At 34.1% G+C, this 72,089-nt stretch overlaps 5 protein-coding genes across 12 annotated transcripts in view; 1 reads left to right on the forward strand and 4 right to left on the reverse strand.

Moving 5' to 3' along the window:
- Positions 1–7,470: 7,470 nt before the first annotated feature.
- LOC128236893 (uncharacterized) lies at positions 7,471–30,127 on the reverse strand. Of its 2 annotated transcripts, none has more exons than XM_052952024.1 (7): positions 29,938–30,127; positions 19,520–19,718; positions 18,433–18,617; positions 16,480–16,857; positions 15,245–15,343; positions 12,312–12,423; positions 7,471–10,264 (listed from the first exon to the last, which is right to left on the reverse strand). In XM_052952024.1, exons 1-7 carry the CDS (start codon positions 29,951–29,953, stop codon positions 8,509–8,511), a joined length of 2,745 nt encoding a protein of 914 aa, XP_052807984.1. In that variant the 5' UTR covers positions 29,954–30,127; the 3' UTR covers positions 7,471–8,508. The 2 variants fall into 2 exon arrangements, with proteins under 2 accessions (XP_052807984.1, XP_052807983.1); XM_052952023.1 differs by having other exon boundaries at positions 15,194–15,343.
- A 7,712-nt stretch (positions 30,128–37,839) lies between these two features.
- On the reverse strand, positions 37,840–45,664 carry LOC128236460 (uncharacterized). 7 transcript variants are annotated; one of them, XM_052951326.1, is made up of 2 exons: positions 45,599–45,664; positions 37,840–42,105 (listed from the first exon to the last, which is right to left on the reverse strand). In XM_052951326.1, the coding sequence occupies exon 2, from the start codon at positions 42,041–42,043 to the stop codon at positions 40,364–40,366; it is 1,680 nt and encodes a 559-aa protein (XP_052807286.1). In that variant the 5' UTR covers positions 42,044–42,105; positions 45,599–45,664; the 3' UTR covers positions 37,840–40,363. The 7 variants fall into 7 exon arrangements, with proteins under 7 accessions (XP_052807286.1, XP_052807285.1, XP_052807287.1 ...); XM_052951325.1 differs by lacking the exon at positions 45,599–45,664 and adding an exon at positions 45,495–45,566; XM_052951327.1 differs by lacking the exon at positions 45,599–45,664 and adding an exon at positions 45,278–45,475.
- Positions 45,665–48,804: 3,140 nt separating this feature from the next.
- Positions 48,805–51,469, reverse strand: LOC128236835 (uncharacterized). Its single transcript, XM_052951957.1, has 3 exons — positions 51,259–51,469; positions 50,438–50,635; positions 48,805–50,175 (listed from the first exon to the last, which is right to left on the reverse strand). Exons 1-3 carry the CDS (start codon positions 51,371–51,373, stop codon positions 49,799–49,801), a joined length of 690 nt encoding a protein of 229 aa, XP_052807917.1. The 5' UTR covers positions 51,374–51,469; the 3' UTR covers positions 48,805–49,798.
- A 4,755-nt stretch (positions 51,470–56,224) lies between these two features.
- Positions 56,225–58,462, forward strand: LOC128239385 (carbohydrate sulfotransferase 1-like). Its single transcript, XM_052956006.1, has 3 exons — positions 56,225–56,386; positions 56,586–56,928; positions 57,129–58,462. Exons 1-3 carry the CDS (start codon positions 56,311–56,313, stop codon positions 57,997–57,999), a joined length of 1,290 nt encoding a protein of 429 aa, XP_052811966.1. The 5' UTR covers positions 56,225–56,310; the 3' UTR covers positions 58,000–58,462.
- A 1,677-nt stretch (positions 58,463–60,139) lies between these two features.
- LOC128238737 (hemicentin-1-like) overlaps positions 60,140–72,089 on the reverse strand; it is a 19,582-nt gene continuing 7,632 nt past the window's right edge. Inside the window, exons 4-15 of the mRNA XM_052954935.1 lie at positions 71,520–71,816; positions 70,114–70,425; positions 68,614–68,892; positions 66,801–67,103; positions 66,283–66,585; positions 65,759–66,055; positions 64,965–65,108; positions 63,633–63,654; positions 62,397–62,485; positions 61,322–61,337; positions 61,066–61,145; positions 60,140–60,669 (exon numbers count right to left, since the gene is read on the reverse strand). Of these exons, the coding sequence (XP_052810895.1) occupies positions 60,614–60,669; positions 61,066–61,145; positions 61,322–61,337; positions 62,397–62,485; positions 63,633–63,654; positions 64,965–65,108; positions 65,759–66,055; positions 66,283–66,585; positions 66,801–67,103; positions 68,614–68,892; positions 70,114–70,425; positions 71,520–71,816 (2,198 nt within the window). The 3' untranslated portion in view covers positions 60,140–60,613. The remainder of the gene's footprint in view (positions 60,670–61,065; positions 61,146–61,321; positions 61,338–62,396; positions 62,486–63,632; positions 63,655–64,964; positions 65,109–65,758; positions 66,056–66,282; positions 66,586–66,800; positions 67,104–68,613; positions 68,893–70,113; positions 70,426–71,519; positions 71,817–72,089) is intronic.

Raw genomic sequence — 72,089 nt, forward strand, 5'->3', positions numbered from 1 at the left:
TATGGAATTAGTTTTGCGTATGTTATAATTGGTATTATGATTTTTTGCCAAAATACTGCAAATGTTAACTGAATATACAATTGATCGGACAAGATCCCGTAAAACACACTTCGATTTCCAATTCCGTATTACACATTAGACAGGGATGCCCTTTGTGAAAAAACACTTTCTTTACAAACAGAACATGAGCATTGCGAGACAAACATCGATGTTGCAATTAGCTGCAAGATCGACCGTCACCACAGCTCCAATGCATTCAGTCCCGCTAGCCACACAACCGAGGTCGTTTCTTCAAACACGATCTTGGGACAAATTCTTCGAAATACACAACTTCTCAATTTTAAAAATCACTATTATCTTAAACGACTGTGAATGAGTGTTGTTTAATACTTTTGCCTTCACAAAACGAACACAGTTTCAACCAGTTTCATCGTTTAGGTATTTTAAAATATGGCGGAACTTTACTTTAGTTTTCAGTAAATGAATTACGTCACTCATGTTGATAAGCGTGCTTGTTAATATCAAACGCCATTCATTTTTAATATTGTATATTAGTTTTATTGTATAACAGTTGTGTTATTGTGACTTGTTATTTACTTTTTTGTTGTTTAAATGGATTAATAACATTTTTTTTATTTTTTTTATTGTTCATGCCCAAAGATTCATATGAAGAATATATAAGAGCAGAGATATTATGTTAATTCGTTAACCTGTTGGCTTTATCACTTCTCCCGCTGCTTGTTACATTGCGATGCGCGATGTGGATTCTCAATAGATATTTTATCTAGTATATTCCAAACTTGATCTGTCAATAATTTGAACGGTTTCCCTTCACACTGTTTGACTGTTACCCTTTGCATTGTTGATTGATGCCATAGGCTTTTCAAAAAAGAAGAATTAATTTCCTGCTATCATTTGAGTAAGTCTGTATCATCCACGCCCTGTTCACAAAATGCAGTCGAAATATTTTTGTTATAATGTTCTTGTCAGAAGTGTTTACTCCATAATTAATAAAATAACTGTAAAAATGGTTTTTGTTTCGACTTTTATAACTGAAGTATTGCGGTCAAATTAAAAATAGATATATAATACGCGAAATAATAAAATAAGTGTTATATAGATGTTTTTAGTTTTCCTAAAGACATGAAGTATGACGATTCTTGGAATTGTTTGGAACTATGAAATAAACATTGACTTCTATGCGGGGAACAAGGCACCTCTTTATCCCTCGACAAACACTATAAAACACTTTAGACAAAAATATTACCAATAAAAACAATCTTTGATATAAGATAAATGGGTCTAAGTAATCGTCTGGTCAGCATTATGATAGTAAACTTGGAGATGACTGAATTAAATGTTCAAAGCGAGGTGACGCTGGATCCCCATGATCTATGATGGGGCCACGGGGGGGGGGGGGGTCTTTCATTAAGCTGTTAGCCTTCGAAAGCTCTAATAAATAATCCTATACCCCTTCATACTCGCCCGTTGTTAAAATTATATTGCCTCGTGGATAGCGCTTTTTGAAGTTCGTTACAAAGTGACATGGGCTTTCTGACGGTCAGCGACAATGATTATTTTTGTATTGGTTCACTTACTCCATTCTTAACCAAAAGCGCCTTTGTAGATAAAGTCGTTGCTAACGCAAACAGGGCTCTTATATAGTACTGTTACATAACTCTCAGCCCGCACAACCTGAGATGTTCATATTTGCATGTGTCAACATCGGGAGTCAAACGAGTAAGATAAGGTATCGTTATTGACAAAACAAAAAACAGTTATTGAATCGTTATTACCGGTACTAGATAATTCTTATGCATCAATGTTGTGGAATGGTTATTTTCCTGACTCTAAAAAAAGATTAACCGTTATTCAAGGGCGGAAAAAGGACGAACTTTCAAGCCACAGAACCTCCACTTATATCATTTTGAATGATTTTGAACTAGCAGCGCAACTTCGGTGAAACGTCCTATGTTCTCAAATTTAAAACGAAAACGTATAAATGATAGCACAATGAAGACATTTCAAGCAACCGAACTTAAATTTCACCGTTTAATTTGGTATATAACTCGAAGTGCAAAAACTGGACGTTTTTAATTATGTGCAGGCTGCTTTTAGGAATAGTTTGCTTGAAACGGAATTGGACCAAAGACGTTGGAATCATACACATACATTGGACTTTTCTGTTGCGCCTCAAAGAACCTACCAAAAAAGTCTTCGGTCAGAAGATTAGGTGAGATTGTGTCTGTGAGTGTTGCTTCAAACTAAAGTTTGTCTATTGTCAGTCGTTTGGTTATATTGAGGAATAATAAAACAAATAAGTGGTTAAACGCTTGAACCTCTTAAACGCTTCTTATTTACCTTTTGCCGGATAGCGTAATTTTTGCCAAAAAAATAAAGTTTTGTTAAATGTGTTCATCTAGTCTAATGCTCATTTAATCTGTATAATATGGATAAAAACATATTTGAATATGTCGACAAATCCGATATATTAAGATTAATTTCCATTTTATTCACTTAACAACTAAACATTTCTCAACCGATCTGTGTTTTTTTAATTTTTAGTATTTATTTCTTACTTTTATGATTGCAAATTTATTTCAATCCTTCAAAAAAGTTTAAAATTTCACTTCTATAAAACCGCGGCTAAGCATTCATACTCGCAGCATGAAATGGTAGCAATAAGGTACAAAAAATAAATGTTCACACGTGAAGCAGATAACAGCTTACATACCAAACATACACAACACGTTCTTATGTTTTTATTAAAGGTAATTGGTCTCTCAGTCTTCTTTCAAATCGCAAAAGTCTATCTTATTACACCGAAACAATTGTCAAATGATGTATAGTTAACTCCGCTCAAGTCCTTACTCAACATTTAGGGCCTTCTCAATCCAAGCTAGCGTTGACATTTTTGGTGCAATTTATTGTCTTCTTAAGGCTATTTCCCCTTGTGAAAATATGCCCATCCCCCCCCCCCCCCCCCCCAACAATTGATAAATACAAATTACGTTAATGAATGAAAAAGCAATGAATTTCTAGAAAAATAAATAATATCTTGACCTGACTAACTCTTTCTCATCATAATGTATGCATAAAAATTAAAACATGTATATTTGCCATCATATAAGCTATTTTGGCTTGTTTTGAGGTTTTTCCAGAAGTCGACTTTTTTCCAATTTGCAAGGCACAAGGCGGGGAATCCACGTGACCAAATGGTAGGTTTCAGTGCAAGATGGCGTCACCAAAACGCTCGACTCGAGCCGAAAATCAAGGTAATACATATAATTATAATAGTTTCTTTAATTTTTAACATAGCCTATCATATGCCCACCTACCTTGTTTATATTAGCATATCCATGTTTTCCTTGAAACTTTAACTTTAAATGATTTCAAAATGTACGAAATCCGACTGGTAGGTTACAGTTCCATTTATCATTTTGGCTCGGATTTAGCAGAAAATGAGGTTATAATTTGGAAAAATCGCATAAAACACTTAAGTTTTGTTTAAACATAACAGGCACATGCATTTGGGAATGAATATTTTAATGATTTTAAAAGATATGAGAACGAAAAGAAAATGATAGGTTGCAGCTCCGATTTTTGAAGAGATAGGTTGCAGTTCCATATTTAGGTTGCCGTCTGGACTACAGATTCTTTGACTTAGTTTTAGTGTTCAAGCCAAAGATATAGATTCCCATAAAACTCAACTAATATTTTTCTATACCATGTTCTTTTTACATAGTTATAACATCATCTAAAATTATAAAATCATTGAAGATCACATCGAGACTGCTGTTTTTATACTTTTGATTTTTCTGCTTACAAATTTATAAGGTTACCATCATTAATGATTTGTTTTCTGTGACAAATTGATATATTACACGTTTAGAGTTGAATTGTTAAACCATTATCTGTGATAAAATCTGCACACCAGTATACTTTTATTGTATGACGTGTCAATCGATGTTTTGCAATTTTCGATATATCATATGGAATGCATTTTTATCTTTTAGACCAATGACACGAATAAGAGAGTCTTTTCCTTGATCAATCTAAACTAAATTAATGCAGGATATCTAAACAGCCAACCATTAAAATGGCAGCGATACAACAAAACAAAAGAAGTGTTCAGTGAGCATTCGTTTGATAACAAGGTGAGGTCAAGACTGGCCTCACGCAGAAAGAAAGCGACAACACCCACAGACAGAAATGCAATACAAAGGGAAACTTTAGATGTACGTTGGGAAAGGCTAGATGAAATTTGTCGAAACAGCTTCCAACAAAGATCATCGGAAAAGACTCATGTGCCATTCTGATAACCAAAAAAAACCACGACAAATATATCCATTTTCACTGTAAATATCATAATAAAAAGTTCATGTTATGCTGATGCCGTTCTTACATTTGATATTTTAGCTTTAATATATATATATATATATATATATATATATATATATATATATATATATATATATATATATATATATATATATATATATATATATATATATATATATATGTGTGTGTGTGTGTGTGTTATAATATTATATATTGAACCTAGTCAAAGTGTCATTCCCAAACAAGTACATCTGGAAAGTTGTCTGCAAAACAGCTGTCTACAACCACGAAGTGAATGCATTGAAAGCGAGAATGGACACAAGCTCTGACTTTGATCTGTTTAAACAGATCCATCCGCATCTGTGCCTATCAAGTGTGTGGTCCGTCGCGAGAGCTCGTCCCGAGAACCTCTCCCTCATGAAGCTGCTAGCATGTCTTTGCTGCCAGCGTCCCCCAGACCAGCCGATTGCCGTTTATGCCATCGACAATGCAGCCATGAGCTCGAGCACTTGATGTTCGAGTGTTGCTCAAATAACAATAGCTATTCGCGACTTTTATTCCTGGTGGCGATTAAAAGTTTGAGTGGACCGATGTATGACTTACTTAGTACGATATCGAGACAGTCCTTCATTATATACACACTTGGCAAAATCGACGAACATTTGATAAAGGTACTCGATGTACAATTATACCCGGACTTCCTTATGAACTGTGCTAAATTATACAATGATGTGTTAAACTAAGACGCATTTAGATGAGAGCACTTCACCAATGACAATGCCACTCGACAAAATGAGCCAATCCTTAAACAGCTATTTCTATTTCGCTTTCGAAGAAATATTGCTTAAATTAATAGGAAACAGTCTATTGATTTTAGCCGATGCATTATCATTGTTCTTAATCGTTTGTAAGATCAGACTTGTGTGCAGATTATAAATTATAAACGAGACCAACTTAATGCGTATAAAACAAACTTGTCGCAATTTATGTTACTGTGACTTTCTTTCATTACTATGTACTATCAAATTTGTATTGTGTTTGTAAATATTCATGCTTATGTATGCATTACCATATACCATGTACATCTCCAGAAAATGGGGTAAATAAAGCTATATATATTTATTACCCATTTACGTTTGAACTTTTAAATCGCTCCTTACATATTACATGTAATACATATTTGGTCACCAGTTCATGTAAGCAGAACTCATGAAAGGCAATGTTTGTCATTTTAGTTAAGTATAACGTTTAACTTTGTTGCTTGCGTTTGAACAAGATCAACGGATTAAACTCGACTGGTTTTCAATGGCAACATGCATTTTATATGTAAAAATATTGTTTAATCGCAGGATGATGTGGTTCAAACCTAGCTTATTCCTCCATTGTTTAATTATAAAACTACATTCGTCGCTGTTATAATCCTTCCGTGTCATGAACATGCATTACCTGACTTAATATCAGTACTAGAAAAAATATGATGTAAGATATTGAAGAGTTAGCTTTCGATTAATGCGCCGTGTTGAACAACTTTGGACCAATTGAGACCACCTTTGTTTAAATGAACAAATACCAACCAAGTGATTGGTATTTTTTATTTATTAAACCTTGTGTTAACCTAAAGGTAACTTCAACTAAAGAAATCTTTAACACTTGATCAGGATAAAGATTATAAGTTTCTTCCATGGCCGAGAGTGTAAGATGATTTTTTTTAAGATGATGTTTTATGATGACATTCGAAGCGAGAAATAATTAACTAGCATTCTAAATATTGCCACAAGACAAGGTTTCCATGATGCTACAGACGACAGTCTTCAACAAGGGAGGTAATTACAATGTTGTGACCATTAAAAAGGAGTTCCATACGGGCATTTTATCTTTGCCCGTGGGCAAGATAAGAATATCTAGCATGGTTAAATTATTGGATGTACTTATCTGAGGTGGTAGAAAAGTTGTATCCATAATACTTCACATAATAATATATCGGCAGTAAATAAATAAAAATGTTAAACATCCTGATATTATATACACGACGTGTATATAATATCAGGATGTTTAACATTTATTTATATATTAAACGTGATGTTATTCAATAATCCGATATATATATATATATACATAAAAATAAAAACAGTTTGTCACATTTCAATTCCTCCATGCTTGTATACAATATCAGTGATACAATCACATTACATAATTTGCAGTCCAGACGACAACCTTTATATGGAACTGCAACCTATCTCTTCAAAAATCGGAGCTGCAACCTATCATTTTCTTTTCGTGCTCATATCTTTTAAAATCATTAAAATATTCGTTGCCAAATGCATATGCCTGTTATGTTTAAACAAAACTTAAGTGTTTTATGCGATTTTCCCAAATTACAACCTCATTTTCTGCTAAATCCGAGCCAAAATGATAAATGGAACTGTAACCTACCAGTCGGATTTCGTACATTTTGGAATCATTGCAGAAGTGTTCTCGAGAACGGTTCAAGTTTCAAGGAAAACATGGATATGCTAATACACACTAGGTAGGTGGGCATATGATAAGCTATGTTAAAAAATAAAGAAAGTTTTATAATTATATGTATTGCCTTGATTTTCGGCTCGAGTCGAGCGTTTTGGTGACGCCATCTTGCACTGAAACCTACCATTTGGTCACGTGGATTCCCCGCCGTGAAGGCACAAGCGGTAAAAATAATTCAAAAAAAAAATCCCTAGTTGAAAACCGCTCTTACTTCATAGTTCGCGCTGTGTTTTATGCAAGAGACAGTTTATAGGCTATTTCAATTACTATTATTATTATTATTATTATTATTATTATTATTATTATTATTATTATACAGTATGCGTAGGCTGTCAAAGTATGTGCTTTCTTTGACGCCCAATATATCGCTTTGTTCTCCCGACATTTGCAAAACGATTTTTCCTGTCGATTTTATTGTATGCCTTACCGATCAAAACTCTCTCAAAAGAATCCTTAGCTCTTTTCGAGAAACGTTCTCTGAAAGTAAAGAACGCAAGTATTCGCTTAATTATAGAACCAACGGGAGGGACAGCCAAAAATTATCTCCCCTGAACATCCATTGTATGTTATCTTTTCTTTTTATTGTTTTCACATTTCTAAAATATACAATACATTAAAACGTAACTTTATACATGCTTGTGAAATATGGATTTTATTACATTTCATAGTACCGGGTATGCCTTAATCCTTATGAATAAAATTATTACGTTTATAATACAAGTTTAATCAGGTAATATATTAAACGCACATGCGCAACAGTGACCGTTTATAATACAAGTTTAATCAGGTAAAATATTAAACGCACATGCGCAACAGTGACCGTTTATAATACAAGTTTAATCAGGTAAAGTATTAAACGCACATGCGCAACAGTGACCGTTTATAATACAAGTTGAATCAGGTAAAATATTAAACGCACATGCGCAACAGTGACCGTTTATAATACAAGTTGAATCAGGTAAAATATTGAACGCACATGCGCAACTACAGTGACCTTTTATAAAATGGTAAGCAAATGGAAAATACAATTATGCAGTTTACAATGTATATCAAAAAATAAAAAAAATAAAAATGTTTTATATATACTTCAGTGAATATGGAAAAAGTACTATGTTTTATAAAGTTCATAACAGCCTTTTAACTACTATTATGCATCCGTTGCTCATTGAAACAACAATGCTGAAGTCAACGTAAGGTCGGATATGTTTAATTTGCATATACGCGGTGCTTCGAGGTAGATACTAAAATAACATAATTGTCCTTCCTCCGAATAAAGGTGTGTTTTTATGAAAACTATGGTGTGCATATACATGTATACTAAATCTCGGACACGGATATGAAGAGTTTCACGGAGTTTTAATCTTAGACTAATTGGAAGCGAATGAGAGAAGGAAGATCTAAGACACCTGGACAAGGACCAGAGAGTTTAACTTGTTATTTAATCATATATTTAAACAAACATTACGTTTAACAAAAATGTACTATAGTATAGTTAAACTTGATTTCTGTATTTTCCAATGCTGTACTTTTAAACCCAAATCTTGTGTATCATAACTACCTGGTATGCCCATTTAGGTAAGCATAAACTTCATCAAGGCAAATTGTAATACTTATATACGTATTAAAGATGAGATGAAGAGTATCTTATGCGTCAGATATGGATTTGGTTACGTCCTTCCTTAACATTAATTTACTAGGTCCCATATTGATTTTTGTAGGAGCATCTCTTGGTGAACTTTGACGTGAAGATTCACTTTCACTTCCGTCTCGAGTTTCAAACATTTTCTTCATGTCGGAAACTCCTCCAGCTCTTGCTAGCTCACCAACATCTGCATAATCTTTAGTATTAACATTATCACTCTTAACAACACTCTTCTTCTGTTTATTTGCACCCTTGATCGCACCTGCTTTGGTTTCAACATTACCTTTTTTCGGTTCAACGCTATCTGGTTTCCTTTTTTCTTTATTTTTCACTTTAAGTTCATCTAAAACCGAACCTGCCGTTTTAGCTGTGCTTACAACAGTTTCATTTTGTTTCGCTGTTTGTACTTTCTGTGTTTTATCTTTTGGTTTTTGCAGCTTCTTTTTCGCGTCTAGGACTTCATTCCCGATGTTGAACTTAACGTTTGAGTCTTTATTTGTAAATACAGATCCAGCATGTGTATTCTCTTTAAGTGCGTTGGAATTTTCTAAATTACGCGGAGAAGATGATCGCGATCTTTTGTTTATTGGCTCCAGATATTCTGTGGAATCATGGGGACTTAAAGTATTTGCAGCAGTTTGTTTCAGTTTTAAACTTGCTGCTTTAAGCTTCGCATCAACATCTTCATAAGTAGAATCTCTACTATCGTCTAAATTTCTATTTGTTTCATTGTCACTAACATCTGCGTAGTCATACATTGGTGGACTATTTTCGTCCAAATGCACGGACTCCCTCGGTGATAATCGTGGACTTGGTGTAAGCGACCCTTTTGCGTAATCGTATTTAAGTTGATTGCCTTCGACTTGTATTTGCTTTGGAGACAAGCTATTGGATTTCGGCATCTTCTCCAAAGTGTCCAAAATCGGACTCGTATTTGACGAAACTTCGTTTATAGAACCAGGGGTCAATCTTGGCGACGGAGGGGGTCGGGAAGGCGGTTCGGGGCGAATGTTTTCACTTGAAACACCAAACGTTGCTAGTCTATCGCCTGCTGTTGGATCTAGCTTAAACTCAATGTAAGCATCGGCAAGCTCTACAGCACTTGCTTCTTTTTCCATGTTCTTTGGTGAATTAGCAGGTGATTGCACATCTTTATTGTCCTGATGCGAATTCTGCAAATCTATAGCACCAGTGTGAGAATATATGTGATTTCCAGTATTTGTTGATTTCTGTAATATTGGCTGCCTTATTTCAACCTTTGCATGGGCTATTTTGTGCAAATGGTCATATGATGCAGAGGAGGCGTTACTGATGCGTGGATGGTCTGTAACATTCGGAGAAAGGTTATCTTGTTTCTTAAAGTAAGAAAATAGTTTATCTTTCTTTTGCTTTATCTTTCCTAAAGCACTTTTCTTTGGTTGAACAGGTCTATTTACATCAACACTATTCTCAAAACTGTGTGCGCCGCCATTTTCTAAAGAAGGAGGCGAAACATACTCATTACTCTTTCGTGCACCAGGGACATAAACTTGATCGTACTGTGGCCCATTGGGAACGTAAACGGGGTCATAGTTAGGGGAGTTTCCCTTCGGTACATAAACGGGGTCATAATTTGGCGTTGAAGTTGAGGTTTCCGGTACGAACCCTATTTCAGCATATTCCTCTTCCTGCTCACCATCGACGCTATAATTGGCATTTGCTACAGCACCTGGTAACGCCGCTTTTGGTGCCTGCTTTTTGCCAAATCTGAATCCGCGTCTGAAATATAATATTTTATGAAAAATAAAGTTGACTAAGCTCGAAAAATAGTTTTACATATACTATTTATACTTCAAAGTATAACAGATGAACTCAACATGCAGCATTGGCATCAATTAGGTAGGTAATAGACTGTTTGTTTACATTGGACTTTACTTGACGACACTTCATCAGATTCATAACAACACCTGCTTAACTGTGCTTTATAGTAATATGTTTTCGCGATAGTTTTGTTTACAACACACACACAAAGCGATTACAATCTCCGCTATCTCCGACTTGTGTTGATGCATTTGTTTTATACAGCACACCATCAAATAATTAAGGCGGCACATTTTGAATGGAACCGGGGCTATAACGCATAAAGCATCTTAGTGAGTTTTTTTTTTATTTGTGCAAAAATATTATATATTTTTTTATAAATTATTATCAATTTCAAGAAAACAGACAATGTTTTTATACCCAAAACATGAGAATTACCAAGAAAAATGTCGTGATACGGATAAATTTGATGGAAAATGGACGGTATTCAAAATATTCGTTGTTAAAAATTCGCAATTTTTTTTAGAAGCTTATGGAAATGGCCACGTGTGTACTTCTATTTCTAAACAATGTCGTTAAGCATTCGGAGCTCCTCGGTCATTTTTATCGAAAACAAGCTCGGATGTATTATGACGGTTTACATACTCAAAAAGCGGTACGTTAAAGTTCGCTGCAAGTAGATCGCGTAGTAATTTTATTTAGCAGTTAAATTTTATGACTTAACTCATGGGAATCTTAATTATGTTTGTAATAATACACTTCACTGCAAATCAAATTAAACTTAGATCAATGAATACAACTATAAAACACTACATTTAATTAATGGTTTACTTAAAATTTACGAACTACTTCAACTGATGTACCGGCATACATCCGAAGTTGTGTTCCGATTAAATGGCCGAGGAGCTCCGAATAAGTCGTAAAGGTATGTTTTTCTTGTACACGTTTAGAAGCAAAAAGACAATGACACGAGGAAAGGAATTAATGCGAAAACTTTACAAACTTAAAGAGAAATGTCGCAAAATATAGTACAATTGTACTACTGAATACTATTGAAACTCAATATAGGCTAACCCCAGACAAGATTCATACAGAAATGAAATTTTTAAATGTTTTCCGAAGGTTTAATCCTTACGCAAAAAAAATCGAAAAGTTCCCGCCTGGGAGACTCTACAAACCAAGATGGTGTCGAAAAAGGTTGCCATAAATTGCTTATTTGGCACTTAAAGGTTTGCTTGATTATTACAAGTTATATGTAGGTTGAAAGAGTGACAGAAGCGAGAAATAATATAATCTGCAAAGCTTCCTTCTCAGTTACGTTGTGATTTTATTTTGTTTTGTGCATAAAGCACTTTATTTTTTTCACGTTTATAAATTGCCACCGTTAATCCTTATATTATGCTTAAAATATGTATATCTTGAAAACATTTTTTTGAAATATATATTGCTTAAACCAAATGTATAGGAATTTAAACACTGACCAATGCAAACATGGTTGGTCTATTCTATGTGTCCGCGTCCTGGCATGCGCATTTACGCGGAATCACGAATATGAACCCAATCGGAACTTCTCGGTCATGTTACGTCGAGATGTACCTCGGATGTATGCCGGTGCATTATTTTTTCTCGGAAAAATAATATCAATGATAATAAATCATAGCGTTTAAACGTGTAATTTGTATTACTAAGTTCAAATTTCCCCTCAGTAATGTGTTTTATTGCATAATTCATTAAGATTTTTTTAAATATTAAGTCGTGAGGCTTAACTTCTTAATTGAAATCACTACGCGATAAACATGCAGCGTAGTTCAATGTAAATAATTCTAACATTGTAAACCGTCCATACACATCCGAGGATGATTTCGATGTAAAGTGGCCGAGATGTTCCGATTGTATGAACCGAGTTATTTTTAAACTAAACTGCAACTTCAACATGTTTATGTGGCAACATGTGCTGGTGGTGTTTACATCTTTTTTTTAAGAATTTAATGAAAAAATAGGTTACCTGCGATAGCAGTAAAAGTAAAAAAAGGCCCCAGCGGCGGCTATCAGAATCAGGAGAACGAGCACTACCGCCACTGCCACTCCCGTATTTATACCTCCGTCTTTCAGGTTTCCTGTATGTGGACAAAATGTGTAAATGATTTGAATATTAAATGATGTTGTGCGCCTGACTGTGTAATACCGTACAATGCGAAAAGCGCTAAGAACAGTGTGTGTATACCACGTGATAAATTGCGTCATAAATGCTAAGTCGGAAGGCAATATTTTGCTTCGAATGTTTCGAACAAAGATAACTTTCCTATTTCTTTACCATTTTAAATGAAACATAGCGCAGCCTCCGCCGCTTACGTAGCCCCGCCTTCGGTCTTTTACCAGAGTTTGATTGAGAGTTGAGTTTCTTAAAACACTTCGACAAACCTTAAGTTTTCACAATAACGACGGAGCACTGTCAACACATTATTTTGGAAACAGGTTTGTGTTCGATGAAACTAATTACCTTATCAAACTCAAAACGAAGGCGGGGCTCTTTAAACGGCAAACACTGCCCTTTGTTTCATTTAAAATGGTGTAGTAAAATAAAAAGTTATCTTTGATTTAAGTCTTCATTTTAAGCAAAATATTGCCTTCCGACGTAGCATTTATGACGTAATTTATCACGTAAAATACACAAACGGATGAATATAACTACATGAACATCGCTTGAATCATTTATTAGGACTCCCACATCTATAGATTGGCAAATAGCAGCTTATAGAGAAAAAAATGTTTTTATTATCAAAATCGAAGTAATGCAAATCGTTAGTAGAAGTAGAACCAAGTTTCTGAAAGTTAGCACCATGCAGATTATATAGATCTGTAAATGTTCAAATTTTGTTTTTAATTTAAAAAAATGATTTATATACGTTAATAGCGCAATGGGGAATAAAAATAGATACACGCACATGCGCAGTTGACAATAATACAGTAATATCAATTAATCACGTGACAATCCTGATGACAACACTTAATTTGGTTCCGTGCTGAGGAGTGTTAACGGGAATGTTTTAATGTGGACTATGCAGTTTGGTGCCAATCTATGGCCAATCTATGGGCATGTCAACAAAGAGAACGATCCATAATAGGAATCGTCCTCGTAGTATAAGGTCATACATCGAAAACAATAAAGAAATGTGAATTTTGAACAAAATGATTGTTTTGATAATAAATCACCATCGAACGCTTAAATAGAAGCTTAATTTGATGTTAGCATTTTTATGTGAGCCAATGACAATTGATGATTTTTTCACATTTTTTGTTCATTTAATAAGTTACGTAAATCTTTTTAGACAACAACTGTTAAAAATCTCTTAACGCTGCACTCTCACAGATTAAACGTTTTGACAACTTTTTTATTTTGTGTCTTTGAATGAGCCAATTTTTGCGAAAATTCATTTATATAAGACTAATTAGATCGCAGATTTTTATATTTAAGTTAAAAAATAACGTTTTATGCATTTTTCTTAAACCGTTTGTAACGGTTTAAACCATAAAACATTGATTTACGAACAGAAATTTGCAAATCTGCGGTCTGATCTTTTGTCAGCAATCTTTTATCATTGGTTTTGCAGATATTTACGCAAACATTTTCTTTTTCCAAGACAAAAAATAAATGTGACAACATTAAATGCATTATTTTATCGAAAAAGAGTTTGAAATGCTCTTGAAAATTGAAATATTTAATGCTTGGATTTACAAAATTAAAATCGTAATGAAGTTCTTTCAGTTCATGTTTGGTGTTTGTCTATAAAAGGTAAGTAAATAATTACTTAATTTCAACAAAGTTTAAAAAAAGTCAATGACAATAAAGTATTTGAACAAGTCACTTTAAAGCTGCATTATCACAGATTGGCTATTTTGACAACGTTTTTCTGTTTATTTATTTTTGTCTTGGAACGAAATTTATGCGAAAATGCATGGATGCCAGTCATCAAGACTGCTGACAAAAATAGATTGCAGATTTTTGTATTTAAGTTCAAAAAACAATGTTTTATGCAATTTTCTTAAACCGATATTAACTGTTGAAGCCACAAAAGATTCATTTTCGAACGAAAATATGAAAATCTACGATCTAATTTTTTGTCAGCAATCCAATATCATTGGTTTGCAGATATTTACGCAAAAATTTGCCCTTTCCAAGACAAAATATAAAAAAAGTTGTAAAAATGGTAAATCTGTGAGAGTGCAGCTTTTATTATTATTTAAATATGCAATGCCTCCCTATGCGATGCCACCAAAATAAAGGACCACAATAAAAATAAGAGTTTTCCCTTTTTTGTCATTCTTGGTTCGGTGTGTCTGTCATGGCTATTGATAGTATCATGTATGTATAATGTTATTTACTATACATGTTGTTAATTTTAAATGTCAATGTATGAGCATTCCTTACTAAAATAAATATATCTATCTATCTATCTTTCTAAGATATTATGATACGTTTTTTTTTTGTACGTGGGTATGTGCACTTTTTGTGTTTATATTCTTACTAGTTCTAACGGACATGAAAGAAATGACTTATGTGAGCATCGTTGTACACTCAAGTTTAAAAAGAACATTCGCAAACGATTTAAGAACTCATCTAAGGCTTTAACTTAAGCCTGTACGCAGTACATTTAACTTCACGTGCAAGTGCACCTACACGTGTTTCTTTTTCAACTTCTATAATAACCCATATCAATGAATAGCGATGGCTTTTTAATAAATACGTGGACATTGTATAGAAAAAATAAAACTTAAAATGGTTAAGAATACATGTTAAGAGTAGTCGGTGCAAAATGTATACAAGTGCATTTTCTTAGTTTCCACGGCTGAAATATAATTTGTGAATAGCCATTAGCCACAGTATACCGGAAGCATCCGTAGTGTTGTAAGTTGATGTAATCGGGGTGCTGGAGGTACCTGGGTCTCCACCGGAAGTGGATTCCGCGGTGGTCGGGCGTGCCGTTGGTGTCTGGACAGTACGGGCACACTTCACAGTAACGTCTGCGTCGTTTTCCGCTGAAATATTCAACAGCTAAAACCTTAAAAGTACTACTTATTATATGTTGCATTAGACTGGTAGCGAAACGTGTACTTACATGTGTATAAAAAGCATCGCGTACAGGTAATAGTTATGAACCAGTCAATTGTAATCACGCTCCCCCCTAGACCCGGGGGTTTCCCGGTGATAGCGGGGGAAATGGGCGGTGTTTTACATTCCATGTGACCCCGCAGTGCCGAGTGGATGCGGTGGTTTTGTTTTCGCGCCGAAAATAGCGGGGAAAAGGCTTTACCTAGTATGTCCCCTACGTCGGGGGCATTTTGCGGGGATTTGGAATGACTGGATCGAAAGTCCCCGCTATTCCCCGGACCTTGAGGGACCGTGGCTGCAATTGACTGGCGCATTACAGTAACAGGTAAAGTTGTTTGCGAAGTCTCGCATTATACGTGTTCCAGTAGGATCAACGATCCTCGCATGAAATGCTTTCCTCGTGATTTTGTAACGGTAAATACTAATCACCCGTCAAGAGTTGACGTTTTCGATGTGTCTTGTTGCCTGTTTCATTAGGATCTTTGTCGTTTAATCAATAATCTCAAATCTGTATAAACGTCACAAATGGCAACAATTTGATTTTTTTATTTCCTTTGCGTTCAATGCATTTTTAATACTGAATAAATTCGCAGAAATACGTAGCAAGATGAACATATGACACTAAGAAAAATTCAGTTAACGTCTAAGATCGACTTAAACCTTTGAAACGACCCCTTTGTTATCGAATACACTTATACACTTTTTAAATGTGCACAGACTTTGATGACGTAGAACGCAAAAAGATGATCAAACGTACACGTACATGTATCGTTTCGCAACGTCTTTAATGTTTGATTAATTCAGTACTTGTACCAAGTGGTTTTATAATAGTTTGAACATGCAAGCAATTTCATTGGTCAACAGTCATTATTTGATAAATATTGACCAATTATTAAACAGTTCGACCAACTTAATACAAACCAAAGAACGAACCAGTAATATGCAATTGGCAGCATGTATCATAAAATACTCCATCAAATAAGCTTATAGAAACCTGTAAAACGTTACATAATAATGCACATGTTCTATAAATCAATAGTTTTAAGACAAAATTTTAACTTACCAGACACTTTAATCCATACAAATTCAGGTAAGTCCAATGGGCCAGTCTTATATAGATTAGTAAGCAGCAGTTCAACGTTTTTAGAAAATGTCGTATTAACTTCATCGTATTTAAAATTGTCTTCTTCGTTCAAAGTTGACACACAACCTGTATTTACAAACGTCGTAGAAATCGCTAACGATGCCGAGGGACATTCAGATCCTTGCAAAGTATTCTGCGCCTTGAACATTCTGACGTCAACATATTCCACAATGATGTTATCCGATGACGTCACGCTGCATGTGCACTCTGTCTTGTTAGAATATGGCGTCGACTGATCAAATATGACGTCAACGAATGAACGTGTTAGCATTTTGTCACTGCAGAAACTGAGAGCCTCTGTAAAAGAAATCCAATTGTATGTGGAAACGCACATAGTATATAATAATGCACCAGTCAATTGTAACAATGCCCCCTCCCCCCGCCCCTCAGGTCCGGGGGTATACCATGAAAAGCCGGGTAAATCGGTCGTGGTTTAAACTTTCCAGGTGGCCTCGCAGTGCCGGGTGAATGCGGTGGTTTTGTTTTTGCGCAAAATATATTGGGGAATGTGCCTTACCTAGGTCCCTGGGGTGCGGGGGCATTTGGCGGAGATTTTACCATCAGTTCGTCCCCGCAGGACGGCGATTTTAGCCGGGTTTGGCTGAACCAAAAGTCAAAGACCCCGCTATTTCCCGGACCTGGGGGCCGTGGTTACAATTGACTGGTGGATAATAATAACATCAAGTAATCTTGTCGACATATATTTGTTGACTGGACGAGTTATACCAACAAAAGTCGTTAAAATATGTCGATTTGTTAACTTATTAACTAGAGACGTCGATAAAATAAAGTTAAAACACTAAATGAAGATTTGTTTCTTTACAGTATCATTATGGAAGCGTATGTCGTATTTACCGATGATGTAAATTTCTCGGTTTGTTTTATGCCGAGTTATATTACACGTGCCGACCTGTTCACTTTTTCACCGGATTTGCCGACATTTTTATTAACAAAATTACTTTGTCTGCTAGAAAATGATGTCGAAAAAGGTCTTTAACCTTATTTGTCGACAAACCAGTTAAAAAGTAAACAAGTCGAAACATTTTTTGACGACTTGTTATGTAAGAAATCATCAATGGGGACAAGAATACATGAATATATGATTCATTTTTATCATCGTCATGTTATTATGACTAAAATTTGCGAAGCTGAAACCAAGATCATTCAATGCTTGAAAACCTTTAAATGCAAAGTTCATTTGCAAATAGAATAAAGTCTTAAATAACAACCACAATATCGCGTATTTATCATCGCAAAGTGCAAGAAACTTCGAATCAGATGTAAATTTCATTTTCAGAACAACTGTGGGGGATACGTACACCCAGAACACTAACACTACCTCCTGGCTGACAAGGAGAAACGTTTTGTTTCCGTGAACGAATTAAAGAACTCACTCAATAAAAAAATTACACCCCGTGCAAAGTAGCAACTTTAAAGGTTATTGAAAGGGTTTTAGTTATGATGTATAATTAAAGATGCACTCTTACTCCAAAATAAGACTTAACACATTAAATACAATTGATAACAATGGTTGTTATGAAGGATACTGAGTTTAATTTACAAGAAATGTGCAGAAAACACGGTATTTCTACCTTATGCGACCATTGTAAATCGCAGTAAATCTTGAAGCATTCACCAATCATTTAATATGTTTGCGTTTTAAGCTATTAAATACACAGTTATAATATTGTAAATAGCAATTAAAATTTTCCGTAAATGCATTATTTAGTAAGTAGTCGACGGTGTATCACTCAAAATGTATGTTTGTTTTATATGTTTATGTATTGATTTTGAATAGGAGTGTCACTCTGATATAAAGCATAAAGGTCAGTCTTGGTATGAACACAAGTTTTATTATTTGTCAATACTCACCAGGAACACAGTCATAATCAATGGTGGCGTATCCTGAGAACCGACCACAAGAGAGTCTGTTTTGTACAGCGACTGTCTGGCACTTCGGTTTCCCTGAGCATGTGCTGTGAAGATTGAAGGCGTGTAGACGGGTGTATTCACCAATACAGTCTAGCGTGTTGAAGGCACAGCAACCATTGTTTGGACTAAACAAAATAGTAATATTACTTGACTTAGACATTACTCAATTATAATTCATTAATGCATGCATAGGTATGGCATTTTTCTCGCTACAACAAGCTTTATTAGTCGCTATAGTCATGTCTCCGATACTAAGTTAGCCCGACGGATTCTGAAATTAGGAGATTTATTATACAGAAGATTAGACGAACACAACCGCCAAATTTCCATGTAGTCATTAATTGGCTTCATTTGTAGGGTTGGGGGTGGGGGATGCTTCCTAGCTAGTAAAGAGACTTTGTGGCCAACACTAAGAAATATCTGATTCATTTTTACTCTATGTCACATTAAAATCAGAAGTCGGATAGCGCCGCCGGACTTATGTCATTTTAATAACTTAGTCAAACAAAAGTTAACAGGTTTCTTTTCTCATATTTGAAATTACGAATGTATGATTGAGCAGGAAGCCAATAACACGGCCATATCACCGCCAATGTACTTGACGTAAGGATTACGATTCAATCTAGAAAGACTCTGGCGTAAACACCAGCGTACTGTTTCAAAAAATTATGCACCAGTCAAATGTTACCACGGCCCCCAGGTCCGAGGAATAGCGGGGACTTTCGGTCCAGCCAATTCCGGGTAATATCCCTGCCAAATGCCCCCGCACCCCGGGATACCTAGGTAAGGCCCATTCCCCGCAATTTTCAACGCGAAAACAAAACCACCGCATTCACTCGGCTGTGCGGGGCCACCTGGAATGTAAAAAACACGGCCAATTTCCCCCGCTATCCCCGGTATGCCCCCGGACCCTGGACCTGGGGGGGGGGGGGGGCGGTACAATTGACTAGTGCATTAGTATACAGTAACCTCAGTACGTGAATAAGAACTTTTTAAAACAAATTATGACATAGCAAGTATTACTTACTCTGTACAATCCTTTCCTTTAACTGGACACCTTCCCTCTTTGTAGCCATACTGTTGGCTTATCAGTTCTATGCGTTCACCAGCATTGCATGCGTCAAGGATCAGGTTATAACAGTCGTTATTTCCGTTTCCAAAACACGCGCTGGCTGTATGCTGGCCCTGTGCCGAGATTAAACGTAATACAGGGAGGATAACTGTTGCTGTAACGAATAAAAACAAATACGTTAATTAGACCTATTTTAGTTCATTGTGAAGGCAGATATAAAAGGGTTATTAGTCTGCGTTTTGATCCGGGAGGTTGTATTCGATTTGTATAGATTCGGAGGTTTTCACGAGGTGCAAGCCGAGTGAAATCAATTTCTGCAAAAATCAGCGAGAGTCGAATACGACATTCCGGATCAAAACGCAGTACTAATAAACCTTTTATTATATACATTACTGGTTAGATCACTTAAAAGCCACATGTTTTCATAATAAATGTCATTTTAGCGACGCACTATTTGTGTTTATGACGTCATTTTAACATCGCGCAACGATACTTGTTATGACGTGACGTCACAATAGTGGAATACGGACTACCGTATTTTGCGATATGTAATGCGTGTGGATTTATGATGGGGATATAATAAAATAGCTAAAACTAATCAAGCCCGAATCCGTTTTGCGGCCTTCTAGAAAACATGGTCGGTATTCCTAAAACATCTTAAGTCATTAAATAACTTTATTTATTAAATAACTATTAATTATTGTCCCTTAAACACAGCATTTGCCTCGTCCAATAATACAAAGGCCTCCTCTATAACAGTGCCAATATCTATATTAGTTAGCGGCCCCGGGCCGAAAAGGGATAAAAATATAAAACTGTCAATAAATAAGTGATTTAATAGGGTTCTGTTATATGTCCGGGGGCACTCGTATTGGCACGAGACTGAACATTTAAGATAAGAAACTAAAAGTTTTGATTGGCCTGTATATTTAGCTGACCAATAGGCTTGGAATCACTGAGGCATGTTTAAGGATAAGATCGATATTGAATATTGGCCGTGGTCATGTTCTATAATAACCTTATACTATCTGAAATACTTTATTTCCATTGATTTTATTTCTATACACTTTTTATGTTAACAAACATATACTTTTTTTACTTTTCTTCAAAAGTCTTAGGAAATCGACTTATTATAAGTGAATAAATGACTAAAAAGTGCTTTTGAATACGACCCCAGAGCTCCAACAACTCCTCTTGAATTCCACTACGTCTTTCACTACACCATTCCCACCATCTCTAAATTTTGGTTGATTTTGTAATACAGTTGGACTGTTGACCCAAACGGTACGTCATAGCTACATTATTTATTTGAAAATCTACAGAAACAGCTCAGAAGCAAAAAGTTTAAACATAAGCCCCGTTTAATGGCAAAGACAGAGTACACAAAAACAAACAATCACAAACAAGAAACATGAAAAAACAGCACAAAACTTCACAAACAACACAGTGCATATATAGTATATATAAGACTAGGTATGTTTATCAAGGATTGTAAGGTTTGGTACCGCCTTGGAACGGTCAGTAAAATGAAAAAATACTGGGGGGTTAAACCAGTTTGTGCGCACAACCCCACTCTTATCCCAACAATCCTGAGTAGACATGCAAAAGGTAATATTATCAAAGTACATGTTTGCATTAACTTGAGGAAACTTACAGGTCTTATCCATTTACGTTCCACTGTATAATCAAGATTGCATGGTGTTACAAAGTATCCGATTAGCGCAGTGGTTAGCACACTCGCTTCTCACCTAGGCGACTTAGGTTCAATTCCCGGCATGGGCGCATGTGAGTTTGGTTTGTGGTCACCGTAAGTCGGACAAGTTGGTTTCCTTCGGATATTCCAGTTTTCGCCACAACACAAGACAAAACTCTCGTGCAACATTGTGCCAACGATATTGATGAATATAATGCAGTAATGACTTGTTTGACAATCGTTTTACAAATGAATAAGTTTTAACAAAGGTACCTTATGTGCAGTTGTGGGAATTTAGGAAGCATGGTGACCATGGTTAAAATTGTTATCAATTTAAAGGTGTTATTAGCAGTGAACGAATATGTATAGTTTTAACCGAATACTATATTGCAAAAGCTTATAATGCCTCGACATACAATCGAACCCCGTTGGCTCGAACTCGCTTGGCTCGATTTCCTCGTTGTCTCGAACTGGATGTTAAGGAAGGATTTATTTCTACTGAAAGATTGCATTCCCATATGACTCGAATTTCTCGAGGCTCGATGTATTTTCGCTGGTTCCTGGGAGTTCGAGCGAACGGGGTTCGAGTATATTGCTAAAAGGACTTGCAGTAAAAATAAAGAACAAAAAAATCATTTACTTTACATGTGTTAGGTCGACTGTAAAAATGATTCCTAAAGTTGTAAAAGTGGACTTTTTATTTTAGCAAAATGGTTTGCATACCAATAGAAGAGGCAACGCGTGTTTTTATAACTTTTCTTTTGATAATTATGTCTAATTAAAAAATATGCATTGTTAAACATTTTTTTTTATTAAACAGTCGCTTGTTTCAATCTGTATTTGTAAATATTTTGAATGCCTCAACAGCATTCCTGTTCGCAGACTATGCCACATATTAGTGATCAAAATATGATTTTGTCCAATGAGAAGGCAGTTTTGTTTTTTATTTTTTTCTATACATTTATTTAAGTAAATCAGCAGTCAGCTGTTTTTGATTTTTATCATGCGAAGCGAAATGATTTATCAGTGACTGGCCCATTTAGTAGGTAAGTTACACAAGAAAATGCAGACCACTAAAAAGTTAAAAGTTGTTAGTATCGCGTCGCATCAAACAATCATATTTTTAAGTACATACTAACAAGCTTTACCCATTACTAAGTTGTCAGTTAGTACTTCCATTTCAAATGATTCCAAAAGTATATGTAGGGCGGCCTAGGATATGCCGTTGAGGGGGCGTAGCTTAGGTGGCGAAAGCTTTTGACTTGCGCCACTCCATCAGAAGCGACATTTATCTGGCTCAAAGTGTTTGTAAGGGAGTATGGGGGTACTCCCCCATAAAAAGTCTGATATGGTGTATTTTGGGCGCATTTATTACTCTTTTTTTCCTACATTGAAATAAAAAGTAAACTTGGACGCCCCCAGCCGCCCCCTCCCCCTGAATCCGCTAATGATATGAGTTGCCTATGTGTAGATAAACTGACATTTATTTGCGCTCGACAAGAATAAAATGCTTCGGCTAAAGTGACGATTGAATTAAAATTCTAGCATAAATCTAAGAGTTTCAAATTTTATCAAAATGAAACAAAGTGCTTTAATTGTATTTACGGTCGACACTAGCGTATTTTAATACCAAACATACTGCAGCTAAACTATTGATCTATTTCAGTCCTCCGATGGATTTCTTCATCTTTCAAGAGGGAATATTTAATTAGTATCGTAAAATTCAAAATTTGGTTTGACATCGATGAAACCCTTATAAATTCACAAGTAGTGTTTACAAAACCAAGCCTATGACAACAAAACTATCAGTAAGACAAAGCGTCCGACTACGCCTATACAATACTGACGCATCTCTTCCGTAATTTGATACGTCGATGAGCTGTTTTTACGCGTAATGAGGCACGTTATTGAAAACTTATACTTAACTTCGTGGTCTGTTTTTACCAGTTTAAACTACATCCAGTATAACCTTCTAATGGTATCCTATTTTTAAAGCTGCACTCTCACAGATTGACCGTTTTGACAACTTTTTTTAGTTTTGGTCTTAAACTGAGCCAATTTTTGCGTAAATGTCTGAGGGCTGACAAAGGATTAGATCGCAGTTATACATATTAAGTAAATATTTTTTGCCGAAAAAGTCCTTTTTCTTTAGCGTAAGTGACGCTTTTAGCCATATTACTTCAATTTTCGAACGTAAATATTTTAAAATGCGATCTGATATTTTGTCAATAATCACTGGCATCCTGATATTTACGCAAAGATTTGTTCATTCCAAGATAAGAAAAAAAAAACAATTGTTAAAACGGTCAAATTGTGCAGCTTTAAGGACATCATTTAAAGTGACACTCTTATTCAATATCAATGCATACACATGTTTAATAAATTTCAATTTGACTGCTAAAACTTTAACTACTTACTAAATAATGCATTTACGGAAAATATTAATTACTTATATCAATATTGTAATCGTGTTTTTAATAGCAGAAAGCGCAAAAATATTAAATGATTGGTGATTGCTAAAAGATTTACAATGGTCTACTATAGTCTCATAAGATAGAAATACCATTATGTTTTATGCTCATTTTTTCAAATTAAACTCGGTATCCTTCATAAGAACCATTGTTTTTGACATTTGTTCAACCTTTTTGGAATATATTATTAATTGTGCTTAATCTTATCTGGGAGTAAGAGTGCATCTTAATAAAAACATTTCAAATACATTTATGTGTGTGTGCGTGTGTATGTTTCTTTCAGAAGGCCACATTGTAAATAAGTCGTGTGTTATGTTTGTTTATAATATGATGCCTATGTCTTAATGTGTTACCTTCTTTAAATAAAGTAAATATTATTATTATTATTTTTATTATTATTATTATTATTATTATTATTATTATTATTATTAATATTATATTATTATTATTATTATTATTATTATTATTATTATTATTATTATTATATTATTATTATTATTATTATTATTATTATTATTATTATTATTATTATTATTATCATTTTTATTATTAGTATTATTATTATTATTATTATTATTATTATTATTATTATTATTATTTTTTTTTTTTTTTATTATTATTATTATTATTATTATTATTGTTATTATTATTATTTTTATTATTTTATTATTATTTATTATTATTATTATTATTATTACTATTATTTAAGGAACATACATGCGTTCTGTCTTGGCTATATTACAGAATCGCGTTGAGATGTGTTTATACGTCTTTTTAATTAAGTGTAACATTCGTGTTATAAGAGTTATATTTCGTTAAAAAAACAATAACAACATTAACAGCAACAACAACATCATGCTTTAAAATGGTGTTTTCATTTTTAAGAACTTGTACATATTTTTAATTAAAGTCAAAAATGTTATGCATAAAATGCACTAAATTTAATGCGTTTCTTTCGTTAAACTACCTGGACTCTGTACCTTTAAAATATAAGCACAGTTAACAACGATGCAATTATTCACATTGTTAACGTCAACAAAGCTTTGAGCAATCGACTCATAGTCTGCATATGTCCCTTTAACCTTTAAATCCCCTTTCATAATTGTCCATCAGATGACTCATAATCAGTTGTGTATCATATTTAAAGATAGCTTTTAAATATTTATTTCAGTGTTGGCTGAACGTAAACAGTATGATATCTTAAAACAAAAAGATAACATTTAGTACAGTTTCGAACTTAAACTACCAAACGACAAAGACGTGAGTGTACATACATAAATGTAAAATGATTAAAGTGACACTCTTATTAAAAATACATACATACACATAATTATATAACAAACATAAATTCCTAGTGATAAATTTTCAACTACTTACTAAAAAATGCATTTATGGAAAATATTAATTATTAATAACAAGATAGTAACCGTGTATTTTAAAGCTGAAAACGCAAAAATATTAAATGATTGATGAGTGCTAAAAGATTGACTGGGTGTGATCTTTTATCGTCTCATATGGTAGAATTACCGTGTTTTCTGCACATATCTTTCAAATTAAATTAGGTATCCTTCACATTGTTTTTGACATTAATTCATACTTTTTGGTATATTTAAATATAATAGTATTAATTGTGGTAAATCTTATTTGGGAGTAAGAGTGCATCATTAATATTTCTGGCCTTCCTACAACCTATGATTCACAATTTTTTATATAAGATTTCGAATTAGGCTTTCACTTAAGAAACTATCACTGAGTAATTACTGTAATTGTCTACACACTTAAGGCGGAAGTAAATACTGACCCAATTGTTATGCCGGGAGCAATGTCCATTTAATGGTCAAGCATATAATGCTCGATCCAAATTGGTAACCGACTTAAGGAAAGATAGAATCAAATTTAATGAAGGAGATGGTCAATCTATTTGGTCGTATATGATGTTATTTATCATCTTCCAAATATTATACTCATTTGGAAGCAAAGTATGTAATAGAATAACTAATAATATCTTAAATTGACACTCTTATTCAAAATCAATACATACACATGTAACAATATTATAACCGTATATTTAATAGCTGAAAACGCAAAAAAAAAACCGTTAAATTATTGGTGAGTGCTAAAAGATTGACTGAGTGTGATCTGTTATCGTCTCATAAGGTAGAAATACTGTGTTTTCTGCACGTGCCTTTCAAATTAAACTCAGTATCCTTCACAAGAACCATTGTTTTTGACATGCATTCATACTTTATGGTATATTTAAATAATAGTATTCATTGTGGTAGATCTTATTTGAGAGTAAAAGTGTATCATTAATATTTCTGGCCTTCCTACACCCTATGATTCACAATTATTTTATATAAGATTTCGAATTAAGCTCTCACTTAAGAAACTATCACCGAGTAATTACTCTAATTGTCTACACACTTAAGACGGAAGTAAATATTGAACTAATTGTTATGACGGGATCATTATCCATTTAGTAGTCAAGCATATTATGTTCGATCAAATTTGCTTACCGACTTAAAGCTGCACTCTCACAGAAATACCGTTTTTACAACTTTTTTTTATTTTTTGTCTTGGAAAGAGCAAATTTTTGCATAAATATCTGCATTCCAATTATTAAAGATTGCTGACAAAATATCAGATCGCAGATTTTCATATTTCCGTTCAAAAATTAATGTTTTATGGCTTTAAGAAAATGCTTAAAACATCAATTTTTGAACTACAATATGAAAATCTGCGATCTATTTTTTGTCAGCAGTCTTATATAACTGGTTTCCATGCATTTTAGCATAAAGTGGCTCGTTCCAAGAGAAAAAAAAAGTCAAAACGTTCAATTTGCGATATTGCAGCTTTAAGAAAAGATAGAATCAAATTTAATGAAGGAGATGGTCAATCTATTTGCTCGTATATGATGTTATTTATCATCTTCCAAATATTATACTCATTTGGAAGCAAAGTATGTAATAACTAATACTATCTTAATGATTTAGAAGGGCACAGCCTCAATCGTCAGTAAGAATTGACCCATTATGTTCTAACTGACTTAGATTAAAACATGTTTTCATCTGGTTGGGGTACTATTTATGACTTTATGTCTGTGAAGTTGCATAATTGCAGTTTTTAACGTTTAACCAAGCCCATTAGCGATCTCATTGCCTGTACATGTAGGTTATATTCTAAATTATCTTTGTTATTTCTTTCTTAGACTTGCCTTATACAAGGAACAAAATTGTTGATATCATTTTGGACCAATAGAAAGGCAATATTTTTTTCAAAATTTATTCATATCGATTGGCCTTTTATATGCAGTAATTGTTGGTTGAATCGCCAACAGATTGAAGGTTATGTTTAAACATGGACATAACAGTTTGTCTCATCTATTCTATATGAGTACACTTATTAGAATCATAAAACCAGATAAATTATGCTTTAAATAAAACGTATTGTAGGATTTCGTAGGAAAGACCAAGTGTAACTGACATAATACTTGGTCATCTTATTTTGGTTATATTAACTTCTAAAATTAGACTTAAGCAAATTATTTCCTGTTAAAACCACACTTACATTATTTCTTTATAAGGATTGACCTGTACAAGAAACTAATATATCGGTTTCGTTCGTAACAAAAGGGAAAATATTACGTTACAGTTTATCCAAATTAGTTTCAATTAAGGTAGCACACCCTTAATGGGCACCATTTCAAACTATGATCAGCTTGATAATTTCTTAATGTGTATCTTCGTTTCCTGGATTCAAAAACAACATTTAAAAGAAATTTACCTTCAAATAACAATTTTATTTAAATTTGAATAATCCTATGAATGTAAGTTAATGAAAACAAAGAAGGAAAAAAAAATGTGCTTCTGGCTGGATTCGAACCAATACCTTGAAAGATTTGAAGTCCAGTGCTTAATGCACCAGTCAATTGTGACCAAGGCCCCAAGGTCCGGGGTTATACCGGGGATAGCCGGGGAAAATGGCCGTGTTTTTACCTTTCAGGTGGCCCTCCAGAGCCGGGTGAATGCGGTGGTTTTTTCTTCGCTTTAAATATAGCGGGGAATGGGCCTTACCTAGGGTCCCTGAGGGCGGGGGCTTTTGTCGGGGATTTTACCAACTGTTCGTCCACGCAGGGCTGGGATTTTAGCCAGGGTTGGCTGGACCGAAAGTCAAAGTCCCCGTTATTCCTCGGACCTGGGTGGCCGTGGTTACAATTGACTGGTGCATAACAACATAGGCTAAAGCATTAACATTGAAGAGTTTCAAGTGGAGGTTTTCATTAGGGGTGTGCTACCTTAAAAGCACATTTAGATCATTTTATATTGATGAATTTAGCGTTCTTTATATTCCGCTTTTTCGATGAAAACAGTCCCATCTTATTAATAATTGAACAAAAACAAACTTGCAGTGGGTCAAGTAAATGAATAAATTTGACAAAATTTAATGATTCACTTTTTCTTCCTGTTTAAATTGACACGCTTCACTGCCAGAGAGTGAGTGAGCATAAAGTTTAACATACCATACGCAAATAAAGTTGTTATTAGATACACTAAAGCTTCACTCTCACAGATTGTAAGTTTTGACAGTTTTAAATCTATGTCTTAGAATATGCTGATTTTGGCATCAATGCCTTCAGTTCAGTAGTAAAAGATTACTCACAACAGAACAGATCTTAATTGTTCGAAAAACGGCCGTTTGATCCATAAACACATGAATTTTCGACCATAAATATGAAAACTGCTATCACATTTTAAGTCAGTCCTCTAATATCACATTTCTCGAAACATCTTCAAGAAGTGACACTCTTATTCAAAATCAATACATACACATGTATAACAAACATCATTTTTACTCATACACCTTTAACTACTTACTAAATAATATTTAATAGCAGAAAGCGCAAAAAAATAAATGATTGGTGAATGCTAAAAGATTTACTGTGGTCTGCCATAGTCTAATAAAGTAGAAATACCGTGTTTTATGCTCATTTCTTTCAAATTAAACTCGGTATCCTTCATAAGAACCATTGTTTTTGACATTTATTAATCCTTTTTGGAATATTAAAACAATAGTATTAAGTGTGGTAAGTAAGAGTGCATCTAACCCTATAACTGAATCAAGCAGTGCACACTTTATTTGATTATGTATAAATTGTGTACTATTTTATTTTTAAAGAGTATTGATGTTTTTAAAGTAAATACTATTTAAGATAAATAAGATAAATAAGATAAACTACTTGCTGCTTCGTAAAGTCATATTTATGTAAGTTATATTGCTAAATAAAATAATATACTTAAATGAGTTACGCTTACTAATTTTCGAGAGATTTGGGCATTGTGTCAAGAAATTCACACAAAAAATAGCTCATACCAAGACAAAGATAAATAAAAACAAATGTCAAAACGGTCAATATTTGAAAGTGCAGCTTTAACCAATATCGTCATTGTTTTTGAGTCATGTTAAATGAGGATAACTTCTCAACATGTACATGTAGTTCATTAATATTACAAAACATGCTTACAATGTTTTGTTTAAAAAATTTTGTATCGCGACATGGTTATAAACGTGTATTCAATTTAAACAAGTTTCCTACTTTATTCATCAATCATAACTACAAACAAATGCCACTGGTAAGTTTATTTGAGAGTTACAAAATGTTAAGTTTGAATATTCATATTTTAAATACATATATTTAAACTTTTTTATTTATTTAAAAAAAAGAAGTTTTTTTTCATAAAATTGCTGCATTATCACAGTAATAATATTTTGTTTTCTTTCATGCTTTTCGATGAAATATGAAGTTTTATCAGTGAAATAACAACAGTAGATATCAATTTGGTGAAATTTAATCATGTTATTTATGCAGGAATGGTTAATCAATATAAACATTAATCTCGATGTTAATATCTTAATTGCACTTACTTAATGATGACTGGCTTTCTTTAAACTTAAACTAGGCTAAGACTACACTAATAAACAATAATAAATCACACAGATGATTTAGACTTAAAAGCTTCATTAACTTTCACACCATATAAGGTGCTTATATTGTACAATATATATAATATAATTGTTTATGTAACTTTTTTAGAAAGGTATATAAGTTTTAATGTTTGTGAAAAAATCCGCTTGCTATCATATTATTGAAAGACACAATCATAAAGGTTTGAACATGAACTATTTGAAGAATTCATCAAGGTTAAACTTACCTAAGAAAATATACATCCCGACAGTTCACATGCTAAACTCCTTCAAAACAAAACCCTCATTCACATGTTAATATAACACTATGAGCTGTCCTTATTTTAACAATCTTAGTATAGTCAATATCAAACAATACACAAAACATGGCTAAGTCCCTCCTAGATATCAGTTTAAATTCACATTTTGTAAAGAAATTTCATCTCGCTTTTATGAAGAGTCATGCGAGGTTGAAATTATACCCTTACTAGCGTTGAACCACGGATTTTATTACTTTCAAGTTTACAATGTAAACTCTCGTATTCCGTAGATATATAAACAACGTTCACATCGCCATCTAATCAATTGATTTTGTTGAAGCGATTTAAAATTAAGAATTAACGTATCCTTTAAAATAAGGTTAAAATAGAAAATGGCAATAAGTCATTCATGCACAATCCCTATCAAATGGTTTAAATGATGCTTGAGTACTTGCATACTAAATTTAAACTTTCAAGGTTTTACTGAACATGCTTTAAAGCTGCACTCTCACAGATTTACCGTTTTTACCACTTTATTTTTTTATCTTGAAAAGAGCAAATTTTTGGGTAAATAGTTGCAAGCCAATAAAAAAAGATTGACGACAAAAGATCAGAACGTTACTAACGGTTTAAGAAAAGTACATAAAACATTATTTTTTAACTGAAATATAAAAATATGTGATCGCAAAAATTGGCTCGTCCCCCCAAAAAATAATCAAAGAGTTGTCAAAAGGTTCAATCTGTGAGAGTGCAGCTTTAAAGGGACTAGACACAAGATGGTGTCGGCTAATACACTCAGTATTTCCTAAACAAAAAGCCGATAATTGTCAATACGAGCTAGTATTTGGCCGATAATTGTCAATACGAGCTAGTATTTGGCCGATAATTGTCAATACGAGCTAGTATTTGGCCGATAAAATATCATTTTACATGCTTTAGAGAATAAAGGAAACAATCTTGTCGGCACAAACAGCTGATTTCGCCGTCTGAAAATGGCGAGGAATGATTTCCCCGTTGGAAAAAGCGAGAAATGTTGTTGTTTTTTTATCTTCTTGCATGTCACGTGATTGTCACTTACCAACCAATAATCGTTTAAGCCAACTCATTTCATTTTTCAGCAGTGTAAATCTCTTTCAAAAGTTTCCATCGATTAATTTCATCACCGTAGTTTGTTCTGAACTATGAACAATCGCAACAGATGTTTATCGCCCCACAAAATAGAGGGGGACTACATAACTGACCGTTCTAATGCGGTTATCCCATCCTTCATCAGTACATTCGGAGCTCCACGGCCATTTTTTTTCGAAATCAACCTCGGATTAATATGGAGAGTTTACATACTCAGAAATTGTTATGTTTAAGTCCGCAATAATTACTTCACAGGCAAGATCAATAAATACAAGCTAAAACAATAAATTGAATTAATGATATAATTCAAAAAATTACGAACTACTTCAACTGATGTACCAGCATACATCCGAGGTTTTTTCCGATAATCTAGCCAAGGAGTTCCGAATGTCATCGGTAAAGCTTTTATCATGCATGTGTCGTCTGTTTGTGGTGTTGATACGTGTCGTCTGTTTGTGGTGTTGATACGTGTCGTCTGTTTGTGGTGTTGATACGTGTCGTCTGTTTGTGGTGTTGATACGTGTCGTCTGTTTGTGGTGTTGATACGTGTCGTCTGTTTGTGGTGTTGATACGTGTCGTCTGTTTGTGGTGTTGATACGTGTCGTCTGTTTGTGGTGTTGATACGTGTCGTCTGTTTGTGGTATTGATAAGTGTCGTCTGTTTGTGGTGTTGATACGTGTCGTTTGTTTGTGGTGTTGATACGTGTCGTCTGTTTGTGGTGTTGATACGTGTCGTATGTTTGTGGTGTTGATACGTGTCGTCTGTTTGTGGTGTTGATACGTGTCGTCTGTTTGTGGTGTTGATACGTCTCGTCTGTTTGTGGTGTTGTTCATTGTCGTTTGGGCCCTTATCTCGTTTCTATAATTTACAGGATTTATTTTTGTATTTTCAGCTTGTTCCTGTAGTTTTAGGTGTTATATCAAATAAGTAAACAAGTTTATCAATTCACTTCAAATAACTTCATCACTTTCACTTAAAACTCTTCATATTAGCAATCATTAAATGGAGTTATTTCTGTTAATTGCAAATATGTCTGTTGAAAACGGCAAGCGAGGTGATTGTGAGGGCCGAGTTGTTCATATAACCGAGGTTTGGCACTTTAGAGGTGCTGACCTTCAGAAGGCAAAATAAACGTTTTTGTAATCAATTATAAATATATTATAGCAGAAAATCCCCCAGTTCGAACTCGTAACTTCTTGCCATCCGGCGATGTGACCGATTGTAATGTGTCATTATTGAGTCGTTAGGTGGTGCTAAGCAGGGACCGTGACTGACCGACTGGTTCTTTTCTCTCATCAGGTCATCAGAGATTGTCACAAGAACAAATAGTACGCATGTCGCAAGCAAGCGACAGGCCTTATTGTGACAATATATCGATCAAAGTTGTGTCAGCGGAAATCATCAAAGTCCGAGTAAAGAGCTTTATACTTAACAGATGAATTTATCCCTTTGTGCTTACGACTCCTTTGAGTATCTTGTGAGCGAACACATCCTGTATTTGTGATGGTATACTGTATGTTTAGACAAACATGGGCGTAGCTAGTCCGCCATTCATGTGGATTCATAATGTTAGCTAGCGGGGTCCGGGGGCATGCCCCCTCGGAAAATTTTGAAAACCGTGGTGCAATCTGGTGCATTCTGGACGTTCTGAAATGCTTTATATTGTACTGGAAAATGGACAGTTTTAGGATCATGTAGTCAAGTACGCATACTGCAACTTTGTCTGTTTTTGTCTGAATCATGTGAATTCAGCCGCGTACTCGCGTATAAGCGGCTACACGCCTTGCAAACACTACAAGATCATGTGACCGGACAATATCATTATCGTAGTTAAGATGAACATCACCGACTCCATAATGCATATAATATGGGCAAGAGAAGTTCCATTATCAGCTTGTGTACACCACGTGATAATTCGCGTATAAATGCTACGTCGGAAAGCAATATTGTGCTACAAATGAAGACTTTACCATATTTTATGAAACATGGCACAGTATTCGCCGCTTACATAGCCCCACCTTTGGGGTTTTTACTAGGGTTTGATTGACAAACCTTTTTACAAAACTGCCGCCTTATGGAGCACTGTCAAAACATTATTTTGGAAACAAGTTTGTCGAAGTGTTTGCAGACTAATCACCTAATAAAACTCCGGAACTAATACGAAGGCGGAGCTCTTTAGACGGCTTTTGTTTCAGTTAAAATCGTGAAGAAAATGAAAAGTTAGGTTTCTTTGAAGTCATTATTCGAGGCAAAGTGTTGCCTTTCAAAGTAATATTTAGGACAGCTGTGTGAAGTTTGCTAAGCATACGACGTTTTGAATGTCCAATGTCCAATGCCCTGCCGGCACACCATTCGATTTTGAATGTACTCGATTCAATGATTTTCCAAATTATCTCGTATGGAAGTGAAGTTTTGGAATGTATGAAATGGTATATCATTAAACAAATGCAATCGAAATTTTGTAATGTTAATCCTAAGTATGAAGTTCTGACACTTAATGGTATGGTATATGGGGAATTCGGTATTAATCCTGTAATATGACGGGGATTCAAATAAACCTACAGCTCTTGGTTTTTAAGCCAAGATAATGAAAACATACAATGAACCTTAAAAAATATATTTATCACAAAACATACTCGATGAACGCTTGTAAGAATTGTACATATTGTACCAAGTTTGCCATTTAACATTGACTTCAGAATCGTGTTCTTCTTGCGTTTTTTTAGTGGCCGTGCATATTGTTTGCACACGATTAGGGTTTCACAAAAATGTTAAATATTTTTATGGTAAGGCCGAATTCATTTGTTCTATTAAATACACAAAATCACATTTTTTTTACCTTCTAAACCCAATTTTTATTTAGGATTTGAAATTTGTTCGGTAAATCAGAACACATTGTATATAACCATTTATTCCTTTTGCTGAAAATTTCGCGGCTAAATATGAACCTTCGTGCACTTACGGAATAATCTTACTACAAGGAAAACAACAAGAACAATAAAATGCGACGACATGTACCTTATGATATATGTTATTTTTACTTCAAGATTTGTCAGAACTTGTTTGGATTGGCCGTTTCATTACTGTTCTTTTGCAAAACTCATGTCTAGATATGAATAAAAGTTCATTGCTGATGGAAGTAATGAATGAGCAACTGTTTAACCGGTTTGATCTTTACAACCAAGTTAATTTAATTTATTTATGGAATCTTGTTTTGAACGGAGTTAATGGCACGAAGATGTAGAAATCATGGCGTTTGTTTGTGGATGGGAAAAATGGTTATTTGACTTCATTTAACAAAGTAAACTAGAGCCATCACAAAATGATGCTTCATAATGAAAAGCTTATCGATGTCCGAACATGTTTTATTGGAAAGGAGGCAATTAGAAAACAATATTTATTACTACGATGTTTTTCCCTTTGTTTTAATTAGTACGTTTCATTTGAAGGGAGACAATAAGGAACCGAAATTAATTACAACGATGTTTTTCCCTCTATTTCAAATATGTTTTATTTGAAGGGAGACAATAAGGAACCAAAATTAATTACAACGATGTTTTTCCCTCTATTTCAAATATGTTTTATTTGAAGGGAGACAATAAGGAACAGAAATTAATTACAACGATGTTTTTCCCTCTATTTCAAATATGTTTTATTTGAAGGGAGACAATAAGGAACCAAATTAATTACAACGATGTTTTTCTCTCTATTTCAAATATGTTTTATTTGAAGGGAGACAATAAGGAACCGAAATTAATTACAACGATGTTTTTCCCTCTATTTCAAATATGTTTTATTTGACGGGAGACAATAAGGAACCGAAAATTAATTACAACGATATTTTTCCTCTATTTCAAATATGTTTTATTTGAAGGGAGACAATAAGGAACCGAAATTAATTACAACGATGTTTTTCCCTCTATTTCAAATATGTTTTATTTGAATGGAGACAATAAGGAACCGAAATTAATTACAACGATATTTTTCCCTCTATTTCAAATATGTTTTATTTGAAGGGAGACAATAAGGAACCGAAATTAATTACAACGATGTTTTTCCCTCTATTTCAAATATGTTTTATTTGAAGGGAGACAATCAGGAAACAATATAAATTACTACGATGTTTTTACTTCTATTTATTCATGATGTTTGTATCACATGTGATGAAAATATGTTAAAGGTGCTCAATGTTTTTTTAAGGAATGCAACGAAAGCACAACTAGTTACTTCTACAAAATGTAGGTGGAATATATCAAAGCTGAATGCTATGTGAAATGACAATACTTGAGATCAAAATGAAATATATTGCATCGGACTTGTCAATGATAATTGCAATGGTATGTCACACAAAAAGAAAATAGTATGAGAAGAAAACATAAGTATGTGTTAACGAAATAATCAAAAGTTATATGACAGAGTTAAAATGAATAAAACTATATGCATGGCAAATAATACAGCATAATACGATTTGATATAATTATTATGTATTCAGTTCAGTATTGAACAGAGATAACATGCAGAAAAATGTAGATAGTTTGAGCTACTGCAGAAGCAACTGGCAATGCACACAATGTTTTATAGGAACTGTCAAGTTATGTACATAATTAAAAAAACAACATGTAAGAGTAATCTGCTTATTCTTAGTTAATGAATACTACAAACGTAAAAGGGGAGATTATTCAGTAAAAAAATGGTAAAAGATAAAAAGACGAAGGTTTGTGTTCGAACGCGAATGTGTGGTAAGATACAGAACTTATTGAGGACTCATAACGGTTCCAAAAACTTATATATATACAATCAACTGGTTAGCGTGTTCTGTTTACTATATATCGTCTATTTCCGTATAAAAGTATTCTTGACGGTATGGTTCGGATCTAACTCGGAGCTCATCAATTAACATCTGCTATATTAGCTTTGCATGCTGATTAAATTGTCGTCTGCTCAAAAATGTCGTCTGTTTTATTCTAAATTTCTTTCGATTTACTTAAAACTTTGGGGATATATTGACTGAGTGGCAAGCAGCTTGGAACCAGACTCGGCGTCTGGTCTGGTTCCAAGCTGTTTGCAAAGCCTTTAAAATCGCCATCAGCGGCTTAAGGGTTAAACTGCCTATGCATATATGTTATTGACGATCACTAATGACCAGCATATGTCCGCTGTGCCTTACGCTGGCCATACACTGGTCAGTTGACGTTAATACTCGTTTAAACGTAATTGTATATTTATGAGTGTATTTGATTATGCTTTTACCAGAGCTACAAATAACCTTTTTACTTCAAGTGTATTTTACACCCTTACGCAATCTAGTTAAGTGTATGCTACACCCTTGGGTCATTCAATAAAGTGTAATGGCGATTTCTAAAGTGTACTGATACATTAAATTACAAAATTGACTTATTTCACTTAATGAACTTTATAGTACAAATGATAAAAGAACTTACAAAAACTGAAATGTTGCTCAGCTAATTACAAGTCCTGATTAATTAAAAAATCTTTACTACATGTACTTTGATTTCTTGGCCTACAACCTTTCATAAGTCTTTTAGGTTAGTGTATCGATTTTAACAAACCCATGTTGCATTTAGTCAAAACCGCTAGCGTAAAACGGTAAAAAATACTCGGAAGAACTTCACACCGTATTTATTTTTTTAATCGTACGTGTACGAGCAGCTGTTTAATTTTATGTCGTAATAAGCGATTTCTAAATTGTATTTACACCCTTTACAATCCTTATCTGTAGCTCAGGCTTACATTTCTTCACAATAAACCACATTGCTTTTAAAGCCGACATTTGTATGCCGTCCAAATGTCGTACATCTTTTGAACACAAGAAATGTCTGTTAAACGGATAAGCTTAAAATAAAATACATTGTGTTTTATTGGAAAGGAGGCAATTAGAAAACAATATTTATTACTACGATGTTTTTCCCTTTGTTTTAATTAGTACGTTTCATTTGAAGGGAGACAATAAGGAACCGAAATTAATTACAACGATGTTTTTCCCTCTATTTCAAATATGTTTTATTTGAAGGGAGACAATAAGGAACCAAAATTAATTACAACGATGTTTTTCCCTCTATTTCAAATATGTTTTATTTGAAGGGAGACAATAAGGAACAGAAATTAATTACAACGATGTTTTTCCCTCTATTTCAAATATGTTTTATTTGAAGGGAGACAATAAGGAACCGAAATTAATTACAACGATGTTTTTCTCTCTATTTCAAATATGTTTTATTTGAAGGGAGACAATAAGGAACCGAAATTAATTACAACGATGTTTTTCTCTCTATTTCAAATATGTTTTATTTGAAGGGAGAAAATAAGGAACCAAAATTAATTACAACGATGTTTTTCTCTCTATTTCAAATATGTTTTATTTGAAGGGAGACAATAAGGAACCGAAATTAATTACAACGATGTTTTTCCCTCTATTTCAAATATGTTTTATTTGACGGGAGACAATAAGGAACCGAAATTAATTACAACGATATTTTTCCCTCTATTTCAAATATGTTTTATTTGAAGGGAGACAATAAGGAACCGAAATTAATTACAACGATGTTTTTCCCTCTATTTCAAATATGTTTTATTTGAATGGAGACAATAAGGAACCGAAATTAATTACAACGATATTTTTCCCTCTATTTCAAATATGTTTTATTTGAAGGGAGACAATAAGGAACCGAAATTAATTACAACGATGTTTTTCCCTCTATTTCAAATATGTTTTATTTGAAGGGAGACAATCAGGAAACAATATAAATTACTACGATGTTTTTACTTCTATTTATTCATGATGTTTGTATCACATGTGATGAAAATATGTTAAAGGTGCTCAATGTTTTTTTAAGGAATGCAACGAAAGCACAACTAGTTACTTCTACAAAATGTAGGTGGAATATATCAAAGCTGAATGCTATGTGAAATGACAATACTTGAGATCAAAATGAAATATATTGCATCGGACTTCAATGATAATTGCAATGGTATGTCACACAAAAAGAAAATAGTATGAGAAGAAAACATAAGTATGTGTTAACGAAATAATCAAAAGTTATATGACAGAGTTAAAATGAATAAAACTATATGCATGGCAAATAATACAGCATAATATGATTTGATATAATTATTATGTATTTAGTTCAGTATTGCACAGAGATAACATGCAGAAAAATGTAGATAGTTTGAGCTACTGCAGAAGCAACTGGCAATGCACACAATGTTTTATAGGAACTGTCAAGTTATGTACATAATTAAAAAAACAACATGTAAGAGTAATCTGCTTATTCTTAGTTAATGAATACTACAAACGTAAAAGGGGAGATTATTCAGTAAAAAAATGGTAAAAGATAAAAAGACGAAGGTTTGTGTTCGAACGCGAATGTGTGGTAAGATACAGAACTTATTGAGGACTCATAACGGTTCCAAAAACTTATATATATACAATCAACTGGTTAGCGTGTTCTGTTTACTATATATCGTCTATTTCCGTATAAAAGTATTCTTGACGGTATGGTTCGGATCTAACTCGGAGCTCATCAATTAACATCTGCTATATTAGCTTTGCATGCTGATTAAATTGTCGTCTGCTCAAAAATGTCGTCTGTTTTATTCTAAATTTCTTTCGATTTACTTAAAACTTTGGGGATATATTGACTGAGTGGCAAGCAGCTTGGAACCAGACTCGGCGTCTGGTCTGGTTCCAAGCTGTTTGCAAAGCCTTTAAAATCGCCATCAGCGGCTTAAGGGTTAAACTGCCTATGCATATATGTTATTGACGATCACTAATGACCAGCATATGTCCGCTGTGCCTTACGCTGGCCATACACTGGTCAGTTGACATTAATACTCGTTCAAACGTAATTGTATATTTATGAGTGTATTTGATTATGCTTTTACCAGAGCTACAAATAACCTTTTTACTTCAAGTGTATTTTACACCCTTACGCAATCTAGTTAAGTGTATGCTACACCCTTGGGTCATTCAATAAAGTGTAATGGCGATTTCTAAAGTGTACTGATACATTAAATTACAAAAATGACTTATTTCACTTAATGAACTTTATAGTACAAATGATAAAAGAACTTACAAAAACTGAAATGTTGCTCAGCTAATTACAAGTCCTGATTAATTAAAAAATCTTTACTACATGTACTTTGATTTCTTGGCCTACAACCTTTCATAAGTCTTTTAGGTTAGTGTATCGATTTTAACAAACCCATGTTGCATTTAGTCAAAACCGCTAGCGTAAAACGGTAAAAAATACTCGGAAGAACTTCACACCGTATTTATTTTTTTTAATCGTACGTGTACGAGCAGCTGTTTAATTTTATGTCGTAATAAGCGATTTCTAAATTGTATTTACACCCTTTACAATCCTTATCTGTAGCTCAGGCTTACATTTCTTCACAATAAACCACATTGCTTTTAAAGCCGACATTTGTATGCCGTCCAAATGTCGTACATCTTTTGAACACAAGAAATGTCTGTTAAACGGATAAGCTTAAAATAAAATACATTGAATTGGCAACTGTTTAATGAATAAAAATAAATTATGTTGAAACAAACAATTCGTTTAAGTATTTCATCATGGATATCAATTTCAGATAGTAGTCTGTAATATAACCGTAACGTATTAAAGTGTCCAATCGAGATTTTCCTCGACTGAGCTATTTATAGATATATAGGGGCACTTTTAACAGGACTACGTGTGCTTACTTTCCCTGTAAAATCACTACTGTATTCTGATTTTCGTGTATTTGTAGGCTTTGTCTTAAAAATTGATAATGAAGATCATCCGGTTGTTATATGATTGCAAAAACTACAAACAGTTTAATGAAGCTTAATCATTCTTAAAGGTATTCTCAAAATGTACAGTTCGGTGTCTGGCGGCCTTAGTGGCTTGTAAGGAGCCATTGCGTTCATAGAAGTATTAATGTTTCATGCACACTGTTCATACTTGTTGCTTCTTATAATCTATGTGGATCACAAAAGCATCACAGCCATGTTTTAACAATTACTCACAAATCGATTATTTCGTAATTTCGGAATAAGTATGCGCATATCTATCTGTACGCAATTTGAGAGATTGTCTTCAACAAAATAGTTCTATGTTGCATACACAATTCAGTTCAATAACAATATACAGTCCACGTTTTTAGTAACGTTCTTCATTAACATAATTTTTTATATCACATATTAATTTTCCTGGTCCAATATTGCCTTTAATAATTTAATACGAGCACCTCTTGAAGAACATTTGTTTGTACATTCACAGTCACTTCAGATTCGAGCTTCAAACATTTTCTTCATGTCAGAAACTCCTCCGGCTTGCTCTCCAATATGTTCATAATCTTTAAAATTAACATTATCACTCTTAAAAATACTCTTCTTCTGTTCATTTGCACTGTTGATCGCACCTGTTTTGCTTTCAATTTTACCAAATTTATGTTCAACTGAATGTGTTTGATCCTCTGAATTTTCGGGTTTTACGAAGCCTGTTTTACTTCCAACAACGTGTGAACTTTTCTGTGTCCTCCATTCTTCATTTTTCACTTTAAGTTTCTCCAAAACAAATCCCTTCGATTTTGTTGAGCTCACAACAGTTAAATTTTGTTTTTCAGTTTGAACTTTCAGTTTAGCAACTTTCTGTTTCTCTAAGTTCTTTCTTTCCCTCCATACTTCATTTCCGATGTCAGACTTAACATTTGCGTATCTACTTTTAATGTCAGATTTAACTTGTAAATGTTCTTCTAATGCATTGGAATCTGTAAAATCACGTGGAGAAGATGGTAGTGATCGTTTGTTTAGAGGCAGGAGATAATCTGTAGGGGGAGAAGGACTGAACTTATTTGCAGCAGTTTGATTCAGTTTCATACTTACTGCTTTATGTTTCGCATCAACATCTTCGTAACTAGAATCACTACTGTCATATAATGTTATATTTGTTTCATTGTCACTATCAACAGCGTAGTCATACATTGATGGACTTTTTTCATCCAAATAACCGGGCGCCCTCGGCAATAATTGTGGACTTGGTGTAAGATATCCTTCTAGGTGATCGCATTTTGTCTGATTGCCTATGACTGGGCTCGGCTTTGATTGAGCTTTGTGTGAAGGCCCAGCTAGCCTTGGTGAAGGAGGGGGTCGAGACGGGGGATCAGGCCGAGAGTTTTGCTTGGAAACACTTAACCTTGCTAATTCATCGCCTGCTGCTGGATCAAGCTTAAATTCAATGTAAGCATCTGCTAGTTGAACAACACTTGCTTCTTTTTCCATTTTCTTTGGTGATGGAAAAGGTGATGATTGCACATTTTTACTTTCTTTTGGTGAGTTGTGCATATCTAAAACATGTGTCGTATCAAGTAATACTGGGGAGCTGATTTCAACCCTCGGTTTGTCAACTATATTTTTCTTAATATTTTCTAAAGCACGTTTCTTTGGTCTTTGATGAGTTGGTTGCACATCTATTTTTTCCTGTGTTGAATTCTGTGTATCTAAAACAATATCCGAGTTAATTCCAACATGTGTTGTATCTTGCAATATTGGAGTGCTAATTTCAACCCTCGGATTGGCAACGTTATTGAAATGATCGCCACTGGACTCGGAACAGCCGCTACTTACGCGTGAATTATTTAAAACCCCAGGCAAAAGAGGATCCTGATTCTTTAGGAACGATATAAGTTTATCTTTCTGTTTCTTAATCTTTCCTAAACCACCTTTCTTTAAGTTTACATTTTTACGCTTAACGTCAACACATTTTTCCAAACTACATGCCTGTTCTTCCTCAACAGAGGGAGACGGAGCATTCGCGTTACTAACTTGCGCACTGGGGACATACACCTGATCGTACTCTGGCTCCTTGGGCACAGAGACGGGGTCACCGATGGGTGTTGGAGAGAGAGTGACTGGAACAAACAGTAAATTCCTTTTCTTGTCCATCATTATAGCTATCAAATGCATTTGCTAAAGCGCCTGGTAACACCTCTCCTGGTGACACTTTCTTTCCGAATCTGAATCCCAGTCTGAAATAGTATATTAGAGTGAATTAATAACATATAAGTAAGTTTTTTACAAAAGTCAGATAGACATGGTATGGATGAGGAATTTTAACATATTGACTAAATATGCTGATATTCACGAAAAACACTTCCATTTTGACAGAACCGGCGGACTTTTCAGGGAACTCTAAGTCTACAGTTTCTTATTTTTCGGTTTAATTGGAGATTAATCGAACCCGTGCCTTAAAAACACGAATCACTTGTGTCTTGGTGCGAACGACAATACTCTTGTTTGTATGTGTGGTATTGATCGATGCGCATGAATGGTTACCTGCAACAAGTTTCAAATATGGCCTGTGTTTCATTTTAGTACAGATTTTGAGTTGTGTCCATGATTAACGTTCTTGCACGAAGACGACAACGGTTCGTTATGCAATGCTATTATCTATTCGATGTACAGTTGCTATATCAACGTAAATTAGCGAGATAACTATACTACTCAAAATTTGATAAGGATCACTTGATTAGTTATTTCTAAAATCTTAACCAAATAAGAATGCTTATTTAATTTCAAAGCATTAGTTTTATTCCATCGTAGGCCTCTAGAATGTTCGATGATTTTGATTGTATTTCTACCAGCGCGTGCACGGGCGGCACGGAAAACTGCATATCCACGAAATAAGGCGTTTTGGCATACATGTTACAACTTAAACATGTGGTCATTTCTTCTTTTCGCTTCGTGTATTCGATTTTTACTCGGACCATCTACCACATTGTTTTCAAAATTCCAAACAGAAGACGTTTAACTCCAGATGAAATGCATGTTGGCATAGGAATGCTGGAGGCAGGGTTGTCTCAGAGGACTGTGGCAGAACACCTGAATGTGTCACAAAGTGTAGTTTGCAGGATGTGGAATCGTTATCAAACGAAGGGAAGTGCTCAACATCGACATGGTGGTGGTCGTGCAAAGGTTACATCTGACGTTCAGGATCGTTACATCGCGGTTTTAGCCAGACGTAACCGCTTTCGTAACGCCACTTCGTTACGTAATGACTTCCAGAACGCCACAAACGTAAGAGTTTCAACGCAAACCATTAGAAATTGTTTGCATAGTGCTGGCTTGATGGCACGACGACCGGCAGTTCGCATCCCATTGACCCAATACCACATCCAGGAGCGATTTGACTGAGCACGTCAACACGTTGGATGGACGTTAAACGAATGGACAACAATGCTTTTAAAGACAAGTTTTGTATTGACTTTACAGATCGACGTTCCAGAGTGTGGAGGGGACGTAATGAACGTTTTGCTCCAGTTTGTGCCGCCGAACATGACCGTTATGGCAACGGCTCAGTCATGGTATGGGCCGGAATCAGCATGCACGGGAAAACAGTCTTACACGTAATTGAAAACGGTACGTTGACGGCTGTTCGTTATTGTAACGAGATCCTGGACGTTTATGTTCGACCGTTTGCAGGTGCAATCGGTCCGGATTTCATTCTCATGGATGATAATGCGCGCCCACACAGAGCAAACATCACAAACGAATATCTGGAAAATGCTACCATCGAGAGAATGGACTGGCCAGCTCGTTCCCCCGACATCAACCCGATCGAGCATGCCTGGGACATGCTTCAGAAAGCTGTTTCTGCTCGTCCGGTCCAGCCAACAACGGTCCCTCAGCTCAGAGCAGCGCTTCAGGAGGAATGGTCCAGACTCCCTCAGCAACAGCTCCGGACGTTTATCAGCAACATGCGGAGGCGATGTCAAGCTGTTATTGACGGTCGTGGACATCACACACGCTTCTAACATTGGTTTAATAAAAGTTCAAAGATATTCTGTTGACTTTCACAATTTGTTGACAACCTGATATATGGCTGCTTTTGACCCCTATCATGTTTAGGAGTCTGTTACGCTTGAACGGAATTGGTTTGGTACTGATTTCTTATGACATTTGAAACCTGAAACAATGCCATTTGATAACATTTAGTGTTGATATATCGTTTTCTTGAAATACGTATGTACCCTATATTAAAAAACATGATCCCTATCAAATTTTGAGTAGTATACTTCGGTTATAGATTATGTCATTAATTCACTTCTAAATATTTATGCGAAAAGCTACAGGAACAAGCTCAGTAGCAAAAAGTTTAAAATAAACCCGGTTTAATGGCACTGGGTAAACGCCAAATACATTGAACATACAATCACAAACAAGAAACATGGAAAAACAGCACAAAACTCCACAAACAGCACAGTGCATACATTCTATATATATAAAAATAGGTATGTTTATCAAGGAGTTTTAGGTACCGCCTTGGAACGGTCAGTAAAATGTAAATTCACTGGGGGTTTAAACCAGTTTATGTGCACAAATCTCACTCTTATCTCAACAATCCTAAATAAAGATAAAACACAAAAGGTAAATCTTATTAAAGTATGCATTACTTGAGGAAACCTAACAAAATAAAACAAATAATAAATATATAGGTAAACCCCAAGTACTTTTATGATTAGAGATCCCAACTCTTTCTGCAGACGGAGGAATACAATTCATTGCACCTAATGCAAAAGCTTTTCAAAGATACGATGCAGTCATTGTTTGAAACTATAAACATTACACACAGTCTGCCTTATAAAATAAAAACTATACATAAACAATATATTTACTCCGATAAAACATTGACTGTTTGATGAATTCACTTACCATAGAAAATAACAAATCCTGACAGTTCACATGTTACCACACTTTAAACGTGCGCTCAAGTTTGAATATACCATTATGATATTTCCTAATATTATCACATTTAGCATAACAAGTTACGAAATAAGCTCAAAACATAAAAAACCAACTCCTAAAAGTCCGATTTAATTCACATTTTGTATTCACACATTATCGCGCTATTGCTCCTTCTTTGTTAACAGAAACTCTCAAGGTTATTATTCGATTATTTTTAAAGGATTTTCATATCCGGTTCTTTTTAGTTTCATAAATAGAGAAACGAAATAGAATATGATATGTTTTCTCCATATCATAATCAATAAGAGAGACTATGAATTTGAAAATATTATTTCCCGCAGGCCAACAATGCAATAAAATACAAAACTAGTTTCAACTTATCAAATACATTGAAAAGGAAAAATATACTTGTAAACATCCTTACATATTTAACAAGAGAGAATTAATCACTTTTACTTCCTGTTTCAATTGAATCGCTCCACTGTATACCAGTAGTTCCTTCCCTTTAAGCATAATGTGAAATTGCTTTGGTGTCATTGATTATCAAAACAATACATATTTCAATATTCTGTTATAGTCTTAAGATTATATCACCTTATATTCTTTATGTTGATTTACATGCCTATTAGGTATGAACATAAACTACATGACAAATTCATCACACATAACTTACTAAAGACAAGATACATCCCGACACCTCGCATGATTAAATTTAATATTATATCACACAAAGCATGACTTGTAACAAAATACACAAAGATCATCGATAAGACATACCTGACAGTCAGTTTACATTCACATCTTGTGCACTCAATTGATCCGGTTTGGGTAAAGAGATGTATACGGTAAATACCCTGAAAAGCAACGAACCAGTTATTACAGGTGAAAGACACAAGGTAAACCTTCCGATTCTTTAGATGGAGCTAAATTCAGCACTAATTCGCATATAGAATTGTATGATATATTGGGTATTCTTTTTTAAAAATAAAGTTAAACTAAATTAATCGTACACAATCCGTATACAATCTTATCAAAATGGTTGAATGATTGTTTTTATAGTTGATGTGTTTTTTTGATTTCCAATAAATACGAAATAAACTAGTTACGTAACTTCTATTCTATCTCACTTAACTAAACTGTTTGAGATATAACAGCATTATTACGTAGCGTATGTTTATATCTACAAGGAAATAGCGAAACCAATATGTATATTCATAGTGTGGCTATATTTCACCAAGATACCATGTAATACTGCCTATATTCCTTTTCACGTTTACCATCTGTCGTCTCATTTGGCACTGTGCCGTTTCACCTGGATGATTCAGTTTCAATTTCGCAAATCAAATTACACAGAAATAGATTGTATTTGTTGGCAACAAATCCGGCAATAAACGGTATCCATTAAGATGGTCAACTGAAAAATGTGTTACGTAGATTTGCTTGTGTAGAAGTGGACTGTACTCAACCTCAACGATAAAGAGGAACAAGATGAATTTGTAAAATGTCTTCCAACTGATCATTTAAACATAACTATTATCAATAAATGGTGGCTCGATTTCAGTTTAAGGTAAATATGCTTCCGAGAATATAACACGCTAACACGCAAGACGATGACACGATTGTCCAAGGCAAGTTGGTTTACTTTTAGCACATATTTGTTTTTTGATACTCATGTGTCTATGAGTGTGCCCTGTGTGCTGACATTAAGACCGCCAAGACATTCTTGTCAATCGGTATGCAAAGACAGCAACGAACACCACCAGAGAATTTATCGCAATCCGCCATCCGGTAAGGTGACCCATGCTCTCGTGTCGTTATTGAACTGTAAGATGGGGTTACGTATGTGGCCATGGTTACGAACAGTCTCAAGACAGAGTCAATGCTCTGACTCAAAACACCTTTTTTATTAAAGCGCAAAAAATCATTTTCATTCCATTTTTATTACAAACATAAATGTATATCTTTTAATAATTGTACAATTTCAAATATCAATTCAATTCATTAATTCATTGTTTCATTATCAATACAATGAAGATTTTCAGTTTTTAACTTGAGTCTGAACACTTGTTATTTGTTTGGCACCCGGACATCATTTAAAAAGTCCCAAGTAAAGACATTTTATAGTTCTCTTCATCTCATAACGACAATATATCGATGGAGGCGACAAGGAGGGAATGTTCAACGTCTGAGTAAAGAGCTCTTTAAATAAACAATGACCAGACACGCTTCATGATAAGTCCCAATATTCAAAGTCTGAGTAAAGAGCTCGTTAAATAAACGATGACCAGACACGCTTCATGATAAGTCCCAATATTCAAAGTCTGAGTAAAGAGCTCGTTAAATAAACGATGACCAGACACGCTTCATGATAAGTCCCAATATTCAAAGTCTGAGTAAAGAGCTATTTAAATAAACGATGACCAGACCCCTTTCATGATAAGTCCAAATGTTCCAAGTCTGACTAAAGAGCTCTTTAAATAAGCGATGACCAGACACGCTTCATGATAAGTCCCAATATTCAAAGTCTGATTAAAGAGCTCTTTAAATAAACGATGACTAGACACGCTTCATGATAAGTTCCAATGTTCAAAGTCTGAGAAAAGAGCTCTTTAAAAAAAACGATGACCAGACACGCTTCATGATAAGTCCAGAGTGTCAAAGTCTGAGTAAAGAGCTCGTTAAATAAACGATGACCAGACACGCTTCATGATAAGTCCCAATGTTCAAAGCCTGAGTAAAGGGCTATTTAAATAAACGATGACCAAACACGCTTCATGATAAGTCCCAATTTTCAAAGTCTGAGTAAAGAGCTCTTTAAATAAACAATGACCAGACACGCTTCATGATAAGTCCCAATGTTCAAAGTCTGAGTTAAGAGCTCGTTAAATAAACGATGACCAGAAACGCTTCATGATAAGTCCTAATGTTCAAAGTCTGAATAAAGAGCTCTTAAAATAAACGATGACCAGACACGCTTCATGATAAGTTCCAATTTGAACTGATTAAGAACAATTGCTTAACAAATCATTCATCCGTGATGGCAATGCACACTGCATACAAAAGCAAACCCTTAAAATATATTTTACGATGGTCATCAACGACTAATGAGATCGGGCTGAATCTTTCACTTTAAGTTCGACCGCAGACTAAATTGCCGCATATTCGATGTGACCTTCGACCCACTGGATGTAGCAGGTAGCTACTGCTCAATTTCAAGCGATTTATTCAATTTACTTGGCAGTAAGTAGTTGCTAGAAATAGAAAATTTAATGTTTCAGCTTGTAGTCAGTCTTCGATGTCTCTCACATGGAATTAAGGTATAAGTTGTAAATTTATGTGCATGAATGCTGACCTATATTATTTTGGAATCATTTGAAAGGGTTCAAAAGCAGAGAAATATTATTATTCTTTCAATTTGACCTTGAAATGACCTTGAACTTAAAAGAATAACTTTATACTAGCAAATAGTTCACAATTTGACTTTAGATTGGCAAGAAAATAGCAAATGCGGCGACTTCCATTGGCGATATGAACCCTACTGTTTTTTGCAAACAAAAACATTTGTATAATGTAATTAACATTATATTATTGTTTATAATTATTCACCACTTCTATAACAGAATTAAACATCAGTAACTTATAAATGAAGTAAAAACAATGCATTCAATCTCAGATGTTCCGTAATTATTTGCATATCGACCTTTATTTGACCTTGGCTTTTACATTTAGTGACTTCATATTTAGTTTGTTATAAAGCGTAACATCTGTATATAACATACTACAAACGTCTCAGTCAATTCAAGTTTGAATAAAATAGATTGTAAGGTAGTAAGACCTGTCAATGGCTAAGATTATAGCGACCATCTTGGTTGTTATATTGGTTACTACTATTACTACCATGATGCCAACTGTCTTCCCTCGCTCAATCTTAGCTTCAGACATCCTCTTCACAAACTGACCAAGAAAAGCCATATATACAAAAATCACAAGCATCACGAATATTTATTAGCAAACTGTTTACAAACAACGAGGAGCAGGAAACATTAGACTTTTAAAACTTTAAACGTTATGCAGAGCATCGAGGCCCATATCGAATATTTTGTTCTGAAATGGTACATTCTGGTGGAATGTTATTTTATATATTTGAATTTACATAGACCAAAAATAAATGCTTTGACAACCCCTTTATGTGTAGGAATATATAGGTCTCTACATAAAGACAAACCTGATGAATGATATATTAACATTATTTGATGTAATGGACTCCAAATTCAAAAATAAAACTAGTTGATTTATCTGCCCTTCCTAAGAAAAAGGCTGTTTTTCAGCTATATATTTTCGCATTACATTTATACGTCTTATTCATACAATGTTATAAATGTGTCTAAGAATGATTTTGGTTTTAAGTAAAGATATAAAGAGAATTTATTTATTTTTGAACGTTGAACATTATTTTATTGTCGCCAGTGATTACTTGTAAATGGTACATGGAGATTGGTAAAGAGGAACCTAGACCTCATAGTTATACACCAAAGTCTCTACAGTCGAACCTCGTTGGCTCGAACTTGCTAAGCTCGATTTACATGTTGGCACTGGATGACAAAGACCATTTTCTTTTTACTGAAGGTAAGAATTCCTGCTTGGCTCGAACTTCAGAGGTTCAAGGTATTTTCGGCGGTCCCTAGGAGTTCGATCGAACGGGGTTCGACTCTACCCTCAAATCATATTAAATAACATTTACACAAACATCTATTACCTAGAATCATTTATCAAAACAAAGAACACTTTACGAACTTGGTTTACAGTGTAGAGACGATTATCAGTCGAGGATATTCTCATAGAATGTTAGTTTACAAAACAGTAATCGTGACTCTTAAATGTTAAGAACTCAACAACATAAACAGGTACAGCAGACGGTCAGATGCAGCTATTCCTTTTGTGTGCTTGAGTATTTCATTTATTTATAAGATCTTCAATTTAGTTAAACATAATACTTTTTTCAATGTCATATTCATCACCAGCAATAGGGATGCGGAAGCAAGCAATCTTGAGCTTGATCTTCTTTTTCAACGGGCCAAGCTTGACGTAAAACACGGCCCTCACGCATGCGCTCTTCTTAGGAATGCTGACGTCATAAAATTGAATGCAAAGATTGGCTATCTTGCTCAGAAACGGGATGTGATTGATACAAATCGCTGGAGGGTTGGCAACGCTGATTTCCTTGTGGAAAATTGTCTTCCCTCTGATCGTGACACGGATTTCGAAGCCGATCTTGTGTGGAAGGTAGTTAGCCTCTATGCAAATGTTAAGAAACTTGTCCTTTGTACAAAATTTGCATCTGCCGTGACTGCAGCCTACAAACGAGCAAAAAACATTACGGCGACCAAGCTCTATAAATTGTTTAGAAGTAAAAAACAACATTAATATTCTATCTAATGAATGCTATGATATTTTGTCATTGACCATTCATTGTCTAGATCCCTTATTTATAGCACGTAATTCGATTAGTTACATCTTTCTCAGATCCGATTAAAAGACCAATATTAAACATTAACCAAACTTTTGAAATCGTGCTCAATTCATCCGTTATCATCCACATTAAAAGGCAAACTATACCTTTAGCCAGAAACTCAAGGTCAAGTTCAACTTCGTCCGGTAACCCATCAAGTATACTGTTTAAAACGTCGTCTGGCAGCTGAATGCTCTCCAAATTATCGACAACAGATGCGACGTCGTCTTCCTCCATACTTGCCGCGTTTAACAAACGCCATATATTTACTGCTGTCCCATAGTCGATGTTACCAGATTGCAATTCTAGAACGACATGATTTAAATATTAAAGTGAATTATAAATAACGCCAAATGTGACGCGAAACGATTAATCAAAAGGAAAGCACTTAAAGTTTAAAGGGGCTGACTCACGTATGATAAAGTAGCGGAAAAAAAGAAGAAAATTGTCGAAAACTGACATAAATATGGCATCGATGTGTACAATACATTGAAACTTACTAACTGAAGTACCACATAGTTTGCAATTAATTAAAGTTTAGCAGTTTATCGTATTTTTCCATTAAAAAATATTACTGGGTATGTCTACCAGGTAAAAATCATTCCTTATGCGTGATAAGCTAGTCGGGGTTATCACGTGATATTACCGAGGTAGGTGTATAGCTTAATTATGTCACCCGATTAGAATAAGCCTTTGTAGCACAGTGACAATTTCGGTGCCAATCTGTGACACAGTCCCTTTAAGTCCAAAACATCAATCATAATTTATATACATTTTCTTATACGTATTTCGTTTTAACAATGAGACGAATCCATGCATGTTTTACATATCGAATCGCAATAAATGAAGAATTATAAACTAAATCGATTAGAAAGAGAGAAATAAAGAAATATCGATGAAATGTTAGAAATATGACATATAAACTCACCATCATCCTGTTGAAACTCAACATATAATTTCTCCTTGACAAACTCCCCATATATGGAGCTTGGTTTTAGACATATCAATATTGGTATAAATATCAGAAACTTTAGAAAGTTCATCTTGTTTTTCTTTATACCAGAGATAATTGCAACGCTTCAATCCATATGTTTAACTAAGTTTGTAAATCTAGAGCTTTTATCTTTTATGTACATAGGAAATTAAATAACTGCAACTAAACTTGACCTTGACCTTTTGACAACTGAATAAGGATGAAAATTATATGAAAGCACTTAAAAAATATAAAAAAAGGATAAAATACGGAATTTAAAGCAAGTGATTTTTTAAATGTTTTAAACACACACACAATATTTACTTGTACAAAAGCTCTCTGTATATCAAGCACATCGTCTGATTCCAACCAACTCCGTTACTTTCGATCCCCTTGTATCGATTAATGACGGGAAACGTTATGAGCTAATCGTGTATATTGATTGGCTCTGGATTTGTAATATCGGAGCAATCGTAACAAATCGGCCATCTCCGGCAGGCTTCGGGATATACTTCGTGAAAAGACTTCAAGAGGCCGCCGGTGATTAACTCGCATGACGCTAAATAGACATATTTGGTTACATAAATAATGTACGGAAATTATAACTTTAATTCGAGTCCTTATTAGGCTTTGAGAAACTTGAAAATGACTTTCAGGGCCGTTGTAATGTCATTACTTCTCTTCCCTAAAATATGTCCCTTACCAGTTGAAAACTCATACAACACGTTTTAATAGGGGTTTTCTATACGCTCATATATGATGGATAATTGTGTAGGTGTTCCGATTGATATCGAAATTTCAAAGTTTCAAATTAATGAACCACACATGCATCGATTTATCTGTTACCATCGGAACATTTATAATATGCATTGAATTTATTCATATAATCATGCTTAGCTGTCTTAAAGGCCTAGTTTAATCCTTCTATAAGTGACCCCCACCCCCCACCCCCCAAAACCCCCGTGTATTTGTACACAATCTCTGTTAATTGATCTTAATCTTATTGCCTAATTGTCATATCAGATCTCAAATCTGAGTATCCTGCTGTGCAGTTTCAGGGGTTTCATTATAAAAATGGACCCTAAATGGCCCTGAGCCAAGAAACGAATATACAGGAAATTGGCCCCTACTGTGACACCAGTGCAATTAGCCGGAGATGCACAGCAGGGAATTATCATGCCAAACAGTCCTTAAACTAGGCCTTTAAGGTTAACCTTGTACAAATAAGCATGTCAATATATTGAACCAGTCACCATAATATCAAATTAATAATGCCGGGTGACCACATATATGTCTGGATTTTATTTGAAAGGGTTGCTGTTGCTAAAAATGCATTACCGTAGCTAAATTAAATATAGAAAGTTAAGCCAATCTGTATTTCTTTTTTCAAATTTAGGTGAATGCGTTTTTTGCTATCAGTGATTCCAAGAGTGAGTGTTTGTGTAACTAATTCCGGTTTGTGTTTTATATATTCTTTCCAAAAACATCACTCCCTTAAAAATAATATCAACATAATATGGGGTCACATTGCATTCAAAGTTCATTTTATTGTACATAATTTGAAAGTAAACTGTCCACACTTTTTAGCACTTTTTCCATTTTTTCTAAACATGTTGACTTAATAACACGCCAACCTACTCTATTTCACTTTGGAAGTTTGTTTCTCAAATAATAAAATAAGTTTGCAAATATACCGGATGCTGTTATTGACGAAAGTTCTAATTTCATTGCGCCATGATCCTGTTTGCAGAAAGCCCGCTTGGAGAAGGTTTTAAGAGGTCAAGATGGTCATATCGGCGAAAACAAATCATAAGGAGATCGAATAAATATGAGTTGTTCAAACATCAAGATCAGATTCCAGGATAGAGAAAATATAGCCTAAAGATGACACAATTTGAAATATTCGACTTCGTTGTTTTACTGAATGCGACGTTGTTTACTAAGGTGTAAAAATAGTATGCTGGTAGTCGATTTTATGCTGCCCAAAATAGGGTAGTAGGTCATATTTTGTTTCTTTACTGTGGAATTTTTGTTACCAAAAACTATAAATAATATGTTTCAGAACACATGTACGATCAGTATAAGCATCACTGGTATTGTTGAATCCAAAACGCTTCATGCTTAAATCTTTTTTTAAATCAAAGAAATGATAAAAACTATTCCTTAATGCAATAAAAAGGTCTTGGGTCGGGGCTAAAAAATAGGATAGGTTAAGAACCCGGAAACAGACATTTTTACGATTTAGTGTTACTGTTCAGCAGCAAACATGAATATAAGTTTTCATCGCGGTTTTAACAAACCATCCTATAGTGGTAAAACTTGTGGTGTTTTGGACAAGTGACCAGGTTGACCCTACATGTCCTCAACTTAAGATACGTTCTCTAGTTATTACAACTAAATATTAGGACCAAGTTCCATGATAAATGGTATAAAATGCAGCTATTAGAATGTTTAAAAGCCACAAAAGACCGTTTTAATTATTATGCTGTCTGGACTTGGTAAACATATATAATATAATCATTCAAACCAAATGTCATGATGATTGGTAAGAAAATATGACCCCAAGATAAAGCGTGTTTTGAACATTTGTGATTTCTTTTTCTAGATAGGAATATTTATGCAAAAAGCTGCAGAAACAAGTTCAGTAGCAAACAGTCTAAACATAAACCCGGTTTAATGGCACTGGGTAAACGCCAAAGACATAGAACATAAAATCACACACAAGAAACATAGAAGAACAGCACAAAACTCCAAAAAAACGCACAGTGCATACAAACTATATATATAAAAAAAACTAATTATGTTTATCAAGAATTGTTAGGTTCCGCCTTGAAACGGTCAGTTAAATGTAAATTTACTGGGTGTTAACACCAGTTTATGTGCACAAACCTCACTCTTATCCCAACAATCCTTAATAAAGATAAAACTCAAAAGGTAAATCTTATCAAAGTATGCATTAACTTAACAATAACACAAATAAAAATAAACGTATAGAAAAGCAACAGGAGTCAAATAATCGAATGTTAATTTGCAGTTGTGAAAAAGCATGACACGTCTGTCAATGGCGATAACCCAACTGAAAAAATCCAGACCGACCGCAACACATCGCTCCTGTTTAGTCATTGTATGCAGTTCTGCATATGATAAAAAAACTGGCCTTCATTTTCACTTCCATACATATCAATTATATTTCGTTATATAGATAAATGTCCTCGTGCCTTTAATGGTTTATATGTGTTATTGATTCACGATGGTATTCAAGCCACATGATAACATACAAATGGCATGTTACTATAAATATGCGTTATAAATTCGGCTTTATAAAAATGAGCGATAACGAAGTCAAATTTATTTTGGTTTATTTATACATTTCGATGTTTAATGAGGAATTTCAAACAAGGCAAATCTGTGCTTTTTCTGTTCAGATGTTCCGGGATTTCCTTACAATATCATCGCCGCATGTCGAACATAGGCATGTATACAAAACAGCAGTTGAAATTTACCGAGGCCAATACTATGTAAACCAATTGTTTCATCAATTGAGAAGAGGGTATACATTATTTCTTATGGCCTTTTACTATGATAAATGAAGTTCATAATAATTATAAAAAATCATGGCCTCGTCGTCTAATATAATCCCTTACATGTTGTGCTTCTACAGATTAAGAGAGATTTTTCAAACAAACTTGACTCATATTATCGGCATGAATTGTTTCAGTGTCTGATATGGCTGAAAGTAGGCTATGAAAGTCGCATCGAAAAAAGTATGTTCCTTTTTTTTCTTGAGTGCACTACTTCAACAATATAAGAGGGATGGTTCTGAGACAAGTATAGAACACTTAGTCATAAAGTGTAATACACTTAAAAAAATAAGGAAATTAATTAATTAAAATTATTATAAACCTATTCAATTGTTGGATTTAAAGGTTCGTAATTGGCCTCTTGTTAACTATATATCTGAGTTTATTAAACTTCAAAGAATTGTACATGAAAACGGGAAGGTTGTCAGCGTCAAAATGTTGTTCTGTCACCACAATGGTCAGTCACAGTTGGTCAATGATCATCATTTTGAATCTTATAACAATATTTCGTGTCCCAGCCCACGACCAGTTGACTCTAACTGGGATTTCAATCAAAATTGTATGATATTAAAACACCAATGACATGTGTGTCGCGCGTAAAAAGAACAACACCTTAATATACATTAACACACTTTAACAAACCAACGCTTGCAAGAGATTGTACCTCAACACAAAATACAAATAGAGAACTTAGAAATTTGATTTCCGTTGCAGTATTGATTAGAAATTTGATCGAAATATTGTAAAATTCTAATTGAATTATTGATAAGAAGTTTGGGAACAAGATATTGAATTCGGACGTTAAATCACTGTTATATGTCACATGTCACACTCTTACATAACTGCACAGTATATTGACATTTATGGTAATGATCAGATGAAATTAAATTTAAATTTATATCAACCTCATATTCTAATAATTCAAGAAACATGGGCTACAGAATATGATCCACCAAATCATAATAACATAGAAGGTTTCCAAAAACTCTGTTGAGACATGTTCTCAAATATAGCTCACCAAACAGTGAATCTATATAGAAATTGAAATTTTCATTTTAAAAGTGTTTTATAATCAGAATCAACATTCTGTTTTTTAGATACAAATATTTTTCATTGATACGATCTAAAACATGCTTCACAAATAGACTGAAATCAATTATTGCCCATTCATTATCAATACGCCGATCTAATAACTTTACCTGCAAGTTCTTAATTAGCCAATAGATTGTTGATAAATAAACAATAATTGCTTGTCTTACAGCGTAATTGAGTATAGGCACATTTATATCAAACTAAAATTTAAAACATGTGAACAAGGTTATGGACTTACTAATGTAATGACTACAGCTTAGTTTAGCGGTGTGATAAAACATATAAGCCTTGTTTTTTTTAACTATATGGGTTTGTTTTATCGGTGAGAGAGAACATGACAAAAAGGATAACATGCGTTATAATTACCTGTATATTTGTTACCATGTGTTTCAGCTTTTTTTACAGAGAGAGTAAGTATTAAATTGTGTCTGAGGTTTCAACTCATCTCTAACAAAAAAAAATATGCTTTCAAATTGTAATTATCTTAATTTAATCTAAGTATCATTTTTCTTAAGCAGGTGTAAAACACCTGTATTTGGGTTAGTATTTGCGTAACATACTAGTGGTTTTACATTTTACAAAAGTTGAATTAACTAATGAATTTTTTAGGAAATATGATGAGCAGAAATATTCTTAAACTGAAAGCAAAGCATCGACCACTCCAAGCCAATAGCATGGCATCAGCACGCAAACCAGTGTCCTTTGAACATAAAACATACGTTACGGAGAGGACAGGTCAACCTGACATTAAGGTTACCCACCGAGTGTTAAGTCAAAAGAACATAATATTTGTGGTGGCTTACATGAGATCGGGATCAACCATGACAGCATCGTTTTTGGAGGCAAACCCGGGAACGTTTTACAGATTTGAACCACTGAGAGGCGTGTATAACAAGTTTAAGGAGACGAAGGCGAATAAAACAACGCAGCTTAAATACAGCAAAGGATCGAGGTAGTTTACATTACCTCGTGTTCCCTCTCTCTCCTTTATACAATTCTCCCTACTTGACGACCTCCTCCTGATTTTTTTTAAATTAAATTTATACTGATGGCCAGATTTAATTGCTAGTTTCAGAAGTAGAGAAATAATCATGAGTATTAGTCAAAACCATGTTGAAGATGTACAATAATCCGTTTGTTTTTTAATTTCAGGACATTTAAGAAAACGAAGATGGCAAACGTTATGATGAAAGAACTACAGGCTTGGTTAACCTGTAATCTGACTTCATTGAGTATGGAAACTATTTTGGATAGAGGATATACCTTACATGAAAGAGATAGTTGCATAAAAGATAAGAGAACATATCGGAACAAAACCAGTATACAGTCAAGACAAGACCAAATCAAACAATGTGTTCGAAACCTTGTAAAAGATTGTGTTAAATCGCCGTCAATAGTGTTGAAATTTATCCGGCTTTCCGTACAAGATGCTGCTTATTTTCTTCCAAGTTTTCCTAACATGAAAATAATTCACTTAGTTAGAGACCCAAGGGGAATAATTAGTTCACGAGATAGAGTTGGATTCCATTACACAAAAAATGGGAGCATAGCAAATTTGTGCAAGGATATTCAATCGAATTTATTTTGGACAAAGAAAGTGTTCCAACAGTATAATAATAGAATTAAAATAGTTCACTACGAAGATATTGCAGAAAACCCATATCAACTTGTACAAGAAATATATTCCTTTGTTGGTTATAACTACAGTAAAGACACAGAACATTTTGTAACATCCGTCACAGATTCGGCCAAAAGCTCGTGTCCGTTTTGTATAAAACGAAAGAACTCAACAGAGACGGCTTCTGTGTGGAGACATACTATCCCGGAGGATTTAGCAGAAACTATTTATCACCATTGCAAACACTCAATGGATGTTCTTGGTTATCTACCGCTTGAAAATAAATTTCAGCTCCGAAATACAAATATTGCATCAAGGATTACGCAGAATACATCGAAACGAATTCTTCAAAGTGACTTGACGATGCCGCCACTTGAAGAGAGCTGGTTACACCAGACTCTCTAGGACATTTAAGATTAGAAACTAAATGTTTTGATTGGCCTTTACGTTTAGCTGACCGATGGGCTAAATGGAATCACGGGCATGGATAAGGATTAAGATCAATATTGAATGCTGGCCCTGATCGAGTATAGTTGGATGTCTATGTACACGTAGGAATATGGGACACTTTTTATAATCTATGTAGCAAAGAGTGCATTAAACTATCGTCTTGATTAAACACACGTCTACAAATATAAAACATTCTGAGTTAATATATATGTAAGGGATTCGACCAGATTCCTCTACACTTCTTTCCACGTTGTGTTTTGTATTCTAACTATTACATAAAATCGTCATACATTTAGATGAAATCGATTAGGTTTATATTGACAATTAACTAAATTTAATTGTTGAAATAAAAGACTTCAAGTTGGTTCAGCAATGACATGATAAGCAATACTTTTAAATATCTCTTTTCTGTCATATTTTGATGGTGTATTCGGATTACCGCCATATTCGTCATGACAAAGAATTTAATGTGATGTAAAGTATTCTAATGTTGTATTAGATATTATGTACATACTTGATTTGTCTGGATATAATTATTAAAAAATGACTGAGATTTAGATATTGACGGCTTTTTTGGATAATGAGTGCACCTGATTTCACGATGAAAACTATCGTGTTACGATTGTCCGGGATATACAAGGGTGTGGCGGAATTTCTTAATCAACTATGACGCTATGTTGGTATAGTTATAATTTGTCATTATTATAAAAGGCTCACTACGAAAGTCTCCAAGTAATACAGCATACAAGTTTTAAGTGTTTTATTTGATTATGACAGAGGTTTATCCTGGACGCTTGTCAAAAACATAATCCTTCATCAATAGTTTTGGTCAGTATCTACCACGTAACTGATAAGGCTACAAAGTTTAGTTATTAGTTAATAATACATAACATATATCCATATGGACAGCCGCATTTAGAAATAAGACGGTTTGACAACAACATGCGCTTAGGGCGATAAGCATTAAAGATAGATATCTTAAGCATGTAACGTGGTAGATAAGTTACGAACAAAAGAACATTGTAAAATTAATATGCAAAGGACATATAAATATATAAATATTGCAAAGTATATATTTATTCTAATAAAATAAAATACAGTTATCGAAATTCTACAAGTAAATTATTGCATATAATTGGCGTTGTAGCACGCCCGAATAATCGCGTATCTATTTGAATGAAAATTGATCGTTGCTCGTCTATACGGCCAAGTTTCCATATCGGCCTGGTCTAAATCGGACTATATTTCATTATTAACTTTTGTTGGTTATCGTATAAATTCAACATTAAACTTTCATTTCATATCACTTAAATGTAATGTTTTAAGGCAATTTTGCAAAAAAAGAAGAACACTTATTGTTAATGGGCAGTGAATATTTATAAACTAAAAACTATTTTAAAATGTATTTAAAACAAAGTCATATCATGTTAACAAAACTTTAGAAAAATAAGTAGAAATGACTTTCACCGAGTTTGTCACATGCAACAGAAAAAGTATCAGGCCGACCCGAACTTCCTCGAACTCTGCCTACATCCGGGCAACACGCGCAACAGCGTACAAAATCGTTGTATTCGTTGCAAAATACGTATTTGACAGACTATACCAAAATCTTCATTTATATAATTAATGCACTGAAAACTATAGGGGCAAATCTGGTAGTCAAAATAAAAAAAAAATAAACCCCGTTTAGAGGCATGTGATAAAGGCACAAGAGACACGGTCGTTAAGTCTAAATCATGATTTGACACGTGTGAAACGTGGGAAAACATTTTAAGGAGCGCTTACCTAAACCACTATGTTGCATGACCAACATGACGCATTATACTGCGATATGGATAAAACAATTATATATTCTGAATTGCTTAACAGTGACAATAAAATCACATATTTGCTGACTTCTTCCTCCATATATCTAAACATGCAGTCAACAAAAAAACTCACAATCATATCTGCACATCACTTTCATATACAGTAAATAGCAACACACAATATAATGCGAAATCGAGGCACACATTCGCATTTTACCAATACACGCACATAAGGCTATATGGATAATTATAAAAAAATAAGCACAACATATAATTCCATAGTTTTTATTTTTTTCTTATAAAAATATGCCTTAGATTAGCATAAGCTCATATATGCACTAGGGTCCTGAAAAATAACACAGAACGAATAACGATAACTACGTATTATACTTGTATGGAGAGAGTGTCCTTATTTCATACTTTAAATAATTTTGAGGAAATTTAATAATAATTAAGGGAGGGAACTCTTTCTCATTGCCTAATGTTCAATTGTCCGCCCTTCTTTATTTTGGCGCCTTTCTCACTTGTTCTTCCGTTTAAATCCGGTTCGGACGCGTGTATGTATTAACCTAAGATCAATAAAGTGTTAGTGGTAAGATCTGACTTATTGTTGACCACAACCCTTTTCTCTGTTAAGTACATATTTCAGTACATGTAATTTAAACAATGTATATCAGAATATAATTAAAATAAGTCACAACATAACTATACTGTATTTAAATGCACATCATCTTTATAACAAGTTCCAGTTATTTGACAGATTAAAGAACTGTCTGTCCGGTTTTTTTCAGCACCGTGTTATTGTAAACGGGATCTTCTAAAAATAAAGGAATAGGGATTTAGAAAAAAACCGTACATTTCAAAGCAGAATGAGCGAGTGAGGTAAACACAATAAATGTTAATTTTAAAAAGATAGCGTAAGGCCGTAATATGCATTCACTGTGCTACTGTGCATACATTACCGTAAGCATGCATTTTATCCAGTTTAATACACGTAATCATTTTGGCTTTGACAATTCAATGTTACGTATCACTACTGTCATTCTAAATGGATGATCTCACTTACACTGAAAATGCCAGTTTTGCTTATGTAGTGGATCTCCCTTCCAGAATGTATAATACGTATTTGATGTCAAGAATGCTACGCTTAAAATAGCAAGCACTAGATGTATTTATGTTGCAGTAGATGTATACTAGCATACATAATTCGTACCTCTCCTAACATTCTCGTAATAAGCATGTGACTTTTGATTTAATTCCTCCAACGGCGTGTACACGTGCGAGTTCTCGAGTCTGATACAAATATAAAGGACAATAAATTGAAATATGATTAATAGATATGGTAATGTTAATAACATGATTTTAATCAGCTATAAACTAACTACTTAAGTTGTGATATTGATTTGTTTTAGCTTTCTATTTGATTCAAGTACTTATAGTATTATACAGATTTGGTATTAACTTCTTACCCATTGTTTCCAACAGCTGAAAATTAAAACATAATAAACAGTTATTTTATTTCAATTTCCAGTTCATATTTTAATAAACCGTAGCATAGTCACTAAATCAATAATTTTAGCCTGTGCAAGGTAAATAGGCACGCGGCTATACTTAGTAACAATGTCTTTGGCCGTTACCCTACAGATCCAAAGATACGTCTTGACGTAAGCCTGTCACGTACGTTGCGTATGTTTCAAAACAAAACTTATCTCCTAACTCAATTAAGACTGGTGCCATACGTTACTTTTCTACAAAAAATATAAAAAAGAGAAAGAGGGTACCATTCTTAACTCAATTTACTAACTGCACGGGATTCATCTTATTACTGTTCTTTAGTAAAAGTGGGATACACTTTGATAACTTCATTTATTTTACCTCACGTGACTTGTCAATGTAGAATTCTAATATACACAACATATAGCCAATCCGTACTGTTACCGTTTCACTTAACGATTTTCAACGTGTGATATGATAATGTTACCCACTGTTGGTCTTAAAATATAGTTCTTGCCTTCTCAAGCACCTGGGCGGAATAAGCGCTTATAAAATATATTTGAAAATCCGTGTAAGTAGACGGTAAAATCTAAAAATAGAAATACAGATAAACTTTAAACAAATAGTCCAATGACAGTAACCTCACAATAACGCGGGAAAATTATAACTTCATTGTTGTTATGATCTTGTTGACTCGGTTAACGCCTCGGTTGTAATAAACTTTGCCGGGTTAATATTATATGCTATCACCCTCCATGATATTTGTAAAGAATATAATAATGCATCTTTTCATTGTCTTGCTACATAAAACACTTTGTCGAACTGAATTAGGTCAGTAGGAACTAACAAACATCCACATTTTTAAAAACACGTTTTTTGTCAAACCTGGTGAATCTATAGTACTGAGAAGTAATGTTGTGGCTACGCCCTTTTGAAATTTAACAAATCAGGAACACCGGAACGAAAACAATGCATACTTAATAATAAGTGAATATAAAAGAAGAAAAGAATGAAAGCTTGTCATTGTATTACATGGATGTGTAAACCTACTTAAAGCATCGTAAACCGGCTTCTCTTTTGTCGCTGACACAACTTCGTACGTAACGGCAGCGTTATATTTCGGGTTGTCAGCACCCTGGCTGAAAATATATTTTAGTGTTAAGTTGATAGATCTCTTTTAACGCTCCTTCATTGCTTTTAAAATGCAGTAACAGGTGAATTTAACATAAACATGTTAAGATCTGGGCGCACTGCATACTGATGAACATACTGTTATAAATAGGACCAAAAGGTAATCGCTATTCTAGGTATTTAAGCTATTGTTTTTTTTTGTGAAATTTGAACAGCATAGTACATATCAAATAAAAATCTTTGAAAACATGTTCTGTTTCTCAGAAGGTACTTCCTACTGTTTTGATGCAAATGTCCGGGCAAAAAAATGATCGTAACAACGTTACAATAATCTAAATTTAAAAGCTCTCAATCCTGACATAAAGAATAATCCTGAACTTGAGAATCCCTAATTTGCCCAATTAGAGACTGAACACTTTCAATTCTTTATTTTTCGTCAATTCAAGAACCATGAAACTTGATTGAACTTTCTGGCTTGTTATAATACTTATCCGAGATTCATAACCAATAAATAAGGTAACCAAGTTTGAAGTCAAATGCCATTAATATGAAGTGACATTGGACACGTGGTTATCGAACATGGGCGATATATTCTGCTCATAGATAAACTGTCCAATTTTGTTGATGATCGGACAAAAGCTCATCGAGTATCAGCGCGGACAGTTTGGAGAATTCAAGGTCCATAACTCTGAAGTGACTAGGCGGCACAGCTGGATATCTAACAAGGCCGAGATATGCTACCCAATAACATACTGTCCATTTTTGGAATTACTCCAACAAAAGTACATTGCGTTACAACGCGGACAAAATAAAGTTTTTGTAGTTTAAGCTATTCAAGAGCCATACTCTGTGACCTTGGCGACATAGATGCTAAAATACACTAACCAGCATATTCTGCCCAGAAACATTGTGTCCAAGTTTTGTGATGACTGGACAAATCTCCTAGAGTAAGAGCGCCGACGACTTAGTGAACGGCGCGCGCCGCCTGTCCGCCCGCACGCAGCAGGTGAATCGATAATACAAACCGTCTTATGACGGGCGTTCAAAAAGAATATTTAACATAACTGATAGAAACAGACATATACAATGATTCACTCTAAAAAGTAAATAAATAAATGTAAAAGTTTTTTTTTGTCAATAGAAGTAGAAACTTACCCATTTTGACCTGACTGTATATCTGAAAATATATGGAGACATTTGTTCATTAATTATGTTTGTGATGCTCCAATTATTTGTCAACTAGGACAGGAAATTTGAAAGAGTAGGTTTTATTTGGGGGACGGAAAACCACTTTTTTAAACTGGAGTCCAAAATACTTCTGATTAAAAATAATTGATAAATCGAGCCAATACTATTTCTTTCTAACTCATGGCGTTTTTGATAAGTTCTTACATGAATCAGTTATTACTTACGCATTGAGACAAATATAGATGTATATTATCCAGGCATGGTATATGGGTCCGGGTTTTCATAATGTAATATTGCATAAATGATATTTTTTGGCACAATTATGCAAATCAATAATATATTTCCTGATAATAATCTATTTTATTATAAAATATTCAACGACACCAATATAATGTATATTATATGTAAACTACGAGCGAAACGAACGAATAATAAATGTAATGGAAATTTAGTTTGAGAACGAAGGTTAGTGCATATCGCACTCTTATACATCATGCCAATTATGTTTAATTACATTTGGATGATTTTAATTTACTTCGGTCAGAATTGCACTGGTCTATATGTTATACAAGTATACATATAGCTACACTAAAGTGACAAGAAACATGAAGAAATATCTGATATTGGTCGCGTGAAATGTTTCATATTTTTATTTTAAGAGAAGTGTACACTCAAAATACATTGTACACAATGGCATTCTAATTTCGATATATTCGCGTTATGGTTGAAAAAGGGTCGAAGCACACGGAACTCATGCCCCTTCCCATTTGTCAAATGATAATTGGTCTACATTTGCTATGGGTGATATTTTGTATGCATTCTAAGAGATTGATGGTGGTGGACGATTTATTTCTAAATGACTCATTTAAATATCTTTATTTATATGTGTTTATTTTTGTATGGGATCTGAATCCAGTTTACTGTATTAGTGAAATCATGCCTATCTACCATCTGTATTGTTTGCACGTCAGAAATTACTTTTGCAACAAGGTAAACTATTCTTGCTACTCAATTTAGAGAAAAAACATTGAAACTAAGTAAACATAAGTTCGGAAGTAGACGATGACTGTTTTATTTGGTAGAATGTTTTTCTTTCGTTAAGTGCATATAAGCTATGTGTCTGATATTTACGATTGCAAAAATACCTTGGTTACATACAAAAAGAAGAACCCGACTTTAAATATATGCCGACTGGAATACGTCGACAAAAGGTATAAAGACATGTTGCGTATTGCATTGGCTGTTGCTGTTTGTTTACAAAGTTTGATCTCTAACAGAACTGCAATACTCATAGTATACCTTTTTTTCTCGATAAGGAACAGTTCAATGTGTTCTTTCGCCCCAGAAATAACACTAAGACGATTACAGCAACAACTACCCCGAGGCTTCCACCAACTACACCACCAATAATAGGTGCATGCTTTGGAGGTATGTCTTCTGAAACTATAAGTGTGAATTCTAATGTAATAGAATCAATGAAGATAACAACGCCCATCAAGCATGATTACCCTGTATGTGGAACATGTACCACATTATTAATACAACTTCATGAATTTAAAAACCTATCCATCATATGCGTCAACATGTTAAATAATCAACGTTCATGGATAAGAAAAATCCGCTGTCTTGTAAGTATATAAACTATGAAGAATTTAAATGTTTAACGATTTTTTTATAATGCTGTTGTTATATACTATTGAGTGAGAGTTATAACTATAAATGTTTACATTAGTAGATCATAATTCATACGTTGGTTGTATGAAATGACTATGTCTCTGATGTTCATGCTTTGCGGCTTTATATTAGGTTTGGAGTATAGAAACAATATGTTTTTTCCCTTAATAATTCCTTATACCTGGATCCCGGACCCCATTGATTGTGACAAGTTTCCCTTCTCCTAATATCATATTTTAATTTCTACCCTTCTCAATGTTTTTCAGTTATTTAGCGGAATAGTTTAAATGTGTAGCTAAATCTTATTCACGGTCATACCAAATTGTATCATGGGTTAACATATCAATTCAGTAATTTTAAAAAACATTTTGTTTTGAAGTCGTTTTAACATGGAATACAATACAAATAATTCAACTTACTTTTATCCGTTACAATTTCTATTGACTTATTTTCTACACAAGGACCAATTGGGTTCATTGAATATAAGATTACATCGTAGATTTGACCGTCTTCTAAATTTGTTAGTTCCGTATTGTATATCAATGTTTCTTTATCTTCTGGCACATAAATAGGAAAGTATTTTGAGTCAGATCGCTTCTTGTAAAACAGAACAAATGTCTGCTGAAGTCCTCCATTAAACCCTCCATTCCACTGCACTGTTGCCAATGTAGTAGACTTTGAAAGCACGGTAAAGTGTGTAGGACACCGAGGCACATCTATTCAAACAAAAATAATTGCATTATGTTACCACGCTCCAGAGACTAAAGTTTTTATCATAATTGCGTATAATGTATAATTAGGCTGTTTAAACATATTATTATACTGACGAGGTGACATTGCAGTTCTAGGCAAAATTAACGTCGCTGTGCGGGGTACAGTATTGGCATATGTTTATCTATGTTATACGTTAGCATCATATATTAGCCAACAGTATCAAATTTACCTTGAGGACCTAGGTAAAAGAGTTCCTGTAAAGGTGGTTGTATTCCATTCGAAACTTTCAAAATGTATAAGTCAAAATCGTCCTGTTGAATATTCAAAATGGTTAATGATGTGAAAAGATCTAGTGATGTGATAACATATTTGTCCCCATGAACTATGTTATACGATGTTCCATTCCACATTTGCCATTCAAACATCGGCGGTGGATATGCAACCGCCATAAAGGAAAAAGTGACATTTCCGTGCACGGTTCCAGTTAAATTTCGTCTCAAATAATCATGACTGTCGGATGGTCTAGGAGAGCCTGTAACAGACGATATCACTTATTGACTTAAGCATTGCTTGAGAAATAATGTCTTTTAAATGTAGACAAGATTGCGTCTATACATGAAAAATGCAAGTACAATATTAACGTGTTCTCATTTCTATACAAATTAGTTTTGATGTATAGCAATCTTTGTCATTGGCATTATTTTTTAATGGATTAATTGATACTTTATATTATTATAAAATACCTACATCTCACTAACAACTGCAACTCTTTAGATGGCGCTCTTTCCATATATGTGTAGTTGTTGAATGCAGAACAAGTGTAAATAGCAGCATCAGAGCATGAGGCATTTTGAATTACGAAATCTACATCGAAAACATTATTTCTCTCCATTAGAATCGTTGCCATGTTTTTTTTCTTCAATCTAACCGTAGAATTTGGGGGGTTGCTTATAACTTCACATACGAGCACAATGTGGTCCGCCTCATTGATTGTTACGATGTTTTGGTTTGGAAAGGCACTGACGTCAAATCTTGTAATCGATGTATTGTCTAAAATAGATTATAACACTTACATTTCTATAACCAAACACTACATATTTGACTCTTAATTACTCGTGTTAGGCCCGTATTGGTCGTTCATAAACATTTTAAGTAACTATGGTCCTACCTTAGTTCATCATTCCAAACCCTTTGTGTGTAAACACTTATTCTTATTATGTTAGTTTATTCACAAAATCAAATAAATTCCATCAGCTATTAGATCTCAATTTTATAAACTTCAAATGTGGAAATCAACCATAAATGTAATTAATTATTTGCGAATATAATACTACGATGAATCAACAGGAACAAGCCCACATTTCAAACATTTAAAATGAGGCCATGTTTAAAGATGCATGGTGAATGTCTAACATACTATTAACAAGAGGCATATGAGTTCAAAGCAAAAATCTACACAACTAGACCACGCATGCACAACAACATATTTATAAATAAATGTTTTTATTGTATATAACTATAAAGTGTGTCTACTCAGTTCACAGACGTTTATGGATTTATCAAACATAGCAAAATACACAATACAGGTGACAGGCAATTAATTGTTTAATCATTGCAATCGTTACATGAACATTTCAAATGTACTGGGATTTTTATAAGGTAAACGTCTATATTGAATGTATTTATATGTACCAACTGACATGTGCTTTGTTAGTTACTTTTGTTAATAAATATCATCAGGTCTAAAGCCTTGATGGACTTAACTAAACTTTATAGAATTTAATGCAATGGAAGCCCTGCAGCCGAAATCTAACTTTGATATACTTTAATGGTTCTGTTAATGTAATGACAATTTTGGTGACACTTTTCAACATATACATTATGGATTTGTTGTGGTTTGTGTTAATTAACATTAACATTGCAATATATTTATGTCCCAAATGTCTGTTTCTAGTATAAACGAGAACTTAAGAGAAATCTAAATATATAAAACGAAGAAGCACTTCAACGTTACGTATATTGCACGCACTATTTTGCTTGCAAATTAAAATGATGTATCAAAACTGCGTTTTTATTTGAAATGTTACTCATTTTATTACAGAACGATTAATGTGTTTTTAAAAATAAAGTTGAAATTAAGGTGCATGAATATACATATACAAGAAACTGACTCTAAATGTTGCAGCATGGTAACGCCACAACTCTTAAATTTTGGAAAAGTGCGCTCCAAGCTCTCATAAGGGATCAAATAAAGCGACAGCCAGTGAGTCATCGTCAATTATGCATCATACCTTAAAAGTATCATAAATTACAAATGAATTTACAAACGTTGAATGCCGAACCATTTATATGTACCTTCTCATATATGAGGCAGGACATATGGCATAATTGAGTTGGTAAAGGGGGACTCGTAGGAAGACGACACCGCCTGTCAATTAAAGGTTCGACTCAAAACAGAATGAGTAAAGATTGCGTTGATTAGATCTAATAAAACTGAACTTCAAAATTAACAAAAATATTGTTTTCAATCGACACATCTCTTACGTATAGCAATACTTACACCAGACGTTAATCTCAAAGTCCGATGTGTCCCTCCCAGTCTGTATCTCTGCTCCAGTAGGATCCATCGAGTTCTCGACTGTACATCTGTATAAACCTGCGTCTGCGCGGTTGATTGAGAGGAATGTATGAGAGTCCCCACTCCAAGTAACACCGTCAGCGGCTCGTGTGATCATTGCCTTTGTTGTTCTCAGGTTTCCGTCAGTATATTGACATTGAAGGAAATAAGAACTTCCTTCTACTGCATTTCGTCTGTGTAAAGTCAGAAGCTTTGGAGGATCTGTAGATACAATAAAATTAAGGATGTTAAGACCACCTTGAAATAGTTGCTCCTACTGTAGGATTAAGTGTACTCCTTGCAAAACACGTCCTCATAGTATTAACCTTTGCAGTTAGCGTGTCTTGAAGCAACTGACCTTGGACAACGTTCACTCTTCCTGTTCAAGTGAAGTTGGCCAACGGTTTAGAAGAAGCATTGCATGCATTTCAATCGCATCATACCTGTCAATAGTGCTCGACCGTTCTGATTGAATCCCTTTAATCATTTAAACAATTATGACTGTGGCACGAAGTATTACTAAAAATGCATAGTGTTGAACATTAAACTCGACGTGAACTTCAAGATGAGAACGATAAACATTGAAAGCTATGGCTAAGACACTAAAAATTTCTAACAAGTCCTTAATGCAGAAATTGTTCTCAAAGCGTAATACTGGGCTTTGAGATGAAGGCACGCATTATTTTTGCAACACATCTACATGTGATACAATACAATGGCGTTAGAATGATCGAAATCCGATAACATAGTAGTAAGTTACGGGCTAACATAATAGTCTTAAATACCACAGTGACTCTGATATTTATAAAAAATAAATAGTAAATAAAAATCAGTGCATTGTCGTGCGTGGCATCCGTAGCGACGCGGCGTCATCGGGGTTACGCGTTTGTTTCAAAATAATAATCGTTTATTAATGCATGCAGACTCCTCATATTGTGCTCAAATTGGTTTTTGCCAATGAATAAAACCGATTGAACCCAATGTAGTGCCAATAGGTCAAAGGTCAATGTCATGCTGACTAGTAAAACGTGTGAATTGATAGTTGATGGGATTCAAATTTCGTATGAATATTAGTCAGAACCAGTGCATGACTTTTTTTGATGCTCTCGTCGGAAGGTCCAATGTCAAGATCAAAATAACCTTTATTAGAAAATGGTTTCTGCTTCTTACTATTTACAGTCACTTCACTAGCTTTATTTATTCCTGTTTGATCCACGTTAACTTCCGTAAATTCTGTTGGAATGTGACCATTGATCGAATATACATAAAGTTTTCCTAATGTTTTGTTTTTCTGTCATTGTTCTTATTTTCTTTGTTGTCTATATGTTCATAGAAACAATTTGATATTTATGTAATATAATAACATCATTAAGAAGAGCCTTCAAATGCATGTGCATGTTGTATGTTGATAAACGTTGTATAAAGGTTTAAGGATGTACTTACACAGCACGGTTATTGCTACCGTTGATGAAATCATAGCAACTTGGGCATTTTTACTTTGGTCGGATGGTGTCATAGTTGTTTCTACGGTACACGTGTAGTTGCCTTCATCACCAATTATGACTCCACCCGGCCAGTTCAAAACAGAATCCGTGCTCACTACATTGAAGCCCTTTCTCCAGGTAAAGTCGCTCGTAGTGGGAGATGGGTTGCCGGAGCTGTCACATTCAACAGTTTGTGTACTGTCTCTAACGATCCTGATGCTATTACCAACGTCAATATTTGACACTCTAAAAAGAGGTGTAGATGGCGGATCTGAACATAAAACATATATTTTTCACATTGAACTCTTTATTGCAAACAACCAAATAGATTAACTGAACTTAATTTCCTTTATATCGTTTTCCGCAATACTTTTAAAAGTTAACTGATGGGCGTTAATTGTGAACAAAATTGTCCGTTATTAACGAAGGAGACAACACGTCACTACACTATCATGCAGCAAATATCAAACAAATATCAATATGTCGTCATTTTGCATTGTTGAGAAACCAGCTTGGTAGTCAGTGTAGGCAAAGTGAGACGTCAATGGTAGTTTTAACCGGTTTGCTGGCATCCATACTTACACGTTACCAAAGATTTATCAATTAGTACACAATCAAACATTTAGGCTTCACCAGTGTCAGTATTAATGGAAGGCAACACATTATGAACTAAAAAGAAATAATTTTAGCCACGAGTTAAAGAACTTCAAGTACTCATTTACAAGATACAGGTACCATCTTGCAATGATACATATTTTCAGAGACTGCAAAAAGGCAGTTCATTTAAGGAATGAAATTTGAGGTGTAAATATTACAAAAAGGAACGTCATTTTATTTGTTTAGAAACGTACAGTAGAGTGTTAACATAAGACATAAGAAGAGCATTTATCATAACTTCTTTAAGAAATATAATTATGTAAGATCAAGTATGTATTAATTGAATGACAAAAATCTGTAAACAAAAATAAAATTATTTAAACTTACAAAATATATTAAATTTAAAGTTGTTCACGTACTTATGTGAATTAGACTATGAGAGCTTACCATCGTAATTGCCATTTATATGGATTCCTATTCATTCACTCACGACCATTTTTGTTATGTATTTCTTTTTTACTAATATATGCAACCTGAATCTGTTCTGTAGTAAATGACATATTGAATTCTTATATTATGTACATGTTTTTAATGTTATGACTTTATAGTTTTTGGTCCACGTCTATAAAAGTTGTGTTCTGTTCAAAAACGTCAACTTAGACAATGCTCTAAAGGAAAATTGCAATTGTAGTATTCGTTTTGTTATATACAACGATCTAATTTAGGTTTACTTTAATCTGCAGTTTTGCTTAAACATAATTCACTTACATAGAATGTTAACGTTGATAAAAGCACTCTTGGGCTGATTTGGTCTGCTCACATGCAAGGCTGTACACGTGCATCTGGCGTTCTCATTTCGCCGGGCTGTCCACTGTACTGCCCTTTTTATCGTACTTTCCTGTACAGTAGGATTGGACATCTGGTTGTTAAAGCAGCTCCATGTTAGAATTGCCAGTGGGTTGCCACCCGTACTGCTGCATGCAAGACTTTCTGTGCTGTTTTCTATCATACTGTAAGTACTTCCACTGGCGTATCCTTCGATAACTGGAGGGTCGGATGGCGCGTCTGAAACAAGTATTGTTGTAAGTAAATTATTTGTTTGTTAACCTCCACTTAAGAGCTATCAGTAGGCTTCCGCCCATACAAAATACGAACTTTGAACTCTCAATGTGATTAAATGACAAACATCGGGACATTTTAAAACATAATTATTTATTACGCCTTAGAACTCCGACCCTACAACGGTTACTTATAAAAAAGTTTTTAACTTAAAGATGCACTCTTACTTCCAAATAAGATTTCCACAATTAATAATATTGTTTAGATATTCTAAAAAGG

The sequence above is a fragment of the Mya arenaria genome, chromosome 6 (genome assembly GCF_026914265.1).
Source record: "Mya arenaria isolate MELC-2E11 chromosome 6, ASM2691426v1".
Classification (NCBI taxonomy): Eukaryota; Metazoa; Mollusca; class Bivalvia; order Myida; family Myidae; genus Mya; species Mya arenaria.

What these genes read in the sequence shown, in the direction of transcription:
- LOC128236893 (XM_052952023.1), bottom strand. An exon ending in CAACACTACGGATGCTTCCG is followed by an intron (nt 12,424 to 15,193) that starts GTATACTGTGGC and finishes GTCCACATACAG; the next exon opens with GAAACCTGAAAGACGGAGGT. An exon ending in TACTTTTACTGCTATCGCAG is followed by an intron (nt 10,265 to 12,311) that starts GTAACCTATTTT and finishes ATTATATTTCAG; the next exon opens with ACGCGGATTCAGATTTGGCA.
- LOC128236460 (XM_052951326.1), bottom strand. Translation starts at nt 42,043, where the DNA reads ATGCATTTGATAGCTATAATGATGGACAAGAAAAGGAATTTACTGTTT.
- LOC128236835 (XM_052951957.1), bottom strand. Translation starts at nt 51,373, where the DNA reads ATGAACTTTCTAAAGTTTCTGATATTTATACCAATATTGATATGTCTA. An exon ending in TGAGTTTCAACAGGATGATG is followed by an intron (nt 50,636 to 51,258) that starts GTGAGTTTATAT and finishes ATGTCGTTCTAG; the next exon opens with AATTGCAATCTGGTAACATC. An exon ending in CCTTGAGTTTCTGGCTAAAG is followed by an intron (nt 50,176 to 50,437) that starts GTATAGTTTGCC and finishes GCTCGTTTGTAG; the next exon opens with GCTGCAGTCACGGCAGATGC.
- LOC128239385 (XM_052956006.1), top strand. Translation starts at nt 56,311, where the DNA reads ATGACAAAAAGGATAACATGCGTTATAATTACCTGTATATTTGTTACC. An exon ending in CAGCTTTTTTTACAGAGAGA is followed by an intron (nt 56,387 to 56,585) that starts GTAAGTATTAAA and finishes TGAATTTTTTAG; the next exon opens with GAAATATGATGAGCAGAAAT. An exon ending in AAATACAGCAAAGGATCGAG is followed by an intron (nt 56,929 to 57,128) that starts GTAGTTTACATT and finishes TTTTAATTTCAG; the next exon opens with GACATTTAAGAAAACGAAGA.